Source organism: Drosophila nasuta, chromosome 2L, assembly GCF_023558535.2.
Source record: "Drosophila nasuta strain 15112-1781.00 chromosome 2L, ASM2355853v1, whole genome shotgun sequence".
NCBI classification, from domain to species: Eukaryota; Metazoa; Arthropoda; class Insecta; order Diptera; family Drosophilidae; genus Drosophila; species Drosophila nasuta.
In genome coordinates, this window is record NC_083455.1 from 1,814,898 (window position 1) to 1,886,986 (window position 72,089).

General features: G+C 38.2%; 3 protein-coding genes and 1 long non-coding RNA gene across 7 annotated transcripts; 3 read left to right on the top strand and 1 right to left on the bottom strand.

Moving 5' to 3' along the window:
* Window positions 1-1,180: 1,180 nt before the first annotated feature.
* On the bottom strand, window positions 1,181-10,096 carry LOC132789472 (homeotic protein spalt-major). Of its 4 annotated transcripts, none has more exons than XM_060797521.1 (7): window positions 9,777-10,092; window positions 6,064-9,704; window positions 5,357-5,514; window positions 2,727-3,051; window positions 2,423-2,655; window positions 2,129-2,338; window positions 1,181-1,870 (listed from the first exon to the last, which is right to left on the bottom strand). In XM_060797521.1, the coding sequence occupies exons 2-7, from the start codon at window positions 8,957-8,959 to the stop codon at window positions 1,418-1,420; spliced, it is 4,275 nt and encodes a 1,424-aa protein (XP_060653504.1). In that variant the 5' UTR covers window positions 8,960-9,704; window positions 9,777-10,092; the 3' UTR covers window positions 1,181-1,417. The 4 variants fall into 4 exon arrangements, 3 of the variants coding, with proteins under 3 accessions (XP_060653504.1, XP_060653512.1, XP_060653524.1); XM_060797529.1 differs by having other exon boundaries at window positions 6,064-9,092; window positions 10,052-10,066; XR_009632704.1 differs by lacking the exons at window positions 1,181-1,870; window positions 2,129-2,338; window positions 2,423-2,655; window positions 2,727-3,051 and adding an exon at window positions 5,575-6,012 and having other exon boundaries at window positions 5,372-5,514; window positions 9,777-10,096.
* Window positions 10,097-21,615: 11,519 nt separating this feature from the next.
* LOC132797568 (uncharacterized) lies at window positions 21,616-23,326 on the top strand. Its single transcript, XR_009633720.1, has 3 exons — window positions 21,616-22,632; window positions 22,745-22,867; window positions 22,963-23,326. It is a non-coding gene; the product is annotated as an uncharacterized LOC132797568 (long non-coding RNA).
* Window positions 23,327-40,480: 17,154 nt separating this feature from the next.
* On the top strand, window positions 40,481-41,320 carry LOC132791929 (heterogeneous nuclear ribonucleoprotein A3 homolog 2). The gene is made up of 4 exons (XM_060801065.1): window positions 40,481-40,685; window positions 40,745-40,932; window positions 40,984-41,084; window positions 41,136-41,320. Exons 1-4 carry the CDS (start codon window positions 40,590-40,592, stop codon window positions 41,201-41,203), a joined length of 453 nt encoding a protein of 150 aa, XP_060657048.1. The 5' UTR covers window positions 40,481-40,589; the 3' UTR covers window positions 41,204-41,320.
* A 433-nt stretch (window positions 41,321-41,753) lies between these two features.
* LOC132783416 (uncharacterized) lies at window positions 41,754-42,205 on the top strand. The gene is made up of 2 exons (XM_060788559.1): window positions 41,754-41,820; window positions 41,894-42,205. Exons 1-2 carry the CDS (start codon window positions 41,784-41,786, stop codon window positions 42,184-42,186), a joined length of 330 nt encoding a protein of 109 aa, XP_060644542.1. The 5' UTR covers window positions 41,754-41,783; the 3' UTR covers window positions 42,187-42,205.
* The last annotated feature ends 29,884 nt before the right edge of the window (window positions 42,206-72,089 follow it).

The window sequence follows — 72,089 nt, forward strand, 5'->3', positions numbered from 1 at the left end:
TGTTAATAGTTCTATAGTTCTGCTCCCTGCCAGTCTGACACTTTACGGCCCGTGGAAAAAGCCGCATATGAAATATGTGCGCCCATGAAATGAGGAAAATTTCTATGGAAAATCGCAACATTGTGGAAAATGGAAATTCACAAATGTTCTGTCTTTGTCGGAGACAAAACATTCGTATAATAAACTAGTCCATAACTCCAAATTAATTAACGTTTATTTCAACAGATTTCATTGCATTCTCCGGTACAAAGGTACCGGAATACTTTAACTCAGTACTGATTAAGTATCCAGCAGAATAAGAATACTAAGATCCATTTAAAGTTGTTAACAATATTAACTATATTACCATATACATACGTATCCCTCCTTGCTCCTTGATTGCAAAATTTCATCAGTGTGGAATATTGCCCACTACTAAAAAATGATAATTCACATACTATTTATAAAATGAATAAAAATCTTAAGCAAAAATTAATAATCAAATGCACAGTTTTAAGTATTTTAAGCTGGTTAATAAAACGTCGGAGGCAACATATGTTATGTTCGGCTGTTTCCAATTTCGAAATGTTGGTACTATGTGGCGATTGAGAAATGTCTTGGTGGAGGAGGAAGGAGGGTAAGTATGATAAATGGGATAAGCGTGGCACAACACACGCTTCTGGAATGTACATTCGGGAAAAATTTACAACCAAGAGCTGTCAATTTGCATAAATTTATTGGCGTCATAACGGAATCTGCAGAAAGCGCTGAAAAAGTTGAAAGGAGGGGATGTGGATACAACCCACTTCCGGAAAATAAAACACATCAATTAAATGTTTTGCAACTTGCACGTCGGCTTTATTTTTGATCATTCGATTTTCGATATCGTTGACAATTTTGTGATCGATTTCGATATCCATTTGCGACTTTAGATTTCGCTTTTTATATGCAACTACCACAGTTTACATAAGGTGATCTACTTCTGTAAGTATATGTTTATATTCATTATGTTTATCGTTATGTGTAGCCATAAAATTAGTTAATTGTGTGTGAAAGCTGTCAAGAATCAATGCTGGAAATGCTATCGATTTTGATCGCTATCGATAACACTACCACCACCGCTCTCGCTTACTGTGCTCATGCTCCGCAATTTATACAACTTATCGCTAGACTTAATGCATTTAAATGCCTTCAAGATCGCTATCAATTACTCGTACTATATTTATATAGACACAGATGATATATCCCATATACTAATATATATCGTATATACCGCGTATATATGCTAGTGTTTGTGTAGGTGTGTTTGTGTGTGTGGGGGTGTGACTATGTCTGTGTGTGTGTGCTAAATCAAGCTTAGCGTAGTTTTATGCTCAAGATATGTAGTCCACAAAAACCATGTGTGTTTCAATCGGCCAAATTCATCATTCATCATCGGCTACTTCTCCGACCTAGCCATTAGATCTGAAAGCTCTGTAACGCCCGCCTCCGGATCAACATCGGCATTCTCATCGACATCTCTAACTCCAGTTTCTACTCCATCGCCATCTCCATTGTCCTCCTGTTCCAGATCTTGATCGAGTTCGCTTTGGTTGCCAGTACTCTCATTTTGATTGTTCTCTAGCTTGATGCTACTCAAGGGATGCCAGATATTGCTGCCCAGCGATCCTTCATCCTCACGGGACGATGGACTCTGTGCGGGCTCCGATGTTGGCGACTTGCTGGTACTCCTTCGTTCCATGGCGTATGGATGGGGATGCGGATGGGGATGCTGGCCTGCACCTAGAAAGCCTGGAAAACTCAGCAGACCCGGTGGATATGGATACTTTGCACCGTTGGCAAAATGCGGAGGCGGTATGTTTCCAAAGGCACCAGGACTTAGTTCACCAGGCTAAGAAAGGTGCAAATATTAAAAAATTTTAGGGAATGCGTGATTTAGAATACCTATATATAGCTTAACGGCATTAAATTGAAATTAAGATAAAAGAGGCTAAATGAAGACTCCGAAATTGATCAGAGTGATTATTATTACTTGAGCACTAGGGAAAACAATTTAAGAAGCTAAGTGAACTTTGTCAACGTCAACGTTAAATGAAACGCTCGCAAAAGCTATAAGGAGAATGAGAGAGATGGTATTGATGGGACTTACCTTGGGGGGCATTCCGTTGAAAAATGGTGGCAAATAGGGAAAGAATAGTTCAGGTCGACGCTGCATAAATTCCTGCTCGGCAGTGGCTGTTCCATGGGCTCCAGTAGAACCAGGACCAGTTCCAGGTCCAGGTCGCATAGGCAGCTCCAAGGACATGCGACGACCACGACGCGATGTTGGATTGGTCCACATGTGCGTGCCCATATGAACCTACAAAAAAGGAGAGACAAGAGCAAAGAGTCCAAGGAGAGAATAGCGAAAATTCCGCAGACAAGAGGACTTGCTGTTGCCCACCTTGAGGTTACCCTTGGTAGTGAAAGCCTTCTGGCACACATTGCATTGAAAGGGCTTGTCTCCGGTGTGGGTTCGCATGTGGATCTGGAGCGCGGAACTGGAGCTAAAGTTGCGCCGGCAAACGTGGCAGAAATGCTTATTGTTTATTGGCGGATCGAGGCTGGAGCTGGGCGGCCCGGCTGACATCAAGGCCTGTTGAAAGTCCAGCGGACTAGCTGGAAAGCGATGAGCATCTGCGTGGTGAGCGGGGGATGAGCTGAGGGTGGCCTCATGGTGCGTATGATGGATATTGAGGGATACTTACGCAGCTGCATCTTCATCAGGGACTGTTCCGCATCGGCTGCACTCTCCTGCTGAAAGCCCGCGCTACTGTTGTTCGTTGTTGTAGGATTGTTGTTGCACGTGACAGCAGCTGCAGCACTCCCCTCGCAGCCTGCCTCATCGGCCAGCAGCTGCTGGGAGTCGGGATCTTCTTTGATGGACGCCGCATTAGTTGCCACTGACTCCGCCGGCGCCAGCATCAGCTCCTGCATCGGATTTGGAGTTGGAGTCACAGTCGGCGTCGGCGTTGGTGTCGGCGTCGATGGCGGCTTTGACTTCTTGGCAAACAGATTTGGATTGAGAGAGAGCTGAAATTGTTGGTTGATCCGATCAGAAGGGGCGCTAATTTCTTAGCATTTGCCAGTTAATGTGGCGTTAATATCGCTCCAACCGACTCTCCATTGTCCCCCACTCCATTCAGGAGAAAGAGTTTGGCCCAGACGCGCCTCTTAATTATCTTATTTCTTATTTTTGAACATAATTTACAATTTTTCTATGCCAACTAATTATCTCTCGCACAGACAAAGCCGCCTCGACGGTCGGGTCTCAACTCATATTTTTATGGCAAAACAATTGGGGACTCGACGAGCGAGTGAGCAGCAGACTTGCCCCACAGACATCAGCTTGTCTGCATGCCGCACTTGCCACTTGCCACATGCCACTTGGGCCTCGCGACTCGCGACAAACAAAAGATTAAATAATTTTGCATAAAGCGTAACATAATTTATTTGCATTGAATGCATCGCACACACCGCCACCGATCCGGCACACACAATGCCCCGATCCTGCCCCTCTCTCACTCAAAGAGGAGACCAGGCCCGAGGCGTGCGGCATGCGGAACGAGGCGTTGCCATGGCCATCCATCTGGTTCTGTTGCTGGTCTGGTCTGGTACATATAAGATACCAACTCGTAAATTTTGCATCATCATAATGTATTCTCGTAATTACTTACAATATTTGAATCACTTAGGAATTTCTATTGCAAAAGATGACGCCCAGTGCTGCCCCGCCGCCCTGCTGCATCCCCTACTTAGCCGCTTCCAGTGTGCCATGTGTGGTGGAGATCATCAGTGATGTGTAGAGCGAACAGATTTCGAGAACATACTGTCGCCGGGGATGCCTGGGCTGATTACAGCCTGAAAATGTTATGACATTTACATAGCACAATGCAATTTGGCCAAAGAATAAACCAGGAGCGGTTCAGCAAGCAAAGGGGCCCAATGAAAACGTAGTAATTCAATTAAATGAAATAATCTTGCAATAATGCGAAAATATTTCTTATCAGATTTAAGTCAACAATCTGAATAAGGTAGAACAAAAATACTACTTGGCATTTAATCGATAAATTAAATAGGCCCTTTTAAAATAACTTCAATTCTTTATCGTGCCTTACATTTTATGCACTCAGAATTTTGGAAATACTCCAAGAATGTGAAATATAATGAACGATGTCATTAGTCATAGACACTATACCACATTGTGCGACAGAACCACAAACCAGAAACAGCAACAAAACATGATGATGCGACGATTGTGCTAGACATTCTTAAATATTAATACTCGCATTTGTACTTAAATTATGGGTAGACAGGCACTCCCCGCCCTCCGTTTCCCCTCGCCCCACTGGCAGTAGTGGCATTCCTAATATCAAGCTCGAAGACGAACGCACTTTAATAAATAATTGGCATTGTTGTGCGATGTAATCCAAGCGCTTTTGCTTTAAGAGAATCAATCTAAAGCTAGCAACTGGCAGCCTCTTTACTGCAACCGTCAAGCGGAACGGCAACAATTAAGGCAAACTATGCAACTCGCCACAATTTCCTTATAATAATGCTTACTTCTCTCTTCCCCGCTCTCTTGACCTCACTCTCTCTCTATCTCTCCCTCTCTGTCTAGTGAGAAATGAACAATTAATAATAAGCTCATAATTTGTTTGGCCTAAACAGGAGCTTACTTGCCAGCTCCAGCTGCACTCCATATAGGGCCTTTCATTCCCGACAACTTCTCAGAGCACTTCAGGCCATAACAATTTAATTAATGATGCTCAGCCAAGGCCAAGCAATCTACACAACTTGCTTAGCCTTTGCCTCATCACATCTGGCATTAGTTCACATCATTTAAGGAAGGTGGCGATGGAGAGGATGCTTCACCAGGCGAACGGATGAGCAGCTACTAGTAAAACCTTTAGTCTTACATATTTATGTAAAAAATAATAAAAAAGAAAATACTAAATATAAATCCAAATCATTTACATAAGTAATCTACGACACGAATGTGTTTGCTGCTACTAACCATCTTTTTTTTAAGCACTCGTTTATTTTCAAAACATATTTTTGTATTATTGCAAATTAGCAAGTTTCGTTTAATATTGAAGACTTAAAAGATAATAACTTATAATCGTTCCATGATTTATTTATATTGCACAAAATCATATTTCAAACCAACGCTGTTTGTAAATATTCTATTATATTTGAATGGAACTTTTAAAATCTTTTAAAAGAAAATAAATAAATTTCCTAATATGCATACAAAATTCCATAAAAAAGAATGTTATATTTATGCATAAGTAAATATTTTCTAAAGACCGAAGTTTGTTGTATTACTATTGCTTACCTTGGCTGCGTGTGGTGACGTCGCTTCGTTAGTGTGGGTGCGGACCGAGGGAATTGTAACTTCTTTGGCATGTTCGCATTGCAGATGGGCCTCCAAGGCGGGGAGACTGGGTAGCATCTTGAAGCACAAGTTGCACACATTGGGGGGCGGTTGCAGACCTACATTCGCGGGTGAATGAAAAGGGGAAAGGGGCAAACGGGAAACAGATGATTACTCACAAGAACACGTGGGGACGCAACAATGGGAAATCGAAATCGAAACTTCGATATAATAAATTTCCATCAGAGTAAAATGTTGTGACATAATGACGTTGCGATCTCACAACAGAACGTAATTCATTGAGGGACCCATCCCCATCCTCCCATACCCATCTCTCTTACTTCTTCTTCGCACTAGGCTACTAACCGATCGTGATGTATTGGAATTGAAAATGCGCGAAAAGTTTATAAATAAATTGCGGAATTTTGGCATAGGCAGACGCGCTGATGATGGGGAGATAGAGGGATGGGAGATGGGCGGCTTTTGTCTTGGTCCAATTGAGTTATGTCGCGCCAAGTGCGCAGATTTATCGAGCTTCCCCTTTCGCTTCTGTCGCTGCGTAAATCGTCGCAATGAGGTCAAAGGTGGCAGACAAAGCAGCTTTGTCATCTTGCGCACTGTCAGACGATACTCGTCAGCCTGCATTCAGCAATCGGTAGTCGACTTACCCATAAATCCGAGCGGTCCGAAGGGCAACAGCGGAAACTTGGCATGTGCCTGTCCTAGGGCGTGCATCTCCTCGCGAGCTGCGGCCATCAACAGCAGATTTGGGGGTAGCAGGGGCATGCCGTGCATGGGTAACACCGCTCCACCGTTGTTTACGCCAAAGAGACGGGCCGCTGCCGCAGCTGCCGACGATGGAGATGAGAGATCCATGGGAGGCAGTTCGGTACCGTTGGTACTTTCGCGTCCACCACCCTCCAAATCGGATCTGGAACGTTCATCACAGCAATCATGAGCAGTGGGTCGTCTGTCTCGATCTCTTTCTCTGTCCAGAGGCGTTGTGGTGATTGTTGTGGCACTCGAATTGTCACGCGAATCGTCTGTGCTGTCCATGGTCATGAACTCATCGAAGTCGCCGCCCTGCGACGACTCGGAACGTTGTCCTGAATGATCAGAGATAGTGGTGGAGAAGTCCAGGGTGTCTGAAGTACCCAATGACTTGTTTGAGTTCTGATCCTCAATGCCCAGACGTTCGACATCGCCAGCTCCTAGACTCTGGCTCTGCCCTTGACCTTGCACAGCGCTACCATCATCCATAGTGTGGATGCGAATGTGCTGCTGAAGAATGATGCCATTGGAGAACTTCTGATGGCACACAGGACATTTGAACTGACTACGCATGGGCGGTTTGATTTTGTGTATGCTCATGTGTGCCTTCAGATTGCCTTTGGTGGCAAAGGCACGTCCACAGATCTTGCAGCGAAAGGGTCTTTCACCTGTGTGGGTTCTAATATGCATCTGAAGGGAGCTGCGGCAAGACATAACCTTTTGGCAAAAGATGCACTGATTAGGATCCGTCAACTTGTTCTCAATATTGTCCACCAGCTGCTGAAGCTTCGACGTCTCCGATGTCTTGTCTATCTCAATTAGATCCTCCCATGACTTGTCTATGATGCGTTCCATCTGCGCCAGTGAATACTCTCCGGCCCCCGTTCCGGCAGGCAGACCCAATGAGCCATCCCTGCTAGCGGAGGAGCGACGCACGAGCTTGGCAATGTGCAAATGCTCAGCATGCTCTGCCGCTCTATCCTCGCCTGGCGGACTGCCTGCATTGCTTGTCTGTCGCTTTCGCACACTGCCATTCCGACGGGGTGTCGTTTGACTTGGCTTGGGACTATCTTTGGGCTTCTCCTTTTCTTGTTTCTCAGGTGAGGGATCCGTTGGAACTACGCTCTGGCATCTATTACGATCGGACACGGATTTACTTGGTGTTATGACAGGAATGGGAGGTAGGATGGGACTTGGTGTTGGTGTCTGTGCACGTTCAAGGGGCGATTGAGACTTCTCCCGAATCGACTTACTGAGATCCTCGGCCTGCGGAAGCATTTGTTGCTCTTGCTGTTGATGAATCTGCTGTATTGACTGCGCTTGCTGCTGCTCCTGGGCACAAGGATCTCTGCTAGGTGGTGGTGGCGGTGCAAGAGGCGCGGGTGGCACAAAGGGTAACCGAATTGGCGTCAGAGCGGCAAACTGTTCTGCACTTCCCGAGGATGATCCTCCTCCTGCTCCTGCTATGGCCCCTCCATTTACTACAGGCGGCAGCATCATGGGAGGAAAGATCTGAGTGTGACGCTGGTAGTGGACTTTGAGATTACCTTTAGTTGTGAACTTGCTGCCACACACGTTGCAGTGGAAGGGTCGTTCACCGGTGTGGGAACGCAGATGGATCTGCAGGGCTGAGTAGCTGCCAAAGATCTTGCCGCAATACTTACAGCGATGCTTAAAGATCTCTCCGCGACTCTGTGCTTCTTTCGAGGCATATTCCGAGTACTCCTCTTGCATTTGTGCAGCATGAAGGCTCTGCGATGCGGAATCCAATACCTCCTCCGTGCGGCGTTGCAGCATCTCCAGGCAGTTGGGCTCATTGGGCGCTGGCGGCGGGTCGTGGTTGGTGATAATACTCGATGCCAGACTGGAGCTGATATCGCACATTAGCGGTTGATACTCATTCTCCGTCTCGGGTTCGACTTCCGCCTCAATCTCGCGCTCATCCTCCCGCTTGATGTGCTCTCTTTCTCGCTCTCTTTCCCGTTCGCCTTCACTTTCCTTATTGCACTCGATTGCCATTTTCAAGGTCAAGTTATGCCCATCAGTCTTTAAACTCTCCTTAAGCCGCACGTGGTCATCCTCGAGCACTTCACCATTCATCCTTGGCTTTCCCTTGACCAGATATTCCTGCTCGGTCTCTCGCACCTTCTGTTCCTCCACCTCCGCTTCCGCCTCCACTTCCGCATCTTCCTCCTCTTCCACGTCGTCGCGCTCTTCATCGTTCCGCCCCTGTCTGCTGAGGGCAGCGACCACGCCTCCGGCCCTCTTCAATTGACTCTGTAGATGCTGGATGAGCTGCAGTTGCATCAGATGTTGGCGCTGCACATTGAAGATCGTCGACTGTACCATGGCCAGATCGCTGGGATCGGCTGCTCCTGCTAGCGCCGTTGCGGCGAACTGCGCCACCGCCACTTTGGTATGTTGTAAAGCTTCAAGTGCGACGTGCCCCGATGTGGGCAATCGACTGCCAGAGATTACGGAAAGATCCAGAGCCTCATTGCTGTTCTCCGGCTGCTGGTCTTCATTCAACGATGGCAAGGATGTTTCCACCGATACTTCCATTGGTAGTTCTCCATCTGTTCCTGCATTCGGATGAAGTTGTGGCACCTCATCCGCTATACTGCCGTTGTTGTTGCTGTCGGCATTGAGTTCCTTGGCCAGCAGATTATCTCTATCCCCAACTCCTGCTCCAGTAACAGCTCCGGCACCTGTCGAGCTGCCACTACCAGCAGATGTTGTACTGCGTGTACCTGTGCCCCGGTAATTGATGCGATTACGAAATATTGAACACATTATGCCTAGGATCGCCTCTTCCCCGACTGCTCCGCCTCACAAGAGCAGCTGGAAGAGATTCCGATTGTCGGCTATAATCTGATATTTAGTTTAGCTGTGGCTCCTGCTCTTCTGCTGCTGCTGGTCATGGGCGCTGTGGATAGATCAAAAGAAGATTTCGGATTGAGCAACAGCAAACGTAAGAGAATAAGAAACTGAGCTTTCCGCTTTAGATTCCTATAACGAGCCGGTCACGTAAGAAGGGTCCGACCCGGTCAGACTTTATGATAAATTTTTGAATATATGAATAGCTTGTGGTGTCGCAACTTAAAGGCGATGAATAAATGAACGCATTGCATATTATTAGGGGCGTATAACTTAATTTTGGCCTACAGAACGAGCCATCGAACCACCCGCCACATGTGCAATATCTATTTAGAATAAAAACTATATATCGGTATCGCAATCACAATCGTCATCACCATCACCATCGACATCGCATCGGAGGTATCGGATCAATGTTTTTTGGACTTTCCTCATCCAAGGGGGATTATTGAACTGGTCGAAGCTCGTTACGCGTTTTGCATGAGGCTTCAGATTCAGCTTGAGCTTGGAGTTGGTGTTGGAGTTGGATAATTTATTGATATATTACTTGGAATCACTCAGCATAACTTTGCTTTGGTCCCATTCGATTTCGATTCCGGCTATGGCTAATTTACTTGTTGACAATTTCCAACTGTCTCTACGCGACACGTCGCAATCCCATCTAGGAATAGGACGATATCTATAGAACTGATTGCGATATGGTTACCGCGTAACACACGGAAATACTACCCACCCTATATTGCCTACTGTCCACTCTGACACTCCACAACCATTGAAATGAATCAATTGAACTGTATGCAAAGACTCACATTATCGTGTGATAATGTTTCTCCTCGCATTGGGATTTGTGCCACTATAACCGATATTGCCAAACGTAAATAACTTGGCTGAGTTATTGGCCAAGGAGGAACTGGAACTTCTCGCACCCAAACAGCGACTCAGCTGTGGAACTAGAACACGCGAACAGAACGGCGCCAAATAACGAATCGAGTACATTGTCCTACTTACTTATGAATTTCTTTAGTTAAATATCGAAAGAGTTTATAAATGCAATTAAACGCTTACTGTGTTTTAATAGTTAAAAAAATTAAATGACCGAATACAACATACTCAGTGCTGGGCTTCAGTTCTGATAAAACTATGTTACGACATAAAAATATACAAATTATTTTGTAGGTAAACTTTGTAGATACATTCGATTCGCTTAAATCATTATATAACTTACAACACAAGCATTTCGTTTTTACTTTAATTTAATTTTTTAATACTCCATAATGATTATAGGGGAAATTTTTGATTTAAACTGTTTTTAGATTTTCATATTATTGACTAAGATCTGAACGTTCAGACTTGAATGTTACTGCCTCTTTATCAATCTTGTATGTATTTATTTTGTTAATTATAATTTAAGAAAATTACTCTTTAAGAGAAGCATACTAGTTTCAATAGCTGTAAAAAAGATTAGAATGAGGTGGTTCTAAATACTATTCTACGAATCGAACCTTGTCTTAGCAGTCGAGCTCTCACTCACTTGCAATCGAAATACTTCATTATGAGGTATTAAATCTATATAAGCTGATAATATAGGAAAATATAGAAAAATGTAGGAAATAAGATATTGTTTTTGAGTCTGTATTCTGTATTGAAAAAGAGTTCGATTATCCCATTATATTTTGGTAGTCATCTTAATTCATTTCCTTTTCTCCACTATGTGATTTCGTATTGTGAGCATAAAAAAGAGAAAATCAAAAATAAGTTGGCGAAGAGAACATAAATTTTAGTCAGAAATCGATTTCCCCATAATTCCGATGCATTCGTGAGTTAGCCTTCGCCGTGGTATACACTCGGATAACCATAAGAAAGATTCGTAATCTTAATACGAAATTGGGCAGAATATTTCACAATAATCGATGCGAACGTGTGCTAAGATTGGAGTTTGCTGTACGAGAACGAGACCAAGTAGCATTCACATTACGGCCGATTGCTTTATGATTATTTCCCGGCAATTAAGTGAATTTATTGGCAAAGGTAAACACACACACGCACACACTCCCCACTCAGCAGACTCTAGTCCCATTCTTAGAGAAATCATACAGATACAGACCAGTGTACTATACATAAGATACTATACTTTACTCCTATCCATATCGATTGGGACAGGCCGCACTCGAAATCATCGGCGCACACACATCGTATAGTATTTCTATCAATGGGCTCATCCGAAATCAATTTGTTTAATGCAGTAGTCGACGCGCTTTTCCCATAGCTGAATGAGGCAGGAAAGGGAATCTCACATTGCGACTGAGATTGTGGAAACTTGTGGGTGGTTGGGAGTCAAGATGCCCGAGTACTTGCTTAGGACGCCTTGAAGGTGTTGACCGAATACAAGTAAAGCCAGTAGCCACAACTTATTCCACTTGAGCTGATTTCTTGAGGGATTTACGCACAGCCAAAAACATAAAACTTATGCAATTGCTTCAACTTTAGGTTTCTTTGGCTCTTTTTCCAATGGAATCCGAATCTGAAATCTGAATCGAAATCTACTTCGAATTCCACAACGAGTGCACAGTATGTTTTTATTTCCTTTGTCATTCCGGCCGATTTTTTCAAGATAGAGCTTCCTGTCAGCAGGTGGTCCGCGTGCTGGCGTTCAACTTGAAAGGAACTTTAAATCTTTCTTCTTCGGGTTTCAGTTACTCGTCCGGATAAATATTGTATCTGAGATATACAACAAAGCGTCAATCATTCTATCGAAAATTGGTTTTATCCACAGCGGATACAGATCAAAATTCTATGCAATTTGCTTGATTGATTGATGGCACACACGCACATAGAAACGCACATGGACACATAAATAGCTCCACTTGCACCCAGTTGGGGCAAGATACAAGTATATCCGGCTAGAAATTTGACTGAATGAATGATTTGCCCGCAACGTGGCGGTAAAATAAACAATTGATTAAATGATTGCTATACTCGTAGATATATTGATTGAGATCTGTTGTTCTTCAAATCGATCGACAGATCACTGCCTTGCCTGGATCTGTGTGAATTTCAATTCTGAATACGATTGTCAGCCAATAACTATTGTTCATCATTTGATTCATTAACATTGCATATTTCTATAGCACTAGCTAACCAATAAGTATTAAGTATTTTTCGATCTCACGCAAGTAATACGTACTAATTCTTATTATTGGAATAAATAAAAGTGACTTTAAAAATATAAAACTTTTATAATTTTGGAAAATCACTTTTATTTATTATAAATATATAATATTAATATCTGATTTATAGTTTACAAAAAAGTACACCTAAATAGGAAAATCAGCTAAATACTTTTAATTATTTATTTCTTATGTAAAACGAGAATTTGTTTCTTTTTCTTGTTACTAGAGTAATAAATAACTAAGCTATAGTGAGAATTTTCCATCATTCATTCTGATTTTCATCAATCGAAAAGCAGCATAACATACGTATTTTCTGTTTGCGGAACATTAAGAAAATAAGGACAAAAATGAGGGAGGAAAAATAAGAATGGTTTGCGTCAAAATTTATGAGCTTCATTTAATACGTGTATGTAGTGAAAAAATACAAGCACATTGCAGTAGTGTGAACGAAGAAGGGCAAAAGTGTAGTCGTGGTTAAAATCAGTTGCAGTATTTAAAATGCCAAAGAGAAGAGGCAGCCAATGAAGGCTCAGGCGTTAGCACTTCAACTGGAACTGAACTGAGCATGGGAATGGAAATGAAAATGGGAATGGGAATTGTAATGGGAATGAGAATTCGAATTCGAATGGGAGCTGGAGATGGAGATGGAGCTGGAACCGGATCCATGCCGAACAAAATGTCTGCAAATTTATTAAGCTGAAAAAATTTTATGAGTTGAATTGGTATAATTTTCATATAATTTTTGAGAAAGAAACGAAATGGAACGAACGACGATACGACAACAACAACAACAAAGACTACAACGACGATGACTTCGAGTTGCAGTCCAAAAGCAGCCGGAAAGGGCTCGCTTTAAAGACGGGCAGAGAGGGAGAGTGACAGAGAGATGGAGGGGGAGTGGAGGCCGGGCAACCAGTTGAGCTGCAGACGCCGCGGGTGGCTGTTGACCAGAAAGGCGATCGGACGGGGTGGGGGGAGACGAAGCGAAGCAAGCGCCACACACACAGTACATGAAATGGACGACGCCCGTTTGTGTTTAAATGTGTGCGTGTGTGTGTGTGTTAAATGCAAATGTCTGCGTGTCAGCTGACCGAAGAGCAGGAGAAAGAGGAGAAGAGCAAAGTCGATAGGTCGTGAGAAAGGGAGAGCAAAGCCAGAGCGGAGAACGAGGGAATCACAAGGCAGGACAAGCCAAAGCAACAGAGAACGGAAAAGAAGCAGAAGTGGATAAAGCAGACCAATGCCAAGTGACCAAAGGAAAGAGGGGATCCACGGAGAGCACACACACACACACACACACACACACTCTCAGCCTTGTGCCTTGTAGATGAATTTGTATTGTTTTGCATTTGCTTTTGGGAGCTATTTTGTTTTTCTCCTGCTCTGCTCTGCTTTCGTTTTTATGTTTTTTCTTCACTAAAGGAATAATAAAGGCCAGTTACTTATGCACTGTGAGTGTGTGTGTCACAGAGAAAGAACTTTGGAGGGGAAATTGTGACGCGAAGTGGGCAGGGGAGAGGCGGGGAGTTGAAGGAAGAGTTGTTAAGCTGCCATTGCAAACAATTAAAATCATAAGAGACGCACATAAATTATTCATGGCTTAATCTAAAGTGGACAATCTATGCAAAGTACTCTCCACACACTCACACACACACATACAGACATTCACACACATGCAGTCAATCCTAACCCCTCTTCCCCTGCACCTTCTGGGCATAAATGTTTATAGCTTGTGCACACGCATACAAACAAACACATTTCTGACCTCTTGTTTTAGCCACTTTCGATAAACGTTTGCATCATTTTTGATATTTTCGCATTTTCATTGTGCTTCTTCTGCCTTCGTTTCTGTTAAAAACTCATATTGTATCCAACAATTAATTCTTTACCAATGTGTAAGATCTGTCTCATATTCATAGATGATACTTTGCTATAAGTTCCACAAATACAATCTTGAAAGTGATCATTTAATTATATTTCGATTGTTGTATTTTATAGTAAAAACAAGTAAGAAAGTTACAGTCGAGTGTGTTCGACCGAGAGATACCCGCCACCCATTTTGAATAAAAGCAAAATATTGCGGTATTATTTTCAAAATATACCAAAAATACTACAAAATACTAAAAATATACCAAATGGTATATTTTGTGTATCGATATAGTACCGTATTCAAAATATACCATAGACGGCACAATATACCAGATTGTCAGCCAAAGCAACTAAGACCCCTAGTAAGTAGGCCCATACAAAAGTATTTCTTTAATAACCTCGACAATTTTGATCTGATCGCAACCAAATTTTCAGAAATCATAAATACTATTGTTATTATTTTATACACCATTCGCAGCTCTAGCTTTAAAGTTACGCTTGTTATTCGTCTTTTTTTTGATTTGCGGGACGGAAGTGGGCGTGGCAAAAATTTGAAACAAACTAAATCTGCGTGCAGACGTAACAAATGCTGTCGAAAAAAATTATAGATCTATTTCTTATAGTCTCTAAGATCCAGTGTTTCATACGGACGGACGGACAGACGGACGGACATGGCTAGATCGTCTCGGCTATTGATGCTGATCAAGAATATATAAACTTTATAGGGTCTACCTACCTTTATAGGGTCTACCATGGTGTAGAAGGGTATTATAACTTTGTAACTGCAGGAAATGTATTTAACAGAGAGAAGTAGACATCTTCGACGAAGTATATATATTCTTGATCAGTGGTTATTATTTATTAATATTATTCAAGTTTGTTTTAAAATTTTGCACGCCCCAAAATTCCAAAATTATCGAATAACAAAACTAATTTTAAGGATTTGAAGAAGAAAAAGTAGAAATTAAGAGTAGACTATAACTGCAATATTTATGATTCCTGAAAATTTGATTGCGATCTGAAATAAAAGTTGCAATTATTTAGAAAATACTTTTATATTGCAAAAAAACGTCTACTGCAAAAGAGATTTCATTGTTTTGGCTGGTATATTTTGTACTCTATATTTTGAATGAAGTACTATATCAATATACCAAATATAGTCTTCAGTATGTTTTTTTTTTATATTCTTGGTATATTCATATGGTATCTTTTAAGAATACTGCAATGTTTTAAATTTATTTAAATAAGTAGCAGACAAGCTCAACTGTAGCATTCTCAATTGAATTAGATTGTAATAATGGGGATTTAAGAAAATTTCTTTGATCATAGTATGAACCATTTTTCGTTGCAAAATTCAATCATTGATGATGTTTTCAGAAATATTTGGTTGAATTGAATTATTAAATAATTTATAGTGTATATTTTGAATAACGAAAATTGACTTTATCTACAATGTAGATAAAAAGAACTTCGAATACGATAAAAAAAATGCAGTGTTGTAAAGTTTTTGAACAAAGACGCATAGAAAATGAACGAGATATTAAATGTATGTGAATCTGAAGCGTTGCAAGCATTCTAATAAACAGCCGCGATACAGATGCATTCACAAATAAATATCTGTCTATCCGCTTTTGAGTACTGATAGATTCGCATGAGGCGTGCGCTGATCTGTTGGCATATTTTTGGCGTGCAGAAAAATTCAGCGTGGCCACATTACAAATAGGAAGAAAAAAACGAAAAAGTAGAAAAATATATCGCAGAGCATAATACAATCTTTTTGGCTTTTGGCAAATATTTGGACAGCGTGTCGTGTGTGTGTTTCTGTGTATGTGTGTGTATGTGTGTGGATGGGGAAACTCGAAATGAAAATGATGAAAATTTACGAGGCAAAAGTTGACAACAAAAATTGCCTGGCGAAATGTAGATACAGTCGAAAGTGTAGACACTTTTTCTATAGACGCGCACATTTCTGTCATAACAAAAAAATATTTTCCTCCCTCCTTTCGCTGTTTGTGTCGCTGCTTTCCCCCTCGTTGTCTTTGTGTTGAATTTATTAAAATGAAAATAAATATACAATAAAAATGAGCGAAAATAAAATACAAATAAATGATGATGGGGGATGGGAGAGAGGGCAGTAGCAAAAAAGGGAAATGAAATGAAAAAAAAAAAAAATGAAAAATTGTCTGGCGCATGAAACATTTCGAATTTTATAAACGACGAAAAGTAAATGAATTTATTGTCCGTCAGCGAGAAAGCAGATCATCATGCGAATGATAAAAATGTTCGTGATCATGATCATGATCATGAGGATGTCAATGTGCACGCTGAGATACAAGATACATTTTTGTTGGCGCTCTTCGTTAAGATGAAATCGCGCGACTCATAAATTAATTAAGGCAATAAATGCATTAGGCGCTAGGCGATGCTACATAGGGGAGGGGCGAAGGGGCACGAAATGCATTTGTATCTTTTACTTGAGCAATGTATCTCAAAAAGTTGGTTGTAGTTGCAGTTGATTTGCTTGATTGAAAATTAAGCTCATCATTTCAATCTCAATCTGTTGCTGACATTTGACTGCAGTGTGTATCTACAAGATACAAGATACACACTCGACTCGAACCTGACACCTGTCATCTTTTCGTTTAACCTACGCCCCACCCCCTCCCCACCCACACACATTGTTGCTGTGCTAATTTTACTCTCACAACATGCGTCTGTTTGCTCTGTTCAAGTTGTTGTTGTTGCACCTCATACACAAACACACACACAAATATATGCACACACACTTGGAACAGCATCTCGTGCCCATGTCAAGACCTCAATAATCCCTCTTCTGCCCCCGCCGATCTCTTGCCACGCTGCTGAGGCACAAAATAGTTGTATTTATGTTAACTTTGACATAAGCCCGACATGCAACATTCTGTTGCTGCTGCTGCTGATGTTGCTTCGGTTGCATGTCCTCGCATAAAGTGTCAATTTTAAATAATCGCCACTCAGGCAACAACTGAGCCTCAAACACATACACACACTCACACACACTCACACACACACCAGCAGCATTTTGATTCTTGCACTTCATTAACTCATGGAACTGCAAATCATTTCGAAGATATTCAAGATATTGAAGCGGCAATTACATCAGATGAACATCGAACTAAGAAAGCTGATGCCTTAAGTGAAGGTTACGTTTTAAAGGCTTATCCAGACATTTTCGATTCGATGAGAGAATCAAGTTAATCAATTATATTTGCTCCGACACAAGTTTGGCTTTGACACAAGCAATCTAACGAGATGCGATTTTCAGCTGTCAACCAAACATTCAATATCTTAAATATATTTGATATATTCTACATCTTAAATATATTGGATATAAACATATATATTTAAGATGTTGAAAGTCTGTTTAGTAGCTCAATTTATTATGAAATTGTGGGAGTTTTTCTTTTATTATCAATAGATAATGGAACTTAAGACTGCTTTATAAAATTATATATAATTATATTTAAATATATATAGATAGCAAAAAAGCCGCCTAATTTTTAGATAAAATTCTATTGTGAAAACTTTGTGGAATATTTCGCAGCTTTAATTTAGTTTTAATTTAATGTAATCATATAATTTGAAGAATTAGTGCTGTCAACTTTAGGTTTATTTGTGCACTTAAATTTTACTTAAAAATTCAAGCTTTAGGCAATAAAGTTTTTTTTAAATTATGAATTCAATTAAATTTTTCTTATAATTGTAAAATATTATTTAGTAATATTAAAGTGAAAAACTGTTGTAATTAATATGTATTTAATACTAATGATTCTTGAAAATGTTTAGATCGAAGAAAAGTAAAAGAAGGTAAAAAATATTTTAGATGGAAAGTTGTAAATTAGCATAAGAACTTTTTCAAGTTAAATAAGTAATATTGATGATTTAAATATAAAAAAAGTGTCTTAGTAGAGTGTAACTATAAGTTTACTTATCAGAAAAGAATTTAATACACTTCCATTAGAATGTTTTGCCTTTTATTTTTAACATTGTTAATAATTTATTACTTTTGTATGATGATTGATATATTATTAATAAATTCTTCTGATGTTCTCCTGTTAAATATTTCTCATATATCAAGATATTCAAGCAATTTTTAGTATTTTAACATATTGGGATGATGGTGATTTTCTCCCTTCTCGAGGAAAGTTGTTAATAATTTATCGAAATATACTCGATACTCACTTTTGATTATAACTGTAAATGAGTTGTTGTTGTTCTCTCTTCTGTTGGGCTCACTTGTTTCCAAATTGGTTTTTGCTTTCTTCTTTATCGCCTATCCGCTTTTGTGGGATTTATTGAGCTCACTTTTTTTTGGTTTGCTTTGTTACGTATTCGATGCGAAATTTCGATTTCGCCGACGGCAGCAAAAAATAGTTTGTGTTTTCGGTGAATCCTGCGAACGATTTCAATTTCGATTTCGATTTTGATTCTTTTGTTGTTTTGGTTGTCTTGTTGTCTTTAGTTCACTTCACCTTCATCGCGTTTATTGCACATATTTCAATTGTTTTTGCCTTTGTTTCGAGAGAGTGTCGACTATTGCTGTCGCTGTTGTTGTTGTTGTTGTTATTATTATTGTTGTTGTTGTATTTGTTGCCATTTGCATTTTTTCGCGTTGTGTCGCATGAGTTTTATGCTTTTTGCATTTTTTATGATTAATTAAACACGCGCGACCACAAAAACTTCCTCGTACTGCTTCCCCCTCCTCCTCCTCCACCTTCTCCTCCTCCTTCTCTACCACGTTCCCGCACGCCGCACTCTTCGCACTCACACTTACGCTGTGTCCCACTCCCACACACACACGCACGCCAACACACACACTCACACACACACACGCACGCACTTAACGCTGGAGATGATGCGGGAGAAAAAAAAGCGAGGCGAGTATTGTGCGTGAGTTGCGGCGACAACGACGATGACGATGACGACGACGACGACGGCGGCGGAGGCGGCGGCGATGACGACGGCAGCGGTAGTAAAAAACCGTTAGCTGGCCACTGGCTTTGCAGCGGCGACTGTCAAAAATTTTGGCAATAATAATTGGCTGCCGTTTTGTTGTTGTTGTTGTTGTTGCTGTTGTTAATGTGAATGGCAAATTAGCTATAAACTGGCCACTGGCAAGCGGCAAGTGGCAAGTGGCAAGTAACAACCTGCAACTGGCGGCTTTGAGGCGGCTGACCAAAGCAAAGCCAAGAAGTGGCGGCTGCTTCTGCTGCTGCTGCCTGCCTCGCTGGCTGGCTGAACTGACGCTGTCGCTGAACTGGCAACTTGCGCTGTCGCTGTTGCTGCCGCTGTTGCTATTGCTGTTGCTGCTTTTGCCGTTGCCGTTGCCGTTGGCCGTGGCGTTGGCCGTGACTGGAGCCGAAGCAGAGAATGTCCTTTATGGATTTAACGAGCAAGAAACGGCACACAACGAGACAACGCAGCAGCACCATCAGGCAGCAGCAGCAGCAGCAGCAGCAGAAGCAGCAACGGCAGCAGCAACAGCAGCAGCGACAGCAGCAGCGAATCGAAGTGTCGCTATCATTGTTTGGGGGCAGCAGCATTTTCGCTTCGTGTTCGTTTCGTTCTGCATTGCAAAAGCTTAAGCGACCAACAACACCAATAACAACAACAACAACGACAGCAACATTAGCTGCGCAGCGGCGCAAGAGAGAAAGAGCGAGAGAGCCACTCTAAAGTGCGTGCAACATTTTCGAAACTCAACTTGGCCCAACTAACAGCAGGGGAACTTGGCGTATAAGACTGTTGTCCCACTGTTATGTTAGGTGCCTAACATTTATTGTCGCTGTTAAGCTGGCGCACCACTAGCTGTACTACTCTAACACACGCACTGCGGCCATTTATGATAAGTCTCAAGTTTACGGGCAAGTATATGTGTAAAGCGCGCGTGTGTGTGTGTGTGCCATAAATCAAAAACAGACTCGCGAAGAGCGCGAATGTGAATGTATTTGTAGTGGCTCTCACAGTTACTCTCCCTCTCTCTCTCTCTCTTTCTCGCATAGTCTCCGTGTTGTCGGCTGACGAGCGCTCTCTGAAAGGGCCGACAGCGCACAAATCGATACCGCAAGAAGCAGAAAACGAGAAACTGTCCGACAGAAGGCAACGTCATCTTCGGTCAGAGCGCAGCAAACGATTTTTATTTGCGCAGCGTCATTGTCGTCGGCGTTGTCGTCGTCGTCGCCGTCGTCGTCGTCGTTGGGCCGTCGACAAATAAATAAAACGCAATGCAAAAGCAAATTATGACAACTTTAGGCGGAGCATAGCGACAGCAACAACAACAAACGGCAGCAAGAAACGTTGGCAGCGCTGCTCGCATTTTTATCTTACTTTATGCTCCTCGTTGGCTGCGCTCAATCATATTTATCCTTCATTGTGTGTGTGTGTATGTGTGTGTTATGCTATGTATGAGTGTTTGAGAGTGTGAGAGCATGTAAGTTTCTTTATTTATCCATATTTCCTTTATGTACGACGCGTCGTGTTGTTGCCTTCGCATCTTGCCTTTTCTTTGCTGTTTGGTCCTTTTGCAGCATTGCGATTCAAAATGCCGTCGGAATAACTTCATTTGCACAGATTTTTCTTGTGAATTTTTTTACAGTAAATTTCAATCAGTTGAATCAATTTCGAAATAAAAACGTTAATCAATATTAGATAATTGAAAGTTTTAATATGTATTTCAAAAATCTTTAATAATTCGCAGTTACATAGATTTATAAAACTTATGAGAAACTTGATATAACTCATCATATTAAGAAAATGAAAATTTTAAAATGAAAGAAACGATTATACATCAATTTGAAATATATTCTCAGTATTTAAAAGAATTATATGTATTCAAATTCTCATTTGAAATTTACATCAAGATGACTATTTGTTTTTGAGACGATGCATAATTTAAATTTAAATTATGAAAGTTAAAGTTTTTCTAAAATAGAATTGCGTACTTTAAAAGTAATCCTCATTTTGCGTACTTTTTACTGCCTTAAAAAATAAAAAAATTATTCTGTATTAAGGTTTTTATCAAATTAAATAATAACTAAAAAATATAAGAAAAAAATGCATTTTTCCAACATAAATAAAAGCTCTGCTATTCTTAATTATTCAAAATACAAATTTTATTTATTTCAATTGTAACTTATAACTCTACTGTCTGCATTTGCTTTTGGTAATAAAAGTATTGAATTTATGTAATAAAGAAATTTATAGTATATTTTAAAGGCTACAAATTTTTCTGAAATTTAAATTGACTTTAAAAGTTTCTGAATTTTGCGCTTTATCATTTTACTAAAAAATAAAATTTTTAAAGAATGTTTTTGAAATGTTTGAAACTTTAATAAAAAATGCTGCTCTTCATAATTACAAAAAGTAACAGAAGAAGGAAATACATAAGAAACACACATTAGATTTGTATAATTTGCATTTAATTTATCCGAAACTTGAATATATTGCACATAAATTGTAATTCGTATTAAAGCATCTTCAATCCAATGATCGATCATTCAATTGCAAGACGGGGCGAGATTGCCAAATAGCTGTTAATAGCCATACCGATGGAGTTTGTGGCATGAATTATGCATGCCACCGGCAGCAGGCAACCGTTAAGTGGCAACTTGCATGGCCACCAATTGCATTTCATTTGCAGATACATGCGTATGTATCCTCTTGCTACATATGTTTATGTATCTGCATCTGCATTTGTATCTGTATCTGTATCTCGTAATGCGAGTGCAACCCTTTTGCAGTCGCTGCCCATATAATCTGAAAGAACTCGTGTGGAACATCTGCCCGCTGCGTGTGCTTATGAATTACTAAAAAGCCTAATAGAACAACAACAACAACAACGAATAGCAACAAATTCAAAATGGATTCATGGATGAATAAAAAATGAAATGAAATGATAACAAACACCAACAAAGAGGACAACAACAACAACAACAAGAGCGGTAGCAATAACAACCCCGTAACTGAGCCGCGACCCTTCATAAGCATCAAATAATACCAAACCCTCTCCTCTCCCCTCTTCCTCGCACTCATTTCTCCATCCGTGTCAAATTAGCCGCGTCTTCAACATGGTTGCACTGTAGATTTTCAGAGTCGAGTGCCTTTTCCCTATCAGAAAGAGAGAGAGAGAGAAAGGTGCAGCATCTCTCTTCCAGCAGAGACACAAAGTCTATGGCCACCAAAAGTTTCCCAGACATAATGTCGTTTATCATCGAGAACCGCTTCCAATTCCTCCATCGCCATATTCTCGACGTGGGTCGAGAGACAGCAAGTGGAATTTGTATGCAAATCGAAACCCGTTTTCAAAAATTTGATGACGCCGATTTGTCTCTACATTCATAAAAAAAACATATAGAAAAACGATCAGACCAAAAAAAAAAATAAATAAACGAAAAGAAAAACCTAGGCAACATTTCTCAGGTCATCGGGAAATCAAAGTCAAAGCGAAGCCGACCAGAACACGATCAACAAAGCATAATTAAAGTCGGAATAAATTATTATATTCATTTTAAGGTAAATGCGACAAATGTTCAGTCCCTAACCCATTCCCCATTCCCTATTCCCCAAATCCCAAAAAAAAAACGAACCCATCCAATGAGGAACAACGTTTATAATCATCTTGCAGAACGTGAGTTGGTTCAACATACTGCAAGATGTCGGTGGGATCATCCGGACTGGACAATAAAGAAGCCGAGCAATACTCGAAAAGGAAGTCGATGGATTCAAAGGAATATCAACCCTCATAAAAGTAATGTCAGAAGAATAATTATTCATAGTTTCGCATCTTGAAACTTTTTATTGGACAAAAACAATTGTCGAATGTTTTCTCTCTCTCCTACTTAGTTTTCTTTCTTAAACGTTTCCCTGGCTGCTTTCTGATTCAACTCTCCTCTTTGAGTCACGCATTTGGATCCTAAATGGAAATCTCGTTCGTACTCGTTGACTCATTAGACATAGGTTTAATTTTAATTTTATTTTTTTGTGCCCGATTCACATAAAATGTATTTATTTAAATGACAAAGATCGTTAAGAGTACCTCCCACACACATTCAAGTCCAACGATAAACTTCACATCAACTACGAGCATCATAAAAATCGAAATACACGTCGCTCGGCTCGAGGGCTTTGGGTATATTAAGTATCACGTTTGTTTCCACTAAATAAATGTATAATACCAAATAGAATAGAAAATAAAAAAATTAAAAAGACCGAAAGTGCACACTCGACTTGTTAAAAGTACGTACCTCAGACTCGCTCAGAGCATTGTTAAGGGTCTTTGATTTTCCCATGTGTAGACCGACGATCCCAAAGAGTATTCGGCTCCCATTATTCAAATGGGTTCTTAATTTGACTGACCAGTGATTTATTCCAACATTATCAAATATTTCGTAGACTTTGCGCCTATCGAATCAGATTCATACAAGACTACCTTTTGAGCTTAAGAAGAGCCTTTTTAGTACACATAGTTATTTTTCCTAAACTTCTAAAACTGTCTTAAAATCACATTTTTATAAATTATATTATGAAATAATAACATTATAATAAAATGTACGACATGAAATCGGTTGATCAGCTCTAAATCATAACATCACTATATGGCATATAGTATCATATTTCAGATTAAAAATATTGTGTGATCTGCAAAACCAAAAAGAAATAAAATTACATTTTTTTTGTTGAACATTTGAGATAAGTGCTAATTTTTTAATGTAAGAGTTAGCTGTGCGTTTATCGACATTTCCTCACATTTAACATAGTTCCTAAACTTGAATTTTTCATAATTTCAAACGAGTGAAGATTGTCTCCGCTTTGAACGGAAGCTTCTTTAAACTCTGCATAGATCTGCAGTTGCCACAATAGCTAGTAAATTAAGAGTTCGGTGTAAATCACATCTGTTTTGGTTCGTTAATGGATCATTTCTGAATGATGAGCAAACATATGGTCGGCACGAGTCGAAACTCCGTGGTCTTTGGGTGGGAGGAGGCAGAGAGGGGAAGAGGATTTATGATGATATTGTTTATGAATTCGAATTACAAAATGTAACGCCACATAAATATGGAGGCAAGTATTTGCTGAGCTGCAATAAAAAGCAATAACTACGCCCAAATGTTGCAAGTTGAAAGTTCAACAGTGAATGGGACACAGTTTGGATGGTGGAAAATCAATGAAAATGCCTTTAAATAGAGAGCAGACGCAACTTTAAATGTGCCACATGTAACAAGGGGCAAAAAAGAGGAGCCTAGACTGGGGGCAGGGTTCAATGTGGCACAAGCAGAAGCAATGGCAGCAAGGACACCCATCTCACAAGTGTATCCTTCGGATACATTTGCACAACAACAAAACTATGTGTGTGTATGTATGTATATACAACTGTTGCTTATTTACCTAAGCGCCAGGCAGCAAATTTGAGGCAACATCGTTGTGTTGTCAGTGTAACTCCAGCGTTGTCTTCTCTCTTCCCTTTTTTCCGCTCCTTTTGTCGTCCACTTTTGCATCCTTTGACGCCACTCTTTGCACTACAAATTTCTTAGTTTTTCTTCGTTTTCCCTTATTTTCCCTTGCTCCATGCCAATTGCTCAAATGCTTTTGCATCGTTTAAGTGTGTAAATGTTTTCTCGCTTCGAGTTCTAAAAAACAAAAATTTCTTTAGCTTCCTTTTTATTTGGCAGCCACTTGAATTTGCTTATTTGTGTATCTGTATTTGTATCTGTATCTGCATGTCTGTGTCTTTCCATCTGTGTTTGTATTTGTATCTGTATCTGTAACTGTATCTCAGTCTGCCTCTGTGCGCGTCTGAAGGCTGTTGACATTGGTTTCGAGTTTACAAAGAAATCGATTAAACAGCAAATCGAGTAAATGACCCAGAGTGACAGCTTCAGCGCCAGCACAAGGTCAACTTTTAAATTTTTGTTAGAAAATTTAATTTATTTTCATGCACACGCAAATAAACAATTGGTTTAAAAGAAATACAATTCATAGTTTGCTATAATAAATAAACAAAATGCATTTATTATCAAATACAATATTGATTAGTTTTTATACTGGGATCAAGATGCGATCAATCATCATTCCTATGAGTGAATTTCTAATAATAAAACTTTCTTAAATTTATAAAGAAACCGTTTTGTTTTCAACTAACTTTCTATGTATTATGGAAGCAAGTGAAATAACTTAGATTTAAACCATTTTTTCTTAAGAAATTTAACGCAATTAAAAAGATGTTGGATTCTCATTATGATATCATAAAAAATAGCTAGAGCTGGTATTAAGGAAGCTATGTATCCATGACAGAAGGATTTCAATATGAGGCCTGTCTCTATTAACTACGGTATTAAAGATTCTTGAAAATTCGGTTACGTTTAGATAAAAATTGGAGAAGTTATTTAAGAAATACTTTTGTAGGGGAAAAATACGGGTCTTAATTACTTTGGCTGACAATGTGGTATAATTTGTGGTATATGGTATATTTAGTACTATGTATATTAATATACAAGGTAAAGCCTCTGGTATATTTTAATACTTTTCCGATATATTAATAGCAGGTATCTTACGGTCGAGCACACTCGACTGTAGCTTGCTTATTTATTATACAATATTTTCATATGCTTAACATTAGTTAATCGTCGATTGTGACTTTAAATGGCAAGCAGATGAAAATGAAATGCCAATTGTTGCATTTAAATGCCGAGAAGGGAGGACATAGCTTGGAGGCCAATGCCGCATCCGGCAGCTATGCAGACTGTGTCGTCTGGGCTCGAGGACACAAGGATTGGTGTTGGTGGGTGGTCGACAAAATCGATAGTATCCCAAATAGACATGTCTGCTGGCGCTTCTTTATGTTCAGCGGGTTCCCGCAACATCAACAAGATGTATTAGCTGCCTTCATTATGAGGCAGTAACTTTCCCCACTCCCTCCCCCGGCCCGTCTCTTTCCTTTTTCCACCTCCCCGCACAGCAGGCGAAAGTGTTGTCCGTTGTCCTGTCACATCAATATACATATATATCTATGTATGTGTTCTGCGATGTATGTATGTGTGTGTATTTTGTCTATGTTTTTTGGTGACAATTTCCGCTTGCTCTAAACGAGCTTCGTCCTTGCCAACTGTGGCTGCTCTCCTCCCTACCCCTTACCCCTAGCTCCTTTCCTTGTCTCTTGTCAGCCAAAAAAGCCAAACTAACTTTGTGCTCCCTCAGTCAGAGTCTTCCCCCCTTTTGCCTCTTCCCCCTACCCCCGCCCGACCCTGTCTGCCTTTTTTGCCGTCACCATCGTCGCCATCGTCTCGCAGTTTCACTTGTTGTATGTGGGCGACGCTTTCCTCGTTTTCCCACTCGAATTTCCATTGCGTTTGTAGGCGAATCGCAGTCGTTGTCTTATATACCAAATGTCTCTGGTTTCCCTCGCTTGCTCTATGTGTGTTTGTGTGTGTGTGTGTGTGTGTGTGCGTATGTATGCCAAAGGCTTAAATATTCTAGAAGCAACAACTGAACTTTAAATGTACAAAGCAAAATGAACAAAAACAAAACTGCGGGCAGTTTTCCCCTTTTTCCATTAAAGTTTTATTTTTATGTTAATCAGGTCACTGGCACGCCTCCATCGTCGCTTATGTGGCGCCCTCTATGGTGTCGAATTGGCATACAGTAATTGCCAGATGTCGAGCAAGGTCTCTAGACTTCAGACTCCAGACTCCAGACTCTACCTCATTTTTTTTATTTCGCTGCAGTTGCACTAAAGAGTTAAAAAACATGAAAAACAGGAAACCAAACAGCAGAGAGACAGATAAATAATAAAGAGTGAGAGGGAGAGCGGCAACATAAGATAGATTCTCTCATTGATCGCGTTCTCTCGAGCGAACTATTTGTTTAGGTGATGTGACATAAACACAAATACACTCATGAACACACACACTTTCAGCGATCCCATTGTCGTGTCTCTGTCATGGCGAATATCCCTTTATAATTCTAATGCGAGTCTCATATCCTGCATTGTGATCGAATCCTTATTGTTGTTGCTGGTTTTTTTATACCCGCTATAGATAGAAGGTAGAAGGTAATTATAACTGTGTGCCAACAGGAACAGTAAAGAATATATGAGTATATTCTTGAACTCCGTCAACGGCAAAGTCCTCATGAACAACAAAATTTCAGAGACTATAAAAATTGGGAGCTAAAATTTCTCTTCGCTTACATTTGTAGTTGTCGCAAGCTGATTTTGCCACGCCCACCTCCGCTCACGTAAATCGAAATAAAACGAATAGTATACAGAATAATAATTGCAATTTTTATTTATTATATAAATATATGAGAAGACTAAGACTATTTTCTTTCTATTTTACAAATACAATATAAAAGCATTTCGTTTTACAAAAAATTCCTTTTAGTATACTTAAGTATTTTTTCGGCATATTAATTTAATATATTCGAACAAAAATACTACTCTTGCATTTCTTAATAATATTCCAACATTATTACATATTCTAATTCTATTACTTTTTAAGTTTGCTTAAATATTTTCTTTACCTCAATTGATACTAAAAATTTTTCGTTATACAGTATACTGCATGTCGTATTTTTTTTTAGTATTTTTGGTATATTAGTTAGGTATATTTAAACGATAATAACATTTTTGCATTTCTTAACTATACTTTACAAATTTTCATATATTTTTAATTTTAATTTAAGTTTGCCTAAATATTTTCTGTACTCTTATTGATAATAAAAAACTTTTCCTACCCCCAATAATGTCGCACCGTCAAAATCAACTTACTCGGGGGTAATAATTATGTATTTATGCAAATTTCCGGGCGACATGCCGATTTCGAAAGCTGCAAAGCGTCGTCGTCCATATTGTCGCATCATTTACCATTTACGAAATTGTTTAATTCAATTAAATAATTATATGCATATGTTTTCCAACGTGCATGACACTCCTCACACATACACATACACACGCGCACTTTGATGGGGTACATTAAAAAAGTGGCAGCACCCGCACCCTGCAACCTGCACCCTGCAACAGACGCACATTGGCAAATTACGAGTAACAATAAAGTTCGTCAACTTGGAAGCGGGGGTGGCTTTCGAGGGGTCTCAAGGGTGCCAATGAGGTATGTGTGTGTGTGTGTGTGTAACAAAAGTCTTAAGCCAGTCGAAGGAGTGTGTCCTCAGCTAATTCCTAAGTACAGCCAGTCTATACCTATGAGTGTGTGCGTGTGTGTGTGTGTGTGTGTGGGAGTTTAAGGCGAAACACGAAATTCATTTGCGTAATGCGTGAGCTCAGCGGCGTTGACGTTGGTGTTGGAAAAGAAGATGGGGGCGGGGGTTAGAAGAAGCAGGGAGCGGGGGCAAGATGCGGGACTGTAAATTTGACAAGCTCATATGTAACTTTATGCACGGATTTTCTCAGTATTTTTATTGAGCAATTTTTAAAGCCATAACCGAAATTCGATTCCAAATGCAAATCCTTTTATGGCGCGGCACCTTAAGAGAGATTTGCCTCAGTCGTATTTATGACCCCCTCGAGGGGTGGGGTGAGGAGGTATAAATGAAAGGAAATGTGAAATAGTTGATGTGCCGATTCACACACCATTAGCTTCAGTCACCTCCCTCTCTTCTCTCTCCTCCCTCATTTAAATGCAGTGCGACGAGAGCCAAGTGAATAATGTTTGTGTGTTTTGCTTTTTTTCTTACACATTTTTATTTCATTTTCATATAATTTAGATTTTGATTGAAATTAAAGTTAGACTCACGTTTCGAATGCGTAATGAACAATTTTTCAATTTCCCGACGGTTCTTGAAATATTTTTGATACCTTTTTAATGTACTCATTAAACACAGCAGCGACGTTACCTGAATATCTAGATGAGTGTACACGTTAATCGCTGTGAAGTAGCATTCCGAAACTTCGGTATTTCGTTCTCCGCTTTCCGTGAAGTCATCTGACAATTTTTAGTAGAACTTAGATCTAATAGCTTTAGTTTTGTATTTAATTTGTATTTATGTACATATAATAAAAAATAAAACTGATTGATATTAAGAATAACAAGTAAAAAGAGACATCTCCACTATCCACTGTCACTAAAAGCAAATTAATATACTAAACAATACTAAAAATACCAAAACTATATCTGGTATATCGATGTACTATTACATTCAAAATATACCAGGTTGCCAACGAAAAACAAGTAAGCACCAACTTCAGCAACCGTTTTTGTCACATATCTCTTATAGTCTCTGAGATCTACGTTTTCATACGTTGATTATACATTTTACGGGGACGGATTTGAATCCTTCTGCCAGTTAACTACACTTCCATTAGGCTAATAGTTATAAAAATAAGTGTATTAAATAATGTTGTGCTGAAGCTGTCACAAATATAATTACAATATTATATGTCATTATGTAGTAATAAGAAAACTTGTTATTACTATTTTTATTATTTTATTTACAACCTGTCGTTACTCTTCCGAAATAAACATTCACTACAGTAAACTGCTCTTTTCTCAACATTTTCACTTTGGCAAAGTATTAATTTATTTTTGTTTTTCATCTTAATTCAAAAAGGTCCCAAAAGAATTGTGACAATAATACTTGCAATATTAATATTTGTATAACAGGAATAGAAAACTTTCGAAATGCCTAGTTATAGTTTGATTTTGTGTGCTTTTTCTATTATCTATAGTATATAACATAACTCTCATTTTAGTGTGAAATATTTCGCTTGATATTCCTACTAATTTACCATATTTATTTTACTTACAATTAACTTAATTCCCTGTATTTCGTAAGAAATTAAAATTTATACAGAGTTGAAAGATATTCATTATAAATGCAATATAAACTTGATCTCCGCAGTTGAGATTGATCATTCCCGGAACAACTCCCTCAAACCACAATTGAATGACATATTCACGAATTTATCCCAAGCTATGCTCTTGATTCCTAACAATTTATTGCCGATGCACAAGGACAAATTGTAATCGATAGCATTTCATTTAGTGCAACGCTTCTGGGCGATGAGGAAAACAAATTTCCCGTACAGCAACCATAAATTAAAGACAGATAATATCATATTTCCATGAGGCGCCAACAGAAACCACATTGCACAAACAATTATTGTAAATTGCATGGGATTGTGCCGATCTCTGTGTAATGCAAATTGTCAAATTGTCCAAGATACAGATAAGTATAAAAACAAACAGACAATAGATGCGACAAAATGAAGAACATTTGGTTGAAAAAATGAGGAGAAATTTCATTTTTGAAGCGAACAATGAAATAATTGATATGTAAACTAATATTCTCTCATCCGAACGAATGACAAATCTCTTCGGTGTGCGTGTCGCCATTGTTGATTCTGATAGCATTGTGAGACGACGGCTCACATGCTGTGCCCCTAATATAATAATCATAATAAATCCTTAATAATTTCTTCAGTCTTCAAAAGAAAGCGACGACAACAGAAAGACGGACATACTATATTGTAGGTATTTAATGGAGGGATCGCAATTGTCAACTGGGATTGGAATCGGGCTTAATGAACTCGAGCCCAACAAAACGGCGGTTGACAAATTTCTTGCCAGCGATCCTTGCTGATCCTCAGCACACACACTGATACACACACACACACGGGCACACGAAATTTCATTAGGTTGCACAAACAACTCATCCGTCAGGTATTTTGCTTGCTTTGTTTAAGATATTGCGGTTGATTGCACACGATTTGAGCCCAAGCCCGATGCGATCCCAATCCCTAGCCGGGAGCGGGGCTCAAGGAATCCCAGGCACTCTTAGCTAACTTTTCCACGAGTGCTCTCCAGGGGCAACAGTAGCTCTTTGTCTGGCATTGTCAACTGCATTATGCGGCGCAGTAAAGAGGAAAATTTGTCAACACATTCGCCTTCGGGTGGCTCGAAATCAATTTCGGGATCTTCTTAGATCTCCGATCCACATATGCGCCATATGCGATGCCAATTCTATAGCTCTCGGCTGTGTGTACGTTTGGGTTTCTGGTTGTTGAACGTTGGGTTCGACCGCTTTTTATTGATATTTAATTTATGTTCTATTTATTTCCGAGTTTTTCGCTCTGTTCGCTGCGTTCGTTGTTGACGACGACACAAATTACATATTGACACGCTGATGGTTTTTTAATATGCACACACACACACACGCATGCAAAGAGACACACACAGTCACTTCACCTACTTTGATGGAGGGGAGGTCGTCCATCTGGTGGGCTTGAAACAATAAAAATGAAATTCATTAAATGAATTTATACATTTAATTTATTGGCCTGACTCTTTATCAAAATTTGATAAAGCAGACTGCGCGAGCATGGCAGAATACTACACACACTCAGTGTATGGCCTATGAGTATCGAGTATGGTTCTGGCTTCGACTTCGGCTTGGGCTTCATTGCACACAGTCAACGTCGACTGCGGCTGCGACGTCAACTGCGGCGCTCCCTCTTCACAGACATTAACAGATGCGGTTATGTTGGTTAACAAACATTTTATTGGCAGTTCAATTTCGATTTTTAATTAAAGCGTGAAATATCTCTGATGTAATTTAGCCCGAGACTATTAAACGGCTCTTCAAAATAACATAGACATAGACGCCGCTCTAGAGAAGAAACTCAAAGTGTTATACTAAAGAAATATTCCTGTAAAAATCCTAAGTTCTATGTCTAATAAGGGTGATACTAATATTATTAACAATCTAGTGTTATGTTTCAGTATTTTTTCAGTATATTTATTCGGTATATGTTAAGAATAATACCGCATTTTGCATTTATAAAAATTGGGTAGCAATGGATGATATATTTTAAATGAATTAATATATAGATATTTCATTTTTTAGTATATACTGAATAATACTAATAACATTGGAAATTAGAAGCGAGTATCTCACAGTCGGGCAAAGTTTATTTGAAACATATAAATTAATTTAAAAACGTAGTTTGGTTAAGATTATTGACATATTCTGAGGACTGCTTTATAATGATAATATGTAATAAAAAGTGGAGCACTTTATATTTAGATTGTTGAATAATTTGACATATCGGCTGCTGATAAATTTGTACATTTAATAATTTCCATTAGAAGCAGAAGAAGTACTTCTCATGGGTAGTACAAAATAGAATTATAACCTAAAATGTTTGTCCAAAATTGTTAAAACAAGTTTTATTGCTTTTTGTTTTTCAACTAACAACAATTTATAATAAAAATTATAATTTTTGTTAATTAGTTACTTCACTAAATATGCAAAAGGTGTCACTTATGTAAACAATATAGATAGCTTGACATTTTACATAATTATTGATTAGTTTTCTGGATTCTCTTGAAGTGTGTGGCTTGCTTATGAGATGAAATCCAATTAAGGCGCCAAGTGCATTCATTTGATATTCCCATCTAACTATGTTATAAAGTGAACAACAACGACAACTAGTGGCACAAGAATAACAACAATTACAATAACAAGCATAACATCGAGATAGCAACCGCAACAATATCGATAACAACGAAAACGAATGCAAATTAAACTGCTCGGGGCATGCATCTTTGGGGCTTCTCATACATGTGGCTCCTACATGAGGCAAGCGGCTAGGAGGGTGCTCCATATAAATGCATATGTATATATGTATGTACAATACATATACATATGTATTTAGTATCGCATGTATAACTATTTTTCTATGCCTTGAATTAAATTCGATGTAAAAAGGAAAAAGCGAATTAAAAACAAGTAAGAAAGCTACAGTCGAGTGTACTCGACTGTGAGATACCCGCTACCCATTTTGAATAAAAGCAATATATTTTGCGGTATATTTCTCAAAATATACCAAATATACTACTAAAAACCAAAAAAAATATACCAAATGGTATATTTGGTATATCGATATAGTACCGCATTCAAAATATACCATAGACAGCACAATATACCAGACTGTCGGCCAAAGCAAATTAGACCTCTAGTAAGTAGGCGTTTTTGCCCATACAAAAGTATTTCTTTAATAACTTCGACAATTTTTATCTGATCGCAACCAAATTTTTAGGAATCATAACTACTATAGTAATTATTATATATACCAAAATTCGTAACTCTAGCTTTAAAATTACGCTTGTTATTCGATTTTTTTTTTATTTGCGGGGGCGGAAGGGGGCGTGGCAAAAATTTGAAACAAACTTGATCTGCGTGCAAACATAACAAATGTTGTCGAAAAAAAAAATTATAGCTCTATCTCTTATAGTCTCTGAGATCTAGGTGTTCATACGGACAGACGGACGGACACACAGACGGACAGACACACAGACGGACAGACGGACATGGCTAGATCGTCTCGGCTGTTGAAGCTGATCAAGAATATATATACTTTATAGGGTCGGAGATGCCTCCTTCTGCCTGTTACATACATTTCCTGCCGGCACAAAGTTATAATACCCTTCTACCCTATGGGTAGCGGGTATAAATACAATGGGAAATGGGCGAAAAGCAGAAAAACAAAAGCATCGATACAAATGCGATTAAATTACAAGCCTTAACAGTATTTATTGTTTTTGCGACTGCAGAGAAAGAGAGAGAACGGGAGATTGTGCTGGTGATGAGCGAGTGGGAAACAGAGAGAGAGAGAGAATGATGGGAGGTGATACATGCAAATTTTTACAAAGTCTGCAAAAAGCTTAAATAGGAAAATTAAAAATCGATAACATTAAATTGAGCTATCGCTGTGGATGTACATACAGTGCAATTTTTATTTTCTACTATTTACTTATTCGTCTTCTTCTTCGTTGAGTAAATAATACCAAAAAGGAAAACAAAAAGTAAGAACTTAAGCGTATTAAATTGGATTTGCCGTCAAAGCTGCAACCAAACATGCGACAAATGCGATAAGCATTAGTATACTACGTATGTATGTGTGTATGTGTGTGTGTATATATTACATCTAATATTACACATATGTAAGCTGTATACGCATACATATGCATGAGCTGAATTTTCGATTTATTGCACATTTCAATTCGATATACGAAATTATGCAAAAATGCCAATTGAATTTACCAGCATTTGCCGCCGCTCCCCTTCATCCTCACTGCCTTACTCCCCACCCTCTCCCCATCAACTGTTTTGTGCTGTAGGGTCACCCCCTACTGAGGGTTTGTTGTCATCAATTTGGCTGTTGACATTAGCCAAGATGGAACAAATGGAAATGCATTAAATATTGATTTACGATCCTATTTACGATCATAAATTTGTAGCTATTTAGCGGTTGCACACACACACACACACACACATCGACACACTCTCTCGAACATATTGTAAAAACCAAAAAATCAACAAATTGTCAACACAAACAAAACATAGAACGCGCTCCTCAATGACAACACGAACAAGGCAACAAACAAGTAAGAAAGCTACAGTCGAGTGTACTCGACTGTGAGATACCCGCTACCCATTTTGAATAAAATAAATATAATTTGCGGTATTTTCTCAAAATATACCGAATATACTGCAAAAATACTAAAAATATACCAAATGGTATATTTGGTATATCGACATAGTACCGCATTCAAAATATACCATAGACGGCACAATATACCAGATTGTCAGCCAAAGCAACTAAGACCCCTAGTAAGTAGGCGTTTTTGCCCATACAAAAATATTTCTTTTATAACTTCGACAATTTTTATCTGATCGCAACCAAATTTTCAGAAATCATAACTACTATAGTAGTTATTATATATACCAAAATTCGGAACTCTAGCTTTAAAATTACGCTTGTTATTCGATTTTTTTGTTTTGCGGGGGCGGAAGTGGGCGTGGCAAAAATTTGAAACAAACTTGATCTGCGTGCAAACATAACAAATGTTGTCGAAAAAAAATTATAGCTCTATCTCTTATAGTCTCTGAGATCTAGGTGTTCATACGGACGGACGGACAGACACACAGACGGACAGACGGACAGACGGACATGGCTATATCGTCTCGGCTGTTGACGCTGATCAAGAATATATATACTTTATAGGGTCGGAGATGCCTCCTTCTACCTGTTACATACATTTCCTGCCGGCACAAAGTTATAATACCCTTCTACCCTATGGGTAGCGGGTATAAAAACTGAAATATTACACTCGAATATTAAAAAAGAAGCAGAAATTAAACGAAACGAGCCGAAGCGAAACGGAAGCAACCCAAGAACCAAAAAAAAAGAAAAGAAAACAAGAAAAGACCTGAGACAAAAAAGAATGAAAATAAAACATAAAAATAGAATTGACGATGCGTTGACAGTTGAAGGTACTTTAGCATGGGCATCTGTTGAGGGAGCGCTGACTCGCCCGCAGGATACGTGTCCCATATACAAGATATATTAATGTTTGTACAACAACAATGGCATTCCAATAAGTACTTCAGATGTGACTCATATCTGTCATAATTACTGCGCAACCGGCAAGTAAATGGAGCTAGCCTAGGCAGATAAAGAATGCGGCGACTGGAAACCCAAACGATAATTCTGCATAGGGGTCTAATATTTTATATCAAGCCTGCGAATCATCATGATATTCCAAATTCTTTTAATGGAGAATAACAATAATATATAGCACGGTAAATAAATTAAAACAGATAACTTGCAATTTATTGTTTATGATAATACTGGAGTGATCATTTAAATATTGTGATACAAACATAACATCATATTTGATAAACAAATGATTGATAATAATCATAATATCTAGTTTCTTTGATATACAAGTATATAGATGTATATTTGATTACATCTTCATTCTACAAATGTTACGCACATTATTGATTTATTTTCAGTTTTATTCAGAGATATTGGCTGCATTTATACACACACATCATCTATAAAGTTCTGGTCAAATGTCAATCGCTAACTTGGAGGGTTCATATTGTAAAATTGTAAAGCGAAACAAACAAAAGAATTTTGTTGAATCAAAAGCAATAAATTTGATGACATTTATTGGTTTTTGCTGCTTGTCATGAGACAACAACGACAACAACAACCAGCTGAATGAAGCCTTGCGTCATTTAGAGCCAGTTTTATGATAGTTGACTCCTTCGACACAACTGGGGATGATCATCCAATGTCGCAGTGTCCCAAGCTCTGTTCCGATTTCAGTCTCCGTCTCTGTATATCGTGCGGGTGTCATTTTCGGGCTCAGTGGCACAATTTGAAGAGGCACTTGAACAGGCTTCCGTTGGGTCTGGCCTCGTCATTAGCAGTCCAAAGGAGAATAGTGGCATGCGGCATGTGGCAAGCGACGCGTGCTGTTCTGCAGCCAACCACCCCACGCTCGTTTTGGGCCATAGAAGTGCAGCCAGAGCCAGAGACACAGCCACAGTCACAGCCAAATAGTTCTGTTTGACAGTTGCAGGGAAAACTCTCGCATAATAACAATAACAATAAACCGGACATCTGAACAATGCTGGACAATGGCGGGCGGTGTCTAGGTGGAGAGACCTTGGACCTCTGGACCTCTGAACCCCTGCCCTGGACAAAGGTCAGCAGTTTAAATTGTGTCATGTACGCATTGCTGACATCTCTTTCCTGCCCTCACCACCAATCTGCCCTCTGAGTCCTGCGACGCATTCAAAAATTGAAATATTACACATTTTATTTGAAAAGCAACAGCAATAACTATGAAATGCACACAATAACCATTCGCAATTGTTGCCACACTGACAGATCCACACCCAAACTAAAGGCTACCAAGCAGAACATTAGTTGCCTCCCATTGGGAGCCAGGCAAATACCAATTTCAATGCCAAGTTATTGTCACCCAGTGCTTGCTAATGTGCCATCTATGAGTGGGTTCAGTCACTTCCGATGTCAATAACTGCCCTCTAATGACATTACTTCTGCTCTCGCAGCGATTTTCCCATTTTGCAGTTTCCCACTTCACATATTTCATCGCAAACTGCAAACTAATGTGAAATGAGAATTCAATTTTTCAATTATTCTCTTGTGAGACTTTTATTTCCCAGATAATAAATAAGCATTAAAGCTATTTTCGTAGCCAACTAATGAAACCTTTGGGAATCTTACTTGCTATAATAATGCATTATTATAAATATGTAATTAAGAAAGCTTCTTTAAGATTGTTTCACTGTAACGTAAACTGAAGACTTTTTTCGTACTAACTTCTTGTAACATTAATTTGATTCGTAAAATCGGATGACAGAAACGTCAAAAACTATACAGATATATTTAACATTAACAACTATAACTACACTTATATTATATTATTTAAGATGATCTTCTTGTTGCGCAGAAAAAATGATTGACAGCAATCCTTTTCATTCATTTCCTAATGCCATTAACTTGTAATAAGCTTATATTAAATACAACATTTGTAATTTTTAGTTAAGTTAAGTGTGTGTAACAATCCGATCCCAAAAAGTATAAACATATATTCTTCATCAGAGTGAACAGTCCGACCGTATGATCTCAGAGACTAAAAGTGATAGAACTATTATTATTTTTTCGACAACAATTGTTATATTAATATTTGCACGCGCATCAAGTTTGTTTCAAATTTGTGCCGCGCCCACTCCCGCCTCCACAAATCGAAAATTATCGAATAGAAATACTTTTGTATGGCAAAGAACACCTACTGCAGTCGGGACTAAGTTGCTTTATTTGACAATCTGGTATATTTTATACTCTATGGTAAATTTTGAATGTAGTACAGAATCGTAAGAGTGCTTACATAAATTTCTCGTATATCCTTAGGTTCAATTTGTATAATCTTTATTTAGTTTATATTTATGTGCTGCTGACATAATTAATTTTCTGTTTATAATTTCTGATTTACATAAGTTGCCCAGTTAGGTAACAGTGCACCTATCTTTGTTATCATTTCGTTAGTATTTTAATAAAAAAATAAAAAAGAAATAAAAAAAAAAATGTTCAAAAGGACCCATCCCAACTCCTTGCTCCGGTGCTAGTTTCAAAATTCTCTAATATAGATTTACACTTGCTTTATTGTAATAACTTGTATAATTAAAGATAAAATCATTTAAGCAGTTCCTCCTACTCAAATAGGGAATAAACCATTAATTAAGCCGATTAAATTGAACAGCATTTCATATTTTAGCCAATTAGGAAAACGAGCGTAGCAGATCATTGAAGCAGCCAACGGGCGGCACTAATTGGCAGGCATTTAACACTTTCCCCTCCTCGATTGTCGAGTGGAAATTGGAGGCACTTTGCTTAATCATTGGCAGCTATATGATGCCAGCTGCGCTACTGCGACTGCGACTGCGACTACGACTGGAAGTGGAAGTGGGACTCGGCCATGGAGATCATCATCATCAACATGAGCAGCGATCAACGAAAGGTGGAGGGAAAGGGGCAAGGAAAGAGTCAAGGAGGAGGAGGAGGAGAGGGGCAATGCTGTTCCCCCCACGCGGCAGCCAATGCCTGATGATTAATTGCTCTGAAAATGTTTTGTTTTCATAAACAATTTTTTAATAGGCCCGCTCAGTTTTGTGTGCTAGAACCGGGGGTTGAGGGTCGGGGTTCACAACGGTGTGCGTGTGTGTGAGAGTGTGTGTGGGTGGGGTCAAAGAGTTAAATCGTTTCGAGTGTATCTATGCGCTTGTTTGGCTTAATGTGAATGACTCCGTTGACTCCTCGGCAGTTGTAGATGTAGATGTTGATGTTGCTGTTGCTGTGAAAGATGCTTTCATGTTTGGAATTTAAAAAGAGTTGATAAATCAAAATGTTTTGGAATAACATTAGACCGCCCCCAAGACCAATTCAAGGCCCTGACAAATGTGCATTGCTTGAGGGCAAAAGGAAGGTGTTAATTGCCAGCAATCGACTGCAGAGAGCCAAAACTAACTCGACGCACTTTTGGTAATCATATTTCCTAGACACAGAGATAGACAAAGAGAGAGAGAGACCGAATGAGAGCAAAGAAATTCTATAAATAAGAAAAAATAAAAATAACAGATCAGAGAAGGAAAAACATTTGAAGACATTCATTCAGGAGGGAGCAGAACGATGGAGGGGGGAAGATTCGTTGCAGTGTCGCGTGGCGTGACAATAAAATTTATGAAATTTTCTGCTGCTCGACACATTTTCACATATTTTCAATTAGAAATAAAAAATGCTTTCAACAGGTGACAAAACAATTTTACGGCCGAGATCCATGGAAACCGCACGAATGCCGTTTAAGTGGATTAAGTACGGCACAACTAAAACGAAAACTAAAACTCAAACTCAAACTGAAACGAAAAGGAAAATGAAAATGAAAACTAAAACGTTTATATCGCATATATGTAGGTTGTAGATACATCGTTTGATGGCTTTTAAATTGCTGCTTCTAAAAAGCAGTCTGTGTATTTAGCTCGTAAATCTTTCGCTTTGCCGAGCTGCTCAAAATATTGTTGGCCATAAAAAACTATGCAAGTCAGGGTAATATAGCAAGGTATGTTTTCACAGCGGTTGCATGCATCACAAGGACAAATGCACACTTATCTTTTGCAGAGGAACATCAGCGTTATGAATATGAAACAATTATATATTTATGAACATCATAACGATGCGATTTATGAGGTCATCTGCTTTTGTCTCCGCTCTTCGACCTAGCGGGATATTGTCTTTGTTTTCTTTCTTCTCTCAGAGTGCGCCTTACTAACAATAATACCTTTAGCAAAGTCTCTATCCAGGGGATAAGAACCTGTTTCACAGGCAACTGCATCTGACAGCTGTGTGGCAAGTCACAGTTGATATCTGGGGTAGACACTTGAAATTCGAAATGAAATATATTTTTTATACTTTTTCAATGAAAATATTTTAAATTTTTGGAACATTTTAAATAAATAATCGTCCATAATACGCTTGACTATAATTTATTTCAATTGAAATATTCAATATGGAATGCTATGTGTAATTTTGCATAATATTCTAATAACGCTATTTATTATCAGGTCCTAAAATACAAATCTGGTGATATCCAAATAGTATCGAATATAGTTTGATGAATTAAAACTGAAATCTAGGCATGTTTTTGAATACCTCAAATTTTCGTGTAAATTGTATTGAAAATATTGAAAAATTCTTGCAAGATATAAAGCAAATAAACTGTTAAGTTTACGTTATTTTAAAAGAAATAAAAAATATTTTCTAACTTATATACAATTATTAGACTTGATACTATGTTTTTAAATTGAAAATCTATATGAGACACATTCAATTTTAATTCAAATTCAAAATAATAATGTCCATATATATTCAAAGGCTAAAACAAATACTACTTGGATTAAATTGATCATTTAGTAGACACAGCATTGACTGTCTTTAAAGTTTCCACATGTAATGCAAAGAAACAGAAACGAATTCATTCGTATTCTAACATTTCAGTAGTTTATGTTTTGGTAGGATTTAAAATATTTTTTAAGAGCTATAAATTTGTCGATCACATTTTTGGCCTATTTGAAAGAAAGTCACGATGGACTATGGTAATTCAGGTGGTGCAGAATTCAACTGGAACTACAGCATGGGAGGGAATGGAGGAAGCGGCCAAGGCATGCCCATCTATCCCCAGGTGAGTTTATAGAAGTGATATTCGAGTTGGGAAATGATCACTAAGCTCCTCACGTGCAGATGGGACAAATGGGGCAGATGGGTCAAGGACAGGGTTTCGATGGAGGACAACAGTGGTTGCACTCAAACCAGGCGAATCAGGGACAGAGCTATCAATCGGCAATGCCTCAAGGTCAGGCCTCGCCCAGTCCCTTCGATGATTACAACCAGTCAATGATGCGGTATACGAATCTCCCCAAGACAGAGGGGTAAGTGCAATCACACATTAGACTTATTTATACTTTTGCTTTGCTTCTTAGTGGCTCCATGGGCCAGCAGCAGCAGCACGGAGGCCAGGCGATGGGTATGAACGCCATGGGCAATAGCTATGGAGGCTATCCCGGCGGCATGTCTCGCAATGGTGAGTATCGGAATCTCGAGTATAACTTGCGATCTCATCTGGTCTCTGCAGGTCTTGGAAATCCTGGCGCTGGCATGGGGCAAGGTACCAACAACGGCTACGGTGGAAACTGGCAGTAATTACTTTCCCTGCCCCTTTTTTCTTTCCGTTTTCCAGTCGATATCCTAGATATTTCCACATCATATAGTCCCAATGGAATGCACCTCTATATTAAATAAAGACTCCTTCAATGGCAACTGTGTTTTCGCAATCGTTATTCAAACGCTGCCCTGATTTTAAGTCCGGGTCGGAGGTCAGCTATTAACCTATAGTTTGCCGGGTGTTGTGACCCCTGTCAACGCGGATCTTGATAATCTGGGATGGCCAGAGGGAGGGATGGAGGGTGGGTGCAGAGGTGCATAAATTACATGCGCAATGCATTTGCATGTATAAATTATGATGATTCTATTAGTTAGCATGTCGTTTGGCAGCGCTGCCATAAATTACAGCGTTGCAACAACTGCATGAGCCACCGCCTGGGGCGCTATTAGCATGGAAGATGGTAGAGGGAGGGTAGAGGAGGGCCTGCTCTACTACACGTGTTCCCTGCCTCGCTCCACCACATCCATATTCACATCCTATGTACATCCGCCTCGCTTTTCCTAGCTCCCAAGAATTTTTTATTAATAAATTTCAATAGCACGAGAGCGCGCGTGTGTAATGATCTGTCGCTCTGGATCATGGTTGTGGATTAATGGTAAACCGAACGCATTTTTCATCGAACATTCGACTGCATTTCGTTTCATGGTTTTCGTTTTTCGTTTTTTTAGAACTCTTGTTTCAAATTTATGTCGCCCGCCATGCGGCATGCTCCATGTTCCATGTTTCACGCGCCTCGAGCTGCGCGCCGTGCGTCGAGTTCAGTCAACTGTCTGGTGGTTGCTCCAGTTATGAGACCATTTCGTTGTGCTCCAAAAATCATCGGCACCTCTCTCGCACCTCCTCCGGCCTTCTGTTGGTTCAGTTGGTTCCGCAAAACGTGCCTCACACCTTGTCTCACCTCGTCCCATTAATGCAAGTCACGTCCCCGGCAATTACATCCGTCAGATATGCAGAGGAATAGAGCAGTGTGAGTTGCTCCAAACTCTATTTTATACTCTAACAAAGGATTGGAACTCTAGTTAGATTCTTTATCGCAACTGGTTAAATATATTAAAAAATTTTAATTTGTGACAAATACATATGCATACAATAATAACAAACCGATAATTCACATATTTTAATTTTTTTTTTTTAATTTTCTTTTGTACTAGAACGATTTTTAACCAGCAAAATGTTTTGAAATTTAGAATAGAAATATGTGCACAGAGAGCAAAAATCAATATTGAAAAGTAGACGGGAAAAAATGGATTTTTTTAATTTTAAAAAAAATCTTGAAATACAACTTGTATGTTGAAAAAAATCTTAAATAAAGATTTTTATTCTAAATTGGCAATTTAAGATTAAAATCTTGCTTCAAAAATGTTGTATTGTATATTGAAAAGAAGATGGTAAATCATTAATATGGTAAAAGTATTGAAATGCATTTGTAAAGTTTTCAACTCTTTTTCGACTCCTACAGAAATTGTTTTTTGTTTTTAATAAATCCAAATTATATTAATAAACTAATACTTACATTTCATAAATTACTACTGTGTAAGAAATATTTTTCATAATAACTATATTGTCATGAAAAAATATAGAATAGATATGAATGACAAATAATAGAATAAAAATAAACAAATACCATTACCGTTTCCTTCGGTAAACTTTCCATGTAGAGTGTACAAATTCGTTAAGAGCTCTGAAGCTCTTGGACAACTACATAATTTGGTGTTGTCTTTGAACCCAAGTTTCCCGGTTGAATCAATGGGGCAAGGCGTGCAGCGGGGGGCCTGAAGAAATCGTTGATTGTGTTGTTGGGTTCGTCTTGCCCTTTCACGTTGAAGTACTTGAAATTGCTTGGTGTTATTTTAATTTGTGTGTTTTTTTATATAGTATTTGTTGTGTTGGACTGTTTCTCAGGTTGTGCGTGTGCTTCTTTTAACGAATTTGTTTTCTATGCACTTATTTAATTGTGTTTTTATTTTTATTTTATATTTATTATGTGCTCTTCTCAGGTTTTGCCTTTCAAAGTGCCACATTTAAGGTAAAATGTATTTTTAATTTATTTTGTAGTCGCCTTTTGTCGCTTTATCGAGCTCATCGGGTTCGGGTTCAGGTTCGGATTCGGGTTCAGAGTCAGAGTCAGAGTCGTCATCGACGATAAGCACGCACCGCACATTTTTTTCTGTATTCAGTTTTCTGCTGGTTTTTGGCTTTTGAATTTTAATTGAGTTTTTATATTATTCGGTTTTAGTTTTGTTGAGCTGCCTCCATTGCGGCTACTTTTAGTGCCGTGTAATGAAGTTGGTTTTATGGGGCGGTACATTAACATTTTGAGCCAATGTAAGCGTAAGTAAACCTGAAGTAAACTGACCGTTAAACGGCGACTACTCGCATTGTCCTTACTTTAGGTACTTGGCTATAAAACTTCACTGATTTGCATCTAAGCCAAACAAACCTCTTCGAATCTGTTTTATAAATGAATAAATCTGAAATACATAAATACTATACACTTTGTATATCTGTATACTTGGCTGATGTAATTCGGTTTGATGATTTTCTGGCAAAAAAAAAAAGAAACGCGTCGGTGGTCTACAACATCAACACTTTGGTTAGCAAAACAAACAGTCGACAACAACTAGTAGTTATACAGCGGGGCAACAACAATGATTACTGCAACACCTGCCTCCCTGTTGCATGGATATAGTGTTGAAAAGGGCGTGGCACTTGGGACACCAACATCTACACGCTCACACACAACAAATGGCAAAAATGTGCAGCATTTGTAAAACATTTTTGTTAAAAACCGCAAAAATCAATTGACAATTCAAGCATCACCTGATATTCTGCGTTTGTGTGTGCATGAGTGAGTGTGTGTAATTGTGGCATAAATATGCAACTATTCTGGGTGGCAATTCTATTGAATGTAATTGTATCATAAAACATTCGACAAACCAGCAATTCAGAACATTTGATCTACATATATTGTCTGCTAATGACCAAGGAGAGGTATGCTAAGGTCAACATTTTGGAGTTCTAACGAAGTCATTAGACTATATATACCTATATTTTTAAAAACTTCTTGCTTAAGCCCCGATAATATTTGGGGAAATTATTTTCTATCTTTTTTGCCACAGGGTAGCTTTCCAATGGATTTCCCTTTTTATCCATGTATTTTTTTGTTGCCAAGTCTAAATTTACAAGTTGAAAATTGTTGAAAACTCTAGCGCTAGCGCATTGACAACTCTATTGGCTGCCCACCCGTCACGACAAACTGCATTTATCACTCGGAAAAAAAGGGCGGGTTCCGTCAAATCCCGTTGATAACGGCGGGTGGTTCCCTTTTGGCCAGCGATTAACCCGCAACTGCCGACGGAGTGGTGTCATTTTAAAGTTGCCATTAACACGCTATTGTTCGGGTTTTATGACCCAGTCCTAGTCCCAGTTGCAGTCGAAGTTCCACACCCGCAATGGGAGTCCCAATTCCTCCCCGCCCCTCACTCTCTCCGCTATTGTCCCTATCACTGACCCCTGACCGATCCAATTTCTTAACACCCGATTGATATGTCCGGTGGCTATTCTGAAATTAGATCCATCTCACGAATCAGAGGGTTGCAGTTTGCTTGCAGATAATAGTGGTCAGTGCGAAGGTTTTGCTTCAAAATATCATTCGAATGCATCGATTGACAAAAATTCAATGAACCTAAATCACGGAAGAAACCTTTAAATCAACTTAATCATCTTAAAAAAGAATACTGCTTTGTCTAAGCTTGAGAAGTTAACGGCCAGATATTAATAATATCTAGTCGATAACTTTTATATGTACAAGTAAAACGTTTTCAAAATATATAATAATGTTGGAATTAATAAAGTCAACTTTCCATAAGTTCAAAGGTACCTATAGATATGATAGGTCATAATAACAATACAAGAAAATGTAAAAATGTAAGTTTATAGTGGACAATATAAAATCTAAAATATTGATTTACATAGTTCGTGTATTCTTTATGTATTTATTTTAGTTCTATTTATTTGATATTTTTCGTAGATGACTATTTTTGGAATTTCATTTATTAGAAGTAATCTTAGTTTCTATCATTTCGAGTACCAGTTCTCTAGCCACATTTATGGAAGCACCCTCTATGGACTTTTTTGAAATTAGAAATTAAAAGCCAAATGCGTTCGTTACGCGAGTTCGTAGAAAACAATCAACAAATATTTCAAATCATTTGCAGTCATTCACAATTTGAACAGGGTAAGAAGCGCATCAACATTATTTGTATTTTATCTTACGTATTGTTTTATTTTTTCCCAAAAAGGAAGCAATAACTGGGCGAAAAGGGAGCAATGCCAACAATTGAGCTAATTTCAAAATAAATTTTTAATCTCAGCCATCGGACAATGCCAACAACTGCAATCATCCTCCATCTGAGTATTTCCACCCACATGGATGTGTCAGTCTTGACGTGTCAACCCCGTCTGCGGGTCAGTGGTCAATAGTCAGGAGTCAGGGGTCAGCTGGCCATTGGTCTTCAGTTCATCCCCCTCTACTGGGCTCCCTTCCAGAAACAAACAATAGAGAAATGTCAAAATTAACGAACGATTTTGGCGATTTAACGCTCAAAAATTCGAATGGAAAATGAAATGCGATGCGCCACAAGTAAGTGACGTCTGTGAGTGTGTGTGTGTATGTGTGTGTGTGGAGAAAGGCGAATCGTAAGCGGATTTGGAACGCCCACAACAATTTGTAACGGGGCAGTCAATGCGTGAGTGTGTGAGTGAGTGTTAGGTGCCATAGTTGAGGGACTAACTGCTGCAGCAGCCGCAGCAACAACAGCAGCAGCAGGCGGTCAACCCGAAGGGTTCAGACTCACAATTCATGTTCTGAGTTCCCATTTCCCAGTTTTCAGTTTCCAGTTCGACACGCGCCACTTTTCGAGCCTTTTTCAGAGCGATTCGCTTTGTTTGCCACTTTTATTGACGCCCAAATCCCAGACATAGTCATCAGTAGCCAGCCGGTCAGACAGTCTGTCTCTCTGTCCCTCAGTCCATTGAGGCAACTCCCGTCGGTCCGGTCAGCAAGGTGTTGCCATTGTGCCGATTCATTAGCACCTACGCTCTAGACATTGAACTAAGTTCTCTAAAGATCTGCGTCAGGGGGAATAGGGATCACAAGGTTTTGTCACGCGCCGGGAACGTTCTTTCGTCCATTCGTCAGATGCATTGGAAACAATTGGTTATTGTGTCGGTTTTACAGTCTGCACCAATTGTGAATTGCTTTAATTACTCTTGATTGAGTTTTATTTGGTTTTCACCATTTGCCACAAGCCATAGAAATAGCGTTCTCTGACATTGGATTCTAATTAAAAAAGAGACAAGCTTAGTAGGCTATAAAGAATCAATTCCCACCCAAAGATAGACTGTACATAGATTTATAGGTAAAAATAGTATTTAACATTTTGTATTAAATATGTATATCAAAATTTATGAAACGTCTTATATATAATACTATTGAACATTAAAACAAAAGATAAATCCATAAAGAAAAAATAAATAAAAAATATAATTATACCCATACTTGAAATTTTGTTTAAAAAGAAATACTTTACTTAGATAAAACAAGTGAGAAATCTACAGTTTAGTGTGCTCGATTGGGAAATACCCGCTACTAATTTTCAATAAAAACAAATCATTGAGGTATTATATGTTCTATTATTATAAAGCAAAATAATATACGAAAATTACAAAAATATATAGAAGGCTACAATTGGTATATTAATAAGAGTATATTAAGAGTACATTTAAAATATACCATAAAGTGCACAATATGCTTGATTGTAAACTTTAATAGGGAGTCACCTAAACCATATTAAATTAAATGAAAATAATAAATAAATAAAACTAATATGATGTAAGACTTAAATTTCAAATATAAAATAAAGTTAAATAAATGTAACAATTAGAAGGACTGTGCTTAAACTGTTAATAAATTATTTGTAAAAAATTAAATGAACGGCGGAAACTCCAATTCAAATAATCTTCAAGTCTCGCATGCAAGAAGCATGTTATTCGTTTTCCTACTTCGCCCGCCACAAATTGTGAATACTCGATAACGGCTGATGGGCTCAGACAACCCTTCTGAGTCGTAAAGCAGAAAAGTGCATAAAGACGTCAAGCAATCTCATAAACAGAAAATAAAATCGAATCGAAACGAAACGAAACATATTCCGACTGGCCATATCTATGCATAAATTGTGTCACGTGGCATGAGTGCTCCAAACGAGGGCTGAGAATCGAATTGGGATTGAGTGGAATTGGGATTGAGATTGAGACGATACCGCAGAAGCTGCGCCAGCAAGGCATATCTTATTTCATAAGCAAATAAGATATAAAGTAAACTCAGAACTGAACCCTTCAAGCATGTTATTCTCCTCGGTTCCAAAAGGCAAATACTTGCATTGTACACATGTAGACAGAGTCAGGTATAGTTTAAGCCATGAATCGAAGTGAGACGCAGATAGCCTCGAAAATATACGAGTATATATATAAAGAAACATGCACGCAAAGTTTACGCAGATTTTGCCGCAACATCCTTTTGGCTGTGAAAAGCCAGCGCGGTTCGTCTGCCCAAAACCCCATCAAAATTCTGGCCGCAGAGCAAGCCGCATGGAACTTCGCCCCATCCACCCTATCCGCCCCACCATGTCCGCCTCCATTTCACGTACACATCCCTCGGGGGATTTTGCGCAGCCAAAGGGTTGCGCCTGCACCTTGACAAGACAGTTAGACGGTGGCGCGTTAGAAGGTTTAGGGTCGTACAGGGGGGACAGGGACAGGGGAGACGCGAGTTGACAAAAGATTTTGACTTTCGCCTTGTCGCAAGTTGCGCTAAAACTTCAACCAAAAATATTTTGACGGTAAACCGCCAAATTAAGGAGGGGTTCATGGCGACCCCGCCAACAATTCACTTTCTTGGTTTTCGTGATAATAAATACACAGAGCGAAAAAATTCTAGGGCTATGTTAAATCAGAGTTGACAGAGGAATATATACAACTAAAGCAATTGAAACAAAGTATTGGCAAATCAATGTCAATAAGAGGAATAATATTCTTTGTTATGCTTAACTACTTAACTTTTATCACGGTTATATGAAGTAGGAGATGCTTCAGATATTTATCAAAATTAAAATAAACTCTGCGGGGGTAAATATTCCAGAATATATCTTGTATTTTACATATTGAAATTTGCAGATTGCTTGAAAAAGTTGATTAAATAAGAAGCATAAATAGCATAAATGACTTGTGTCATATCCATTGACATTAAAGCGATGCATACTTAGTAGCCTTTTTTTCAGTGTATGAGCCTTTCGTTGAACGAGCTTTGCTGCTGCTGCTGCTGTGAAACACATACATACATATGTATCTGTGCGTGCAACGCCATACAAGTTAATAAACTTGTCAAAAGCCACGAGGCAACGATGCGTGCGGCAGTCGCTATTGAAACTGTTGCAGCTACTTATTATTATTGCTATTGTTTGTTATTGTTTTTGTTGTTGTTGTTGTAGTTGTGCTCTCTGTCAATGTTGTTGTTGTTGTTGTTGTTTTCCTTTCGCTGACCAGGGGCTGTGCACCTTTTGACCTCAGCCAGCTGTTAATCGATTTCCATGACCGGCGGCTGTCACCTGCGCAGTCAACAAAGGATTACACCGATGCAGACGTGAGCGAGAACGTGGACATCGATGTGGACGTGGATGTTGAAGTGCATCTGCGCAAAGGGGGAACTAGGAACTAAGGACTGGCCGACTAGTCTTCGCTGGAGGCGTTGGCTGTGACGCCTGCGCAGAGAGGAGAGTTGAGAGTCGCATAAAATTCAAATAAATTTCCAACTCGTTCGCTGGCATTGTGCGAGTTCCATTTTTCATTTGTTAGTTGGACATGGGTTTAGTATTCGGCAAACGAGGGGGTGAATGAGCATTAACATTCACGCTCACAGTTACAATCGCACTCACACTTACTTACACAGACTTCAGTGGAGGGCTTCCTCTTCCTTTAGCAATTCACAATTTTATTTTCATTTTATTACACGAAACAAAGACAAATTACATAAAATATGTGCCCCGCACTGTTGCACCAACAGTTTCGCTGTATCTGTAGATCAGCCAATGTATTGTGTGCATCTGTGTGTGAGTATGTGTGTGTGTCTGTGTGAGTATCTGGCCCACACCTTGAGCTGCGTCTACGTTTTTATGTAAATTGTGCCGTCGGCAAGCCAAAAACATCAGGCAAATACCCATTAACCAAGTCGAGAAAGAGTCAGAGACGCAGTCGAAGACGGAGACGGAGACAGATATGGAGTCGGAGACGAAGACAGAGTTGGAGTCGTGTTGAGTTCATCGCGCTTGAAATTGCTAAAGGAAGTTGTTACTTTGTAATTAAAATTTGAGATTGATTAACTTATTGTTCGTGTGAGTTTTACAACCCGAAACTATTACCGACTATTTGATGGTTTGATTCAACTTCAGCCTTTGATGGCCTCTCAGTCAACGTGTCAGTCTTACTCCCAGTTCCAGTTCCCTTTCCAGACCCAGCCCAGCCCAGACGAGCCCCAATCACAGTCTCAGTCTCAGTACAAATAATTTCCCTCCTTCTATGCCCCTCAGAGATACTAAACATTTGCTCTCTTTGGGTTATTGAACTTTTCTTCGAATAGCCCAGATATCTAAGCTCAACTCAATCACTCCTGCGTCTGTTTCACCTTTAATTGTGCACAATTTATTGCTGGGCATTCGAATTTTAATTTTAATTAGAATTGAGTTGCTCACGTGAAAAGGTTGGTTTAACATCCCAGCTAACTATTTGTGTTTAACTGTCAATGAAAATAACTTTAGCTTAAAAATATATTGCTGAATAGATTAAGATAAACAAATGTATTAAATATCATAGCTATTATTTTAATTTAACTTGAGGACGCTCCTTCAAAGCCTAAATTTAGCGCAAAAATTAAAAGTTACATGAAAACACAATGCCGAATATTTAAATTTAAAGAAAATGTTTTTTTTCTGAAAATTATAAATTAAATTAAAAAATATAAATAGAATGGCAACATTTTCTCTTTTCGAAAATCATTTGTCTAAAAAGGACATTAGAGTTTCGGATCAGATTTCATTTCACAAACAGCAAAATGATGACCTTCAGTTCAAATGTTTGCGGTGTTTTTTTTGAATGCATAACATAAAATCACTTAAGTTAAGAGCCTGAAGAGTGGGCGAGAAGCAGGGCATAAATCTCTAGATTTATTATTCATATGGTTGTATTTTTGTGGGATATGCTGCTCTCTTTTTGATGCGTTGCGTATTGATGTTAAAATTCAACTTCAATTCAATATTTCTTGACGCCCTGTGGATGGGGTGAAATGGTGGAGGGAGGGTGTCAAGGGTGTCACGTACTGGCAGTATTATGGCAAATAAATGCTATTTCGACTGGCTGCCATTTGGGGGGAATATTATTGCAAAAAGGAAAACTTAAAAATTGATTTTCATCTGGAGAATGCCAAAGGAGCGGAATATAAAAGGATTCTTCATATCCTGCCTGCTGCTCAGAATACACAAGAGTACCAACGGATTCAATTGGAATTGATTTTTGTACGTAAACATAAATAAAATATGAACACTACACACTCTCGATAGCGTGTGCATCTATGCCAAGTGTAATGGACGAACGTCCAGTTGGCACAGCAAATATTTTCACAGCGAGCACTCCAAGGTGCCACCCCTTATCCCTCAGTCATCCTTCTCCCCTTCCGTGTGAGTGTTTGACTGTCCTCATCAGCAGTCCAGTGGCGAGCTGGTCAAATAAAGCCGTTAGTAAGTATTTCATAAGTCGCCAGCATAGAGATAGACATCGCAATGCGCGAGCGAAAGAGATGAAGTTAGTTCTGTGGGAGAATGAGAGAGAAAAATACCGACAGACGTTCATCCTGGCAGATAAGCAATAAGCCCTGAGCTGATGGACAGCCCAACTTTCATCCCGAGACGCGAACCTGGAATCTTGAGTCTTGAGTTGAGAGTCCAGAGCCTGGAGCATCCAGTTCCAAATTCATTGGCACACGTACACCTAATACAAACAAGGACATGAGCCCCGTTCGTGACTGAAAAGTTTTTCTGCACTCGATCCTGATGCGGATGAACTCCTCGTACTTTTTCTATTTTATTTCCATCATTTTTATTTTAACTGTGCGCTCTGGCGAGCACCGTCCGAAACTTTGCTTCAGATAAAAATTTCTTATTTATGGCTTAAGGTTCTCAACTCGAGAGCTTTCCTCTAAATTTGTTGTCCCACCCCAAATCTTCTTCAATTGGCGCTGCGCTTAAATGTAACCACAGTTGCTTAAAGCAAGGACTTCTAAATGAACTCCCACTTGGGATGGTCTGGCATTAATTTTGTAGGAGCATTAATTAACAAAAGCACACAAATATCAAAATGTAGCTATTAAAGATAAAAGTTGAAAATAAAAAAAAACATAGATTGATTTGAAGTAATATTAATATTAGTGCTAAATAAATAGCGATAGTGAAAGATATACCTTTCAACTTATAATAGAAACCGTTGTGAAGAGGTTACATATAAAAATATTGTACTAACATTTTAAAACAAAATTTAAGAAAGTAGCGCGCTTTGAAAATAAAAGCAATAAGAAAACTTCAGTTGTAACCATACAAAATATAATCGGAAAAATACTAAAATATACCAAATGCTGGTATATCGATATTGTATTGCCGGACTTCTATCCTATTCGTTTCGGGTATGTTCTATATTCTAGAAAATATCTCAAAAAACATTAAAATATACCAAAAGCTATATTTGGTATATTGATATTGTATTGTCGTCCTTCTACCCTATGAATTGCGTGTATATAAATTTTACATTTGAATTGTAAAACATCATTTGAGAAAGTAGTATAATTATTAAAAAAAAAAAAATACATTCCAATGGATCTATAAGTTCTCAATTAATGAATAGACATCTGAAAGGCTGCACTGTGATGGCTTATTTTTATTTCGATTTGTCACTATTAAAATATATATGTGTAAGTATATAAATGCCAGCACTTATTTTTGCGGGTATTTGTATATTGAATGTCGTGTGTAATTTTTGAAAGCGACTATAAAATACTTTCTTATAATTGCTTTTCGATTGCACTATTGAATAAATTCTTCAGCTCTTTTTTTCAAGTTTTATTATAATTGAAATTGCCGGGCATCGATTAATGCCAACAAAAATAATTCAAATAAATTAAAATGCAATTAAATAAATCGAACCAACCAACCAACGAACGAACGAACGATCGACCGAACGACACCCGATGAGGTGGGATTTGCTGATGGCTGTCGTGAAAGTGGAGGGAGAGACGCTCGACGAAGGGTGAAGAATTGCAAAATTGTAGACGTGCAATATTTTTTATGTGCTGATTAAAAAACATTCCTTGGATATTGGCCAAAATATTCAGCAGCAGACAACGGTTCGAGCCATTTCATTTGCATTTGCATTTACAATGCATTTTTTTGTTGGTTTTTTATAGCCGCAGCTGCTGCAAAAGTATCTGTATCTGAATCTGTATCTGTAAATGTATCTTTCACTGCGTCTGTATCTCTGCTCGTATTTGTATCATCGATTGGGATTGATGGCGCGGCAATTGTTCTTGTTTTGCTGTTTTCATTTAATGACAGCTCATTGGTCTCTGCGAAAATCAGTGAATCGAAAGGACGATAGCAGAGACGCAAGAGGGAAAATAGGGTGACGGAATCGAAAACGAAATCGCAATCGGAATCAGAATCGGGAGGGCCCTCAGCGCATCAGCTAGTGAGTCTGCAATTAAGTGTTAAAAATATAATTATTGCAACTACAGAATACAACAAAAGGCAATTGCACTCGTATGTGAGATTCTGTCAACAATTGATGAGTGAATCGAGAGTGTTACTTCGACTTACACTCTTAAGTGTGGATGCCACAAGAGCTGAGTGCTTTGGCATGCCCCAATGATTAAGCAGGCAAATTTCTGTGCGCATAAATCACTTGAAAGTGCGATTGGAAAAAATGTCTCACAGCACACACAAACACATACACAGTTTTCTCCCCATCGCGGCCAAAGAATTTTGTATTTTATTTTGTTCACATTGTATTCATCGACGCTGCCAGTAGCTAAATGTCATGAAGCAAATGCAATTACAACTAAATAATACATCTTATATTCGTTTCTAGGCAAAACTCATTGTTTTGTTTTGTTTTTATATGTGTCCACTTTCATCAATTTCTATTCTAAATCATTGCCTTTTTTACATGTTGTTGACATTTTGGCATTTGGTAAACAAATGTCACACTTTGACAAGGTTCGTCTTTCGTCGAAATATTTTGAATAAAAAACATTGTATGCATTGATTAAACATAAGACCATTTTCCCTTTCTGTCTCTACATTAGGAATTCATTATTCAAATAGGTTCCAGCAAATAATGCAAAATTTTCATTATTATTCATTATTCAAAGCGTTCCAATGGCTATGAAATTTAACAATTTTCGTATTCATAAACCTAAAAAAATGCATTTGAATTGTTTCACATTTTTGTGATTCATCAATTGCAATATAATTTTGACGATTCAACGTTTTTTTACTGCATACAGAGTGAAAAAATCTAGATTAAAAAGTAAATTGGAAGTCTTAAAGCCTGGAAATAAGATTTTTAAGTTGAAACAATCTTAAAAATATTTTTGTTAAATTTACGTTTTACGATTAAAAAATTGTATCTCTAGATTAGAATATTGCTTCAAGAATGTTTTATTATGAAATAATAACCTTCGAAAAACTAACGGAATGAAAATTTTGAGTTAAGTACTTCTGGTTATTTCTTGTGATATTGCTGTAAGCTTAGTAAGTAGAGATTCTGGGTTCTGAGTTCTGGAGGTATCTAATAGTAACAAGAAATTGGTGTATAAATTATGTATCTAAATAATTAGGTATGTCAATAAAATAGAGTATTTAGCCTTTTTGTTTGAATTTCCAGATTTTTCCATATATGAAACAAGTACTAAATAATTTTGATTTTCAAGAATGGCAATTGAGTTTTTTTTTTAAATTTCGATCTGGATTTAAGAAAATAGTTTTGTTGATGGGGTAACAAAACGAAATATAAGATTAGGACTATAAAAATCAATAAAGTAAGAAAAGAATTCTTTCGAACTTTGTTTTTTAAACTAGAGAATAAGTAATTGACATAAATTAAGATGAATCGTAGTTGCAAGTAGTATGCAAATGTATGGGTTTGAGAAGAAGTTGGGCTGAGGATGTAAAAGAGGCAGCGAGAGGAGTCGACGTAACCACGTGTGTACCAAAAATGCGAGTTATCGAAATCGTTTACAGCTTTATGATGCATATTTGTGTACGAACAACTACTTAAGTGGTATAAGTACAGTGTACACATGCAAGTGTGCGTGTGAGTTTTTGTGCATGTGTGCTTGGGTAATATATTTTAATTTCGTTTTTTATTTCATTTTAGTTGGCAATAATCAACGAAGGCGCACTTTGCATAACAATTACGAGCAGCAATGAAGCCGACGCGTCGCCATCTCTTGCCTCGCAGCCCCCTCAGTGCCCAGACATTATTCTAATACCAAGTTGACTTACTCAAATACATTCATAGATACATATGTCAGACGCACGTTCGAATTAGCCCAATTTCGTGCGGGCAACAAAATATGTAAAAATGTTCATAAATGAAATGTGAACAAGTTTACTGTGTGCATGTGTGGGACTGAAGTGAGTACGAGCTATATACATTGCTTAGGTCTGGGTTCGGGTCTGGTATCTAGGTCTGACCATGGTGGGAATGGTGGCAATGCGCTCAACCGCTAACCGTCGCGATTAGCTACTCGAATTCGCGCACACGTACGAGCCATAAAAAGGCGTTTCTAATCTACTATCAAAATTTTGACGAAAATTGAATTAATCGCCGTTTTGCCCAAGCTCAAGCTAAACCGAAGCCAAAGCGAAAACGAAGCCGAAGACGATCTCCCGTAATCTCTAGCTAAATATCGTGTGAACTAAGTGCAGAGTGCTCCAAATCGACACTTTGAGTAAAACAATCAAGTATAATAGTAAGTGTGTACTTTGAATTTCACAATGCAGGCAGGCTCTGTTCCCACTCGAGACAAGACGAGTTGTGACTTTCGTTTTAAAGAAATTGAAAACTGTGAAGGCAAACCATTTCCGCTCAAAACTCTCAACTCTTACGACTCTTTCGACAGAAATGAGGGCTGTCTTGATCACCTGCAATTCGTCATGGTATATAAAGATCGCAGCTCTGACTACGAAGCATAAAAATCATGTGCGAAACATAAAAGAACAGGCTTCTGCTTTCAACAATACAGAAATACAGGGATGCAAACCAACATCTTTTAAATAAATTGTAATAGAAATTTTAGAAGTATTAGTTTTATAAGAAAAAGATGTGAACTTTAGATCATACATTATTGAAGCTTTGCTAATGAAACATTACCCAACCCTGGTTCAATGCGAAGATTTGATAAGTCATAACTAGGCGTAACTGCAGACCCGCATGGAGGTGTTTAATGTTCACACTCATGTCAAGTCAAAAGTCGAAAGACCACAAGCAACGTCCAGCACTCACACCGAGTGGGTGGCTGTGGTCAAATGTGTGAAGAAGGATGGGCTCAACTTTAGCATTGGCAACAAAAAACTTAGGTAGTCTTCAAGAAGTGAAGCTAATTGCAGACATGGTGGCAAACCTGATCCGCAACATCAAAACGAAACGGAGGAGAACAATTGACGAGCACTTAAACTGACCAGGAGGCAATTAACCGATTTTTAAATATGGTTGGAAATGTTTTATGACTGAGGAACAGCTGCTCAAAATAAATACAAGGACAGTCAGCTATTAACTCCAGCCCAGGGCCTTACTTTAAGATTTCCAGTGCCTTCTTCTGGAGGCAATTTATTCCGATTATGGCCACTTGCTCATTTGGAACTAATTAGTTAACAAAACTCCGCCACATTCCGTGAATTGCAATACTTATGGTTTATGCTTGGCATTACTCATTCATATATGTATATAGAGTCATAATGTAACAAGTCTTAAAAGCTTTTACATGTTCATTCTTCCCCATTTTTTTACTAGTTCCGATAATACTCACAGTATCTAATTATACTATAGATGAATATGCCTTTGTGCTTGGCATAAACGAGAATTTACGTTTCCCTAATAACAAAACCAAATCGAATGTTACCCACATTTCCCTAGTCATCAAACTACAATGACAACTAGCGTAGTATATACCCCTGCTAATCATATATTTCTATTGGCGGACTCTTTTCCTATTGAGCGGCAATTTCCCTTGGACATCAACCTATCAGTTTGTTATTCTGTTGAACCTCGATCTTAGAAGATATATTCTGTATTATGTATCCATATGAGAGACTATTTATTTTAGTATAGCATACATTTAAAATTATACAAATCAAGTTTAATTACTATTTAAAAATATTTTGGGATTATAAATCATTTATACGCCATATGTCACTTGAACACAGAAAATTGAGGTATTGCATTGTACTTAAAAAGATACAAATTTCCAAATTATTGAAATATTACAATATAAATTCACTTATTGTAAATACTACATAATAGAAAATCTGTAAATTTTGTAAAGATATAAAACAATGACAACCTAATGCTCGTTTTTATTATTTATATTAAAAGTTCAAAATAATTTTCAATAGCACTTTAAGTCTAATTTTTAGTCAACAAAATAACCTAATTTATTATATTTTCTATAAAATTGTCGAATTATACCCGAAAAGATATTATAAATATAATTATAATTGTGGAGTCATCTACAACCTCATAAAGTCTGCTTGACTATAAGAGATTGAGACACATTTTTTTTGTCAACACTTGCTCCACGCCCCGCGAGTACGTATAATAATAACAATAATATTTATCATTACTGAAAGTTTGGTTGCCATCACGGACAGACTAGATCGTCTCGGCTGTTATCGCTGATCAAGAATGTATATACTTTATAGGGTCGGAGATGCCTCCTTCTATTTGTTACATTTCCTGCCGGCACAAAGTTATAATACCCTTCTACCCTGTGGGTAGCGGGTATAAAAATGACTACTGCAAATGGGTTTTAATTGTTTTTTTCTAACAATCCGGTATATTTTGAATGTGTTCGGTGTTTTATTAAAAATGGTTTTAAAGCGCATTTCGATTTCTCAATTGTTTTACAATATGATTATAAGACTTGAAAATGTTTTCAATTTTTCTGTTGGCTTTTCTTAAAATCTAGAATATATATATCTTATATATTTTAAATAGAATAGATACTTCGTAGTTGTTAGTGACCTAACACAAATTCTTATTAATTAAGTCGATTCAAAAACAATGCGCATTGACATCTTATAAATAGTTATTACTATTATACTGAAATTATTACTATTAGAACGCGCTTGGCATTTATGCATTTGTAATTTCAACGACACACAATGTTATAGATAGATAGATACGATGCATATATACATAAACTCGAATCGTAAACGGATTGTCATAACTCTTGATGCCGGGGCATAACTCACAGCAAGTTGACAACAGATGGGCTGGAAGGGGAGCTGAGGGGCTGGAGCTCAGATGATTTCAAGGCGATTTCTCACATGCATGTTGTTGCCAATTTATTGGCGAGCTGCATCGATTGCCGCTCGATAAACGAGACTCAAAGCGGGTAGCGACAAGTTATGAATATAAAATATGCACAACTAAGCCAGTCGAACGTGAACACGAGCGCAAACACGAATAAAGCATGTCAATGTAATAATAAAATATAATATGGAAAATTATTAAACAAATGCAAAAAGCTAAATGCAAATTAACAAATAGCAAACAACGACCGATTGCTGACCATCGACTTATCTATAATCAAAGACGAGAAGCAATCGTTTTAAAAGCTCCCTACCTAGCATTCTCCCAGTCCCAGTCCCATGTCAGACTGGGTTCCAGTCTCTATCGCAGCCCACACAAACATTTTGTTGTTTTCGAGCTGAGTTCCAGTTTCCAGTTCGTAGTCGAGTTTGAGTTTCAGTTCGATATGCCCCATGTACAAAACTTTTTTTTGTCTGGGGTGCCGCTTAATTTGTTTGTTCTACAAATCGTTGATGCTGGAGCTGCGATAGACCCACCTCAAATGAATGTGTATGTGTGAGTGTGTGGGTGTGTAAATCTGCATGTGTGTGGCTTTTAGGCTTGGGGCCTGTTCAATATGGAGGTTCAATTTAATAAGCTGCCATTACTTGTGGGTGGAGCAACAACTGATAGAAATCGATTTGTTTTATATGAATACGGCAACAAGTTATGTTTATCAAATTATCAGTTCAGAGGACTTCATTACACTAATTTTTTATTTAAAATATACTTTACGACTCTTTTTCGACCACATAGAAGGCAGTCGAAATCCAATTTCAAATATAATTTCTTTGAAACATCTCATTGTAAACTTTCAACACGGAATTCCATTGATGAATGTTTCTTGCGGTCTTGCAGAATTCATTTTTTGTATTTGTTGAGTCTTGGAAATGGCTTTGCTGGCGCCTCAACTTATCGATGTCGTGTCTTGATTTGGAAAGCAAGTGGGTTTCGCTGGCCATCAGGTGGGTTCAGTCTACTTTTTTGCGATTCGTGCGCATTCCGCAGAATTCCGCGACCAAATTGATGGCGCCAAAATTCAGAAGCTATTGTCGTCTTGGCCTTTGCTTAACTCAACTTCAGTCTTCAGTTGAATCGGTCATTCATACACATACTCGTGCTCGTATTCGTTCTCGCACTCAAACTTAAAGTCACTCATAGTGGGACCGAAGGAGTGGAGTGCCGCATTTGTCCCATAAATGTCATTGGCGAGGCATTCGCATACGCATTTCGTCTGAGTTTTTCACGTCGACATTGGACTTTGGGACATTGAAGGGGGCCGTAATTTATTCTAAGCACAGCCATGACCATAATATGATTTTTGAATATTTGATTGAAAAAGTGTCGCAAAAAAAGAAATGAAAACTATGTTCTGGGAGTGCTTTCTCGGTTATTGGGTTTTCTGTATTGTTTCAATACTTCAAATACTTTCAGCGAACTGAATCGGTTTTAGATTAAAATAATAAATGAACATTAAGCATTCCGAGCTCAACTATCTATCAAACCCTTTCAAAGAACCAGGCAACTAATTATCTCAGCCAATGTTTGCAAAGTTCAGGAATCTGCCATTATGACATTCAAATGGCACTTGGTCTCGTCGCGCTTGGCGCTTGGTCTCGTCATGCGTTTTGCTCTTGGTTTTAGTTTCGGCTTCGTTTTCGGTTTCGGTTTCAGTGACATTGATCCGATTCCGATTGCAGCTTCGATCATTAATTACTTTATTACGGAAATCAAAATGTCAGTTACTTTTCAACATGTCGCGACGCATTCAAAATGTTTGCGTTTCTCTTTTTTTCTACTTTTGATGTTTGATAATGTTTCCACTGTTTACATAATGTGGAAAATTAATGATGAAATTCGTTGCCTTCTGACGGGGTAATGTTCTATGCAAAGTTCAAAAATGAAAAATTGTTCTGCCAATTCTGTCTATTGTGTAGGGTAGATAAGTTTGAAATAGTCTACATTTGTCTTAATTGAAGTATGTAAATTAATGTAATATTATTCAGACAGAAACAGCTTTATTCATGGCATTTTCTTCAATTCACAATTAAATAAAAAATATAAACTTTATAAGTACAAGTACAATAAAGATCAAAATTATACAAAAATTCTAGATTGCCCATTCATGATTCAATATTGTATTCATGTTTAAACAAGTAAGAAAGCTACAGTCGAGTGTACTCTACTACCCATTTTGAATAAAAGAAATATATTTTGCGCTATTTTTCTCAAAATATACCGAATATACTGCAAAAATACTAAAAATATACCAAATGGTATATTTGGTATATCGATATAGTACCGCATTCAAAATATACCATAGACGGCACAATGTGCCAGATTGTCGGCCAAAGCAACTCAGACCCCTAGTAAGTAGGCGTTTTTGTCCATACATACAAAAGTATTTCTTTAATAACTTCCACAATTTTTATCTGATCGCAACCAAATTTTGAGGAATTATAACTACCATAGTAATTATTTTATATACCAAAAATTTGAAACAAACTTGATCTGCAAACATAACAAATGCTGTCGAACAAAAATTATAGCTCTATCTCTTATAGTCTCTGAGATCCAGTGTTTCCTACGGACGGACGGACAGACGGACAGACAGACAGACAGACAGACGGACATGGCTAGATCGTCTCGGCTATTGATGCTGATCAAGTATATATACTTTATAGGGTCGGAGCTGCCTCCTTCTACCTGTTACATACATTTCCTGCCGGCACAAAGTTATAACACCCTTCTACCCTATGGGTACCGGGTATAAAAATGGCAAAATGGAAAAATTGAACCAACAAGGAGAAATCTGCTATCAAGATCAAACGTTTCACAATTTAGATTGTTTTAACTAAAAGAAAAAAGAGTTTTATGTGTTATTTTTTCATAAGTACAATTTTCATAATTTTCAGCTGATAATAAACTTTCCAATATTCAAACAGACTTATGATATTGGTGTTTTTAATAAAATATTTAAAAAAAATTGATTTATATTTGTCAGATATGATTGTATAATATTTTTTATGGTTTGAATAATAAAAAAATAGTGTAGCTACTGAGCAATGTTGACACTGGATTTATTTCTGAACAAGTAATCTGAATTTGCATAAAAGTCGAGCACAAATCCACGCTCCAAATTCAACACGCAAGGCGATGCGACTCCACAACTGAAGCTGAAGACGCTTCAGTGGTGCTCGAAGTGGAGTTGGAGATGAAGTCAAAGTTATGCCAGAGCCATGGTCGATATCTCATGTCGGCAACATTCAATGTGCAGGCATAACAAATGAATTATTGACGTTTTTAAGCAATATTCGCCAATATTCAGACTTCCTTGGTGAGAGTGTAGACTAGGGATGAGGCGGAGGGAAGGAGGCAGAGGGGAAAGATATGAAAATTGTCAACGTGGGCTTTCATTTGCTTAATTTAATTTCGCATTTCGTTTGTCGCCTTTTTGTATTTCGCGTCTCTCATTTGTTTTAACGAGGATGTGGCCCAAAACGGACCGTCTGACTGAGACAGACAGACAGGCAAACATACAGTCAGACGGACGGACAGACAGACAGGCAGACGGATAAAACAGCTCTCGGTCGTTGTTCATTTTCTGGATTGGGTCTTTAGTCTGAGTCTGAGTTGGAGACTGAGGCTGAGACTGAGACTGAGCATCGGTTCGTGAGCGGGAGCGGGTAGGAGCTTGGGTCTGGTCGTAAAATGACGCTTCGCACAGGTAAACAGTGAACAACTTCCATAGTATAGTATGTAAATTCAGTTGGATGTTGAAAGAGCTCGGCTCATTAATGAATTTAAATGGTCTCCTTAATAATATTTAACGGCTTCTTTGCATCGCTTTATGATGACAATATTTTTTTAAATCCCCCCTCAACATTCATCCTCCTCGTGCATCTTGGTAGTTACTTAACATATATGGGGTTCTCTTTCTTAATGGCTCTGCATCAGCATTTGACAGTTGACAAGTTCTTTTTGTGTTGAACCAGACAGGCTGTGGCAGGTATATACGAGTATACTCATATGTATGCCACGAATTGGGCGGGGAGCTGCACTAAAGCATTGAACTTGTGATGAACGCAGGAGCAGATAGCAAACGCAACAGCAAAATAATACTCAGTGTTCAATCCGAGTATTAATAATTCCCTTTCATAAGGGCGTTCGGAAAGTTTTTGGTCAATTAGTAGAGAAATCTGTTTGGCAATTTATCCCATAAATTCCATTTGATGTGCTGGCCCATGATGAGTGGCAAGTTGCAACATATCCTGTTATCCTGTGGTACAAATCGATTTTTGATTGAGTTCATTAGATGGCAACTCGCAGAGGCAGCTAAGTCTGATGTTATCGCCATGTGGCATAGAAAGACACATATACTCACTAACACACACACACACATATGCGATAATGCCTCCCAAGAGGCAAGAGAGAGAAGAGTGGGAACTGGGGACTGGGACTGTGACTGGCCACTTGGCAAAATCATTTTTGTTATTAGCGAAAATCGCGCTGAGTGATTTACTTTTACTTTTACTTTTGTCTTACTCGTCTGAGGCGGACACGTGGAGAATGTGCTTTGATTTCTGCACTTGTCTATCACATTCAATGGAAGGAGGAGGATATTGAGCAGGGGGTGCGTTATCTAGTCCGGAGCAGACATCGCTTCTTCATCCTTCGCCCTTCGCCCTTAGTCCATCTTCCATAGAGCAAGTGCCAAGTATTTGCGCAAATCTTAATTGGATTTATGTGTAGAAATGGATTACAGCTGATGTTTTCCAACTTGTTCTGCGTTCTTACTATTAATTGAAGCTGAGCCCAACATATTTTTTTGGCAAATGCAATAGGGAAAATGAATGCTGATCCCTAGACACATGTCCTTAATATTTCTTTAAATGAATGAAAGTTGACTACTGAAATTATCGAGAAGGTTACACAATTTATTGACCTCTAGTTCTTATCTTATTAAATTGAAAACTTGTTTGAATGCATTCCATAAATGATGCTGAGAACCTTTCGGATACTTGCACATAAATAAGATTCATGTTATTCTACGGGTATTATTAGCATCTACGAGCATCTATCGAAGAGGGACCAAAAGCAGCCCAACTAATATAAACGCTCAGATATTTATGACATGATATCATCTAAGGCCACTCACAAGTTAAAGTTCAATGAGATTCCCAGAGACTGCCAGAATGTCTGCCATACACAAAAAATGTGTGCCTATTAAAACGAGAAAAGATTCAAAATCCAAATCCGAATCACAAACAGAATGAGAATGAGAGTCGTGGAGATGCAAGAGTTATGCCTTTGCATGAAATGAGTATATAAATATTTTATCAGTGGCCAGAAATCAGATATCTGTTTGATTCATAGAGCTAATTTATGGCTTCCTTTTGTTTCTCTTGCCCAACTAGTCAAATATACTCAGACCAACAGACACCATTCCCATCCACAGCTACAGCCTCATTATGAACACACGAAAATCAATAAAAATATATGCCACAAAATTTTGAAGACCAGAATCCAAGTCGAGAACGGAACCCAGCGCATTCCAATCGAGTCAAAAGCATAAACAACCAATCCCAAAATGATCCAAATGATTTTCAAACTGAGTGTTTGTTTTTGTGTCTGTGTCTGTCGGTGCAGATCTATTTCTATAAATGAGTTATTTAGAAGCAAGTATTATGGATCAATGAATGCTAAGCAGAGGCAAAACGAACTCGATATCGACTATCGATGCCATCTCCTAACATCTTTATATATCAGGAAGTCAGCTGCCAAAAAGAAAGCGAATATTCAATTAGCATTAAGAATTGTCCATCTTGGCAATCTTTCTATAATGCAGTGCAGTCGAAGTCGCATCTCATTGATTTGTAATTCTCATGCACAGCATAAATTTAACACGTGAAATCTGAAATGTGATAGCCAAACCAAGTTCAAGTCGGGAAGATGCTGCATACCCTACAAACTTTCGTTTGGCGAAGAAGAGAGTTTCAAACCTAAACCCAATATTTGATATATTTTCGTCTAAAGTAGTTGAAGTAATTAGGCTGAAGGCCTACACAGTTCATGCTATCCATACTTATTTTATTGTTTTAACTATATGATAAGTGCATTAATGAATCGATAAGGAAATAGTATAAATATAATATTTAAACCATACTCGTTGTAACAGAGTTCAATGATAACTTTATATTCAAGTATATGATATAAGTTTTCCCTTAAATATGTTGTTATGGTACTCAATTGCTGTACTGATTAAATCACTTAATCAGTAAAAAATCTAAAAAGAAGTATACAAGTAGTTTTAAAGTATTTTGAAAATTCATTAGCCTTGAAATAAGGGTATTTGTTTAGTTGGTTATAGGGTGTCAGGTAGTCAATATTTTCATTCTATTCATTTTACTTTTGTTGTTCTCTGCATCAGAGTCGGAGTCGAAATCGGGAGACACGCTGGAAGATCATTTGCACCTCGGTTGCTGGCAACAAATCTTTGCCTTTATTCAATCTGTGTCCATGCGTAGGTCGGGCTCGCATTTGCATAAGGTTTTGCGAGTGGCATTCGGTCTGGGCCACATTTATGAATCAACGCCATGCAACGCCGTTTCATTCAATAAAACACGTTACGCTCCCCGCACATAGCGTCCCCTCATTTTGAGCAATGCTCAATGCACGACGGCGACAACGAGATGTCGTTGTTTGCTTGTTGTTGTTGCTAATTCTCAGTGGAACATAAATATTTCGACACTTTTGCATGCGCGACGAACATGTGCGAAAATGGCATAAAAATATGGCAGCTTTGGACCTGGACCTGGATCTGGACCTGAACCTGAACCTGGATCTGGCCCCTCTTGGAGTTGTCGCGGATGGCCATTTAGTAGTCAGTTTCAGTTGAACGAGCGCAACTCTTGTCGCCCGTATGCTTATGCTCATAATTCATGCAACAAATAAATGGCAAAACATTTAGGGGCCGTACCCACGACCATTCAGAACTGGGCCCACGCAAACCAACCTTCCAGGCAACCAGCTAGCCAGTCAGACCGGATACAGATGAAATCTATTCTGTAAATGCGTTCGATGAACGATTCGTTGAAGAAGTTTACTTTAGTTTGACTTTTAATGTGCATTATTAGTATTTTATCGCATAAAAACTATAGTTTAAATAGATGTGCAACGGTCTCTGTGGGTTCTAAGCTTACGCTTAAAAAATAGTTAGATTATGGCTTAAGATTAAGCTATCAAGCATTTGCTCTAAAGTTTCAAATGAGCAAAGCTAGCGCATGCAAGTTGTTATACCCGCTACCAAGAGTCTGGAAAAGTATTATAATTATGTGGTCATCTAGTTGTTTTATTGTTACAAGCAAATTAAGTTTAGTGTAAATAAATAAAAACAAATAACAAGCCTCTTTTATAGCAAAAAAATAAATATTTTATATTGCAATATATATTTTATACTTTATGATGTTTTATTACTGAATATAACTGTTAATATTTTCCAGAATTTTTTGGAACACTTATTGTATACACTATTTTGTTATTTGATTTTTTTTTTTTGCAAATGGGTACCTGGTATTTCATAGTTAGGTACACTCGACTTTAGATTTATGAATGTTTTGTGATTGAATAACTCTATTCAATTCGTATACATTATGATATTATTATATAAATAAGCACTTAAGTTTTCTTTATCTTGGTAAGATAGTAATGACAAGCACTGTAATTAGTAACTTATATTCTCGACATTATTGTAAACAGTTTGAACTTCGAAAATTCATTTTTAGCTCATTAAGTGGGGATCTGATGAGAGCTACCTAAAAAAAATCAGTAGCATGTGTCAAGCAACAGAGAATGCCACCAAAGGCTATTGCTAACAGGCTAACAAATGTAATAACCGATTAAAACATCTCGGAACGGAAGATTATCACAGCAGGCGGTATGGCAACTGTGGCTGAGGCACAGCATTCGATACATCGACGTCTTCGATGTTGACTGCGACTCCGGTAGCTCTCGTTGGCGCCTCCGGGCGTTTACACCTTTGACTTGCCTTTGCTCTGCATGTGGTCTAAATGCTGCCAGTTTCAGGTTTTCCCTTTCGAATTTCGAATGCGATACGAAGCAAATCAGTTGCGGATTATTTCATAATTCACAAGCAGGTTTATAAATCTCTTTAATATTATTTTGATAGGCCGCCTAATTGATGTAAATATTATTTCTGTGGTTCTTAATGTGCTATTCGGATATGGGGAAAACATTTAAAAACACTCGTATATTATATGTACAAGTATTCAAAGCATTCACAACAGCAGACGGCGCCCGGAACCAATTGTTTATTGTTCAAGTTGTTGGCAGTGTTTATTTGAAAAGCAATTAGAATTATTATGAGCCATATATTTATTGCCATCCGACTGCTCAATTGTTATTCCCCGAAAATAAATATACAGCGAAGCGAAAGAGAACCAAATGAAACAATAAGCAGAAGGCTCAGCAGCCAACTAACAAAGAAAAAACCAAAACAGAACTCGACTCCACACTTATTATAAATCCGCTAAAATTGCAGGTGCTTGACTGAAATGACTGTTCCTCAAATTATTTACCAGTTCCCCTGTCAGTTGAGCTTCAGTTTTATCTAGAGATTGGACGATCCTGTGATCTTTGCTTCCCATAATTTAAATGTCAAGTTTGGTCTATATTCAAAATTGTTTCAGTCTCCGTTTTCTGCTTCAGTCCCACGGATTGTCCGACAATTCTCTTAGGCCATTCTTGTAGCTTTTTGATTTTCGGTGTTATACTTAGTATGAAATGAAAATTGCTCTGATTTTATTTGACGCAAACAATGTAGTGCAGTTCCCAGAGATTTCTCTTTCTTTTTTGTTCCAATTTTTTTGGTTATCACAATTTTTTATGCGAATAATTTTAAATAACTAAGTCCTACAGTTTCACGAAAATATTGTAAGTGACACTATTCTTAAATTCCAAAATTTGTCCGCTAAAGAACAAAACAAAAAAAAACATAAAAAAAAAAGTTAAAATATGATTCCAATTTAAGTTTTAATACATTAGAAGACAACTAAAGTATTTAAAACTAGTAAGAAAGCTACATTCGAGTGTGCCCTATTTGAATAAAAGCAAAATACTTCCGTATTATTTTCAAAATATACCAAAATAATATATATTTGGTATATTTGTATGGTACTACATCCACGATATACTATAGAGCGCTAAAAATACCAGATAGTCAGCCAAAGCAACTAAGACCCCTAGTAAGTGGGCGTCTTTTCCCATACAAAAGTAGTTCTTTAATATCTTCGACAACAAATCACACAGACATTTTCCTAGCTTTTTATTAGATATCTCGCATTTAATAAAAAAATTAATGGTTGTCTCGAAACACATGAAAGCTACTCAACAACTCTATGACCCATTTACGAATTTCTGGCAACCCTTTATGATTGGCATTTTTTTTTTATTCTGACATTAAGGCAGAATTGAGCGTAAGCTATTTCTGTGGCACCATTGAATAAATAATAAAACAATAATTATAAAAAAAAGTCGCGCTATTCTTAATTTCGTTTCTAACATAACTATATGTATGTGTCAATATTAAATTTAATGATATTAAATAATTTTTAAACTGTTCCCATAATAGTACGTATTTATTTAATTTATGGTAAAATCTCCTAGTTATTACATTAAATGATTAACATTTTAATGATGATTATTTAGTCTTAAAATTCGGCTTATTAATGATCAGACAACATCTGATATTACTGGTTGAAGTTGACAAATTATCTGATAATTGATAAAATCAGAAATTAAGCATTACCACAAGATATGAAAGCAAGATAATAATGATGATTTATTTTGTTTTGTAATTTTGAATTTGGAAGTGAAATAATGCTGCTGAGCTAAGTATGAATTCAGCTTTGAGCTTTTCCAACTAACATATCTAATAAAGAGTTCGTGCTCTTAGCAATTTTCAAATGTAATTTCGATCAACATATCAGATTGGGTCCCACACAACGGCACTAACAACTGAGGAACGATTTCGTAGTACTTACAACTTGGTTATTACTGATATTCGCGGGCGCTTTAATGGGTACCATTGTAATTTTCATGTAACTGCTCTGTGACTGGGAAGAGGAAAGTGGAGAATGGATGAAGAATGGCGAATGGAGTGTAAAGTGCAGAGTATAGAGGAACGAATGAGGAAAGTCGGAGAAGCAGAGAGGGGCACATGAACACGAATTGTGCGCCAGGCCACGATGATAATGACAAATCAAACGATGACACACAAAACGGTCGAGCTGGAAAATTGTCGAGGGGCTGGGGAACGGATGATTGGCCATTTGGCTGTAAGTCTGGTTGGACGGAATAAAACGGATGGAAGACACGACGATCATGGAGATCATGACGATATAATTCAACAGACACGCTCACGATGGAGGGGGGGAAGCGTGAAGGGTGTATTGCAATGTGCCCCCAAACCCAAAAGGAAGTGCAACATTTGTTTTGAATTACAGACATGCCAAAACATAACAGAATACTTTTTTGTATATTTGGAGTTAAGCTCGATGTCGAGGGTGCCAGTTGTTTGCCAAATAATTATTTGCTTATAAGCCATACATGTCCACGGAATTTAGCCAGCATTCGTGGAAAGGACCATTGAGCTGATCCAACTGTGGCAGGAAGAACATGTGCCGCAACTGCAACAAACTGCAGGTTGAACAGAGACCCTGGGAACCATATTCATATCGTGCATCATCTACAGTCGAACATTCCATTTTGCGACAGTTCCACTGTTGCCCCAGGAACCGGGATCGGGAATGGGTCCGACTACCGACGACCGTCGGGGCCGGGGTCGGGGTTGGGAATGGAAGTGATCGTGGCGCGGTCTGCTGCCTCACGCTTAACGATATTCAAAATTCATTACAATTGATATTGTTTCGAATGCATAAATACAAACAAATGGGCATGCCGAAGACCGTAGTTGACCACTCAGCTCACCTCAGCTCAACTCAGAGCAGCTCAGTCCACATCTCCAAGCTGCAGCTTTGGCTTCGACTCCTGCTTGGTATCAGCAAGCAAGCATCAGCGAACTATACAAGAAATAACAATCTTACTAATTGGGCGATTTTAGCATAAACAAATGTATTTTAGCTCTAACTAAAGCCCAGCACAACAACAATCGCAGCAGCAACAAAAGCCAATCGATTTGTACTCATCCTTGAATATTTTGCATACGAGGCTCAGGCTGAAACCGAAGTTCAAGTTGAACCTAAAGCTGAAGAAGCAAAGTCTCAGACTCCTCTGTGCTCAAACATAACGATTATAGGAACGACAATGGGAAACATAAACGCGACTACAGCAAAAAAGCAAATAAATGCAAGAAAATGTTGGTTAGCTGCCTTAACATATAATATATTAGAAGCGTTTGAGAAAGTTACCACTTTATGAAATAGTTGTGTTAATTATTTTAAGTTGTTGTAATTATTTATTTTATTTAACACTTTAATTTTTCAGTTTGTTTATGATAAAACTTTGTCAGCAAAAGCAATAAAAAAATAAATATTTGGATATTGTATTATTCTAAGTTTGTCCATAAAAGACAGTCAAAAAAGATAAATATAAAATGTTGACTGCATAAAACAAAGTTATTGAAACCTAAAGATTTCTAATCGAGAGTCAATTATTTCTCATTAGTAGAGAGTATCGTTGAAATGGAACCATTCATAGTGCGGCAATCAGTTATTACAACAGCTTCTGGGAGTCATGATGAACTCTTGATTTTCTCTTATAAATATTTATATAGGCAATGTAAATGCACCCATCGCCGGTAGACGCGGTAGCGCCACAACTTGTGGGGCCACGTAAATTACAAATTCTGAAAGAGTTGAACGAAGGCAAAAGTACCATACAAAAAGAGCTCGATCTCCTCATTTGGTAAGCCACCAACTAGGCGCTCCACTGCAGCGTGAGTCGCCATGCCACAAGCACAAACAAGCCACTCGCTATGATGGGGAGAGGCGTAGGTAGAGGTAGAGGTAGAGGCAGAGGCAGAGGATGGGGCATGAGTCCGAGCGCTGCGGGTCAAAACGGTGGCAGGTGGGAGCGGCAGCTTATGACGGCTTCAAACGGCAGCCGAACGCTTTTCGTGTCGCATAAATTGCAAAACGCTTTAATAATTCACCTCTCATCGCCGATATGGTCAAACGTCGGCTCCATTGGTGGCACTACCGCACATTGGAGTATTGTGGCATTGGCAACAGAGTCATACAAATCACAGTTATGATTATTGCTACGATTAAAAACTGTCGCCCGCTTCGAAGTCGCGACATTGTCTGCCTGCTTGCCAGCTGAACTGATGTTGCTGCTGCTTATGTTGCACCGCTGCTGGTGGTCACTACGCGTGCAGCACTCAATCTGTGGCAAGTCTGTGCGGCCCCTGGCAATGAGTCTATTCGGACATTCATGTCGCCGCTGTCAAAGTTGCCATAAATATCATCTTTTTCGCAAATCTCCAGCTGAGACCTGAGCACTTGCTGCAGTTGCAGCCACTGTTGCAGCTACAGCAACTTCGACAACAAGCTTTACCAACTGCGTCTGCGTCTGCGTCTGTGCCCCAGCGGTGATTAATTAAACCGAAGCGATCTGTGCGGCTCCGTAGCAGCTCATGATTTATAATGACGAATTTATTTAGGCTTTGCTGCCTCCTTGCGAATGGCGACTTCTGACTCTGACTCTGACTCCAAATGGTTCGATTACAATTATTGCCATAGTCGTCGGCGTCTTTTAATGCACTTTTTCAGTCTCAATTCAGTTCAATTCAATTCAATCAAAGTTGACAACAGGAACGTCAGATACAATCCAAGTGCGTCGATTGAAACTGCAGTTAATCAAATTGTTTAATTCAAATTCAAAATTAAAGTATTAACATAGGATTTTGATATAAAAAATATTCTGTATTACCCATTTAGTTGCCTTATCCTTAAATTCCGTTTTAGAACCAAAACTCACTTAGCAACAGTTTAGTTTTACACTATTTCTTACATAATAGTCACTTCGCGTCTCTCTTTTTAAATGCAATGAAAACAAAGGAAATATTAGTTGATTAATTTTCTTGTGCTAATGTGGTAGCTAAGCGCGACATAGATAGATTTTTTACATTTTCTGTAATGTTTGACGAGTACAGATTTGCTAATAGCTCTTTAAAAAATGAATTTGGGTAATTCTCTGACGGATGTCACGTGCGACCATCTTTACAATGAAAACAAGTAAGAAAGCCACAGTCGAGTGTACTCGACTTTTTTTTCTTTTCTTTTCTGAAATTTGCAATAAAAATGAATCGGAAAATAAAGCCGTTGACGTTAATGAAAAGTTTTTCGTATAAAATCACAAGACTCTGATAATTAAGCTACAATTTTTGTGTCACTTTATTATAGCTGCTACCAATAGGAAGAAGAAGGGTAACAATCTGGTATATTTTGTAATCTATGGTATATTTTGAGTGTAGCACTAATTCAATATACCTAACATAGCTATCGGTATTTTTTGTATTTTGTATTTTTATGGTAGATTAATTTGGTATATTTTAAGAATATTACCGCACTGTTTCTCAGGAATCTCATAGCCGAGCACACTCGACTGTAATTTTCTTACTTGTTTCTACCAATCCGAAGGATCGTAGACAGCTACAAAAACATACACATTAAAAAATAATTTCAAATATTTTCTTTTAAGTTTTGCTTTACGTTACTGTCGTTATTCGCAACAAAGACTCCAAGTGAAAGTAGTTAGTAAACTTAAACTAAAAATCACCTCTGAATCAAATAAACTACTTTTGACTACACAAAATAGAATATACATACATATGTACACATCGAATATTCATATTTACATTTATAATAAAATAAAATATAAAACATTACGGGTCTATCAAATTAGTACATGAGTATTAGCAAAGCCTGCAATTGCCAAATGGCTGAAAATGTCCATATTTTTTATTTTATATTAGAATGCAGGAAATTACCTATGTAACAAATAGAGACAAGTAAAGCTAGTGACCGATTGAAGATGTGAGTGAGCTTCAGGAAGGAGTGGAGAAGAAGGTGCTATGTCATATTGAGTGAGCACGAA

Excerpts from the sequence above, each read along its gene's own strand:
- LOC132789472 (XM_060797521.1), bottom strand. The coding sequence starts at position 8,959 with ATGTGTTCAATATTTCGTAATCGCATCAATTACCGGGGCACAGGTACA. Across the intron at positions 2,656-2,726 it reads CCTGATGAAGATGCAGCTGC|ATGCTCATCGCTTTCCAGCT; the intron begins GTAAGTATCCCT and ends CTCACCACGCAG. Across the intron at positions 1,871-2,128 it reads TCAACGGAATGCCCCCCAAG|CCTGGTGAACTAAGTCCTGG; the intron begins GTAAGTCCCATC and ends CACCTTTCTTAG.
- LOC132791929 (XM_060801065.1), top strand. The coding sequence starts at position 40,590 with ATGGACTATGGTAATTCAGGTGGTGCAGAATTCAACTGGAACTACAGC. Across the intron at positions 40,686-40,744 it reads GCATGCCCATCTATCCCCAG|ATGGGACAAATGGGGCAGAT; the intron begins GTGAGTTTATAG and ends CCTCACGTGCAG. Across the intron at positions 41,085-41,135 it reads CGGCGGCATGTCTCGCAATG|GTCTTGGAAATCCTGGCGCT; the intron begins GTGAGTATCGGA and ends TGGTCTCTGCAG.
- LOC132783416 (XM_060788559.1), top strand. The coding sequence starts at position 41,784 with ATGATCTGTCGCTCTGGATCATGGTTGTGGATTAATG. Across the intron at positions 41,821-41,893 it reads ATCATGGTTGTGGATTAATG|AACTCTTGTTTCAAATTTAT; the intron begins GTAAACCGAACG and ends TCGTTTTTTTAG.